The sequence below is a fragment of the Anser cygnoides genome, chromosome 1, assembly GCF_040182565.1.
Source record: "Anser cygnoides isolate HZ-2024a breed goose chromosome 1, Taihu_goose_T2T_genome, whole genome shotgun sequence".
Taxonomy (NCBI): domain Eukaryota; kingdom Metazoa; phylum Chordata; class Aves; order Anseriformes; family Anatidae; genus Anser; species Anser cygnoides.
Genome location: NC_089873.1, coordinates 41,386,652 through 41,457,678, shown reverse-complemented (window position 1 = coordinate 41,457,678; position 71,027 = coordinate 41,386,652). Strand labels below are relative to the sequence as shown.

The following is a 71,027-nucleotide window of genomic DNA, read 5'->3' as shown; positions in this document are numbered from 1 at the left end:
CTTGCAAAAAGGTTCCTATTTCCGTTCATGTTGCTGGAAGTAGTTAGTTGCCAAGAATTAAAAGACATGAGATGAGTTTTGAGATTCACCTTTCAGGGCATAACACCCCTTCATTTAACAGCAGCATGGAAGAAGCTTTACCCAGAGGAAGCTGCCCAGCAGTAGCAGCATCCAGGTTTCCTGTACTTCCCTGGAAGCAGCTGGGCTAGGCAGAGAACACTGCTCTCAAGGGCACGCCAGTCCCAGCCCGTATTGCTCAACCTCTGTTCCTTGCTAATATCTGGCGTTTTATACTCTGCCTTCTGTGTTTTTCCCTTTTTACGTCAAAGCAGGCACGTAAGGTAGATGCTGCACTCTGCCAGGACTTTCACTCTTGCTCTTTTCTGTCCTTAGAATCACAGAATCACCTAGGTTGGAAGAGACCTCCAAGATCACCGAGTACAACCTCTGACCTAACATTAACAAGTCCTCCACTAAAACCATATCACTAAGCTCTACATCTAAACGTCTTTTACAGACCTCCAGGGATGGTGACTCAACCACTTCCCTGGGCAGCCCATTCCAATGCCTAACAACCCTTTCAGTAAAGAAGTTCTTCCTAATATCCAGCATAAAGTATCCAACCCGTGTTTCACCCCAAATCTCAAGCCATTAAGAAGATCCATCCAGTCAGGTTAGCTCTGTGCCACAGCAAGCAGCAGCCGCCTGGCAATAACACTGAGGCAGGTCCTGGGAAAACCCAACCTCAGCCTGGCTTCCACTAAGCACACGGCTGGGATTTCAGGACGGGGGAAGGCAGGGGCACTGCTTAACAGTGGGAACGCTGCTGCAGGCGAGTTGGTGAGCCCGACTGCTGCCATCTCACAGAAATCACCACCGGCACACGGTAAAACACCACCCACAGCAGTGCCACTGCAGCTGCGTCAGAGCAGGGCAGCACGGGAAGCAGTGTGAGGGCTCTGCTGGCTTCAGCACCACACGACATTAATTATTTACGCCTTTCTGGGGCTTCTGCAGGTAATCTTAGAAATATTTCTGCAGTGAATATTTGTTAAATTATGCATGGTGTTTACTTTCATTCTTCTGCAGCTCTGACGTCTTTCATGAATATGAAAAGCAGGGATCCAGACAGCAGCCTTTCTTCTGATGGCAAAAGTTTTGCAGAGCGATCGGCCTGATTGCACAAACCTCTGCTCATGCTGGAACAGCTGTTTACTTCAGCAGGACTTCTTCAGCGACTGGGGTTTGCCCACACAAACAGGGAGTTGCCTGCTCTGATGGGAGGTAAGGGAGACCAGGCACTGCAGCAGCCGACAGGGTGACCCCAGCACGAGCAGCACGAGGTCTCTGCTGCCCCACAGGTACTGTACACACCTGAACCACCACCTACATCAAGCAACCATCCAACTAAATTAGTGGTGAAACTTTAAAATGATGGCAAGGCTCGGAGGGAAACAGGGCTGGGTGTCAAAGATGGTAAGGCTGATGAAGAGACCGTGATGCTTCAGCAGTGCTTTGCTAGTTTAGGGACAAAGCTGGCATTTCAGCCCTGGCAAATGACGGGGCATGGTCGCAGCCAGAAATGAGAAATTTGCCACACACACTCTCTTCTCCTGTTTTCCAAGAAAAAAAAAAAAAAAAGTGGGTTTCTCTTGGTAGTACAGGCACATCTTCGGTCCCTGGCCCTGGTCCTCAATAGACAGGCTGGTTGTTCCCAATTTTGCTTGTTTTGGGGAATTTGCCTGGAAGTGAAAACCTGCTTTCCAATATCCCAACAGGTAACGTCGCATCAGGACTGCTCCTTCCGTCAAAATCGGACCTTTAATCCTTTACAAGAGATGGATGGAACAGCAACTGAATTTGCTGTAGCCAGCATAAATCCAAGACTAGCAGTACAAAAATCTGACTTTCCCTCAGTTGTTGCCATACTGGCATGAAGGCTGTGTCAGTCAAAAGGAGATGCAAAATCTGAGACTGGGATTCTCACAAAGTCAGCACCAGCTTGCTTAATTTGGTCAAAGATAGAAATCCCTTAATTATTATATCAGTTTTGAAAATTCTCAGTTTTCTAAAAATAAGTGTACAGACTGACCCAATAATTAAAAGTACTGTTGCTTCCAGCAAGGGTACTTAAATGACTACAGCAGATACTTGCAGTTTATAGATTAAAACATTGCAGATTCACCCTCCAAGCCCTTTAAGGGACACTGAACAAAATATAAAGTAAATAATACCTCCCAAAAAGTAAATACAATTTTTTAAATACTTCTGTACATTAAATGCTGACAGTTATGCATGCAGAGGAATGTGCTTGCCGAGCAAAACTTCTCTGCAGCCAGCAGGGCTGCATTTGCAGGGCTGAGCCGCGGGCTGCAGGGTGGGAGTCCCCTGAGCAGATGTCGGTGTCTGGCGATGGAGTGAAATGGGCTCTTCCAGGGCACGCTACGGCTCATCCCAAAGCAGCTGTCTGAAATAGATGAAGCAGCCTGCAGCTCCCAAAATACCTGCTCCTTTTCAGCTGGAGGACGGGCTGTGATGTAGGTTTTGGGCGGATGTCCCTGCAGGCAGGAGTTGGCTCGTCAGCCCAGTGCCTTGCTGCAGCCGCAGCCGTGCCAGGAGCACCACCCTGGAGGCAGTGCTCAGTCTCGGTGTATTGATAGCCTGCAGTGCTTATGATGTTAATAATTCAGAGCTTCAAGCTATTATAGTACCTTGAGATAGCCACTGTCCCCTCAAACCGTAGTTTAAAAGTATTCTTGTCCTTAAATGGCCGCTGGCAAGGCAAATTATGCCTTGTCACACTGAAAGGATCATATTATGAATCATTCTTTCTAAAAACTAAATCCATATAAAAGAACTCAGGATTATGTAGCCGGATTATTCTGGTAAAATTCGATGTTTTGTTGTACATATTAATGCATCAAGCAGGTATTTTCCTAAAGAAATCTTCTTGTGTTACAGTACTACAGAAAGGTACTGGAGCCTGGATTACCAATACCGTGCTGACCACCTTAATATATTGAGATCATCATTATTTACCATTCAGACACCATAGCAACACCGAATGCAAATATATTTACTAATATTCTTATAAACGGAGATGAAGGCTTTGCACATTCCAGCTGTGAACGTGCTGGGAGAAGAAACAGGGACTCCATCTGCTATTGTGTTTGTTCAGTTGGCTGAATAAACCAAGTGACAATTTAAAGGAATATTTCATTAAAGAAAAGGGCTTTTGTTTTTTGAAAAAAAAAAAAATCCAAGCTATTGGTCAGCTTCTCGTGCTCCTCTAGTCCCTTTAGAGCTGCTGCTAGGCAGGATAATTCCATCGATCTCTGCCTTTTCGCTGCAGTTGCTTCGTCCAAGTGTATTAATTGCCAACACCAACCACACGTTGCAGGATCCCTGTCTGGTCCCTGCAGTGTCTCACCTGCCCTGCCAGCTCTGGCTGTCCCCTGGCCACCGCATACCCATCGGCTGCAGCTCCGCGAGGAGAGGTATGCTCACAGCTCTCCTGTTTGCTGTTTTATGGCCTCCTGCCCACAGTGCTGGGCTAAAGGCATTGCCACGATAAGATATCTTATAAAACATTATGACCCACCGGAGTGAGGAGAAGCGAGTGAAGCTTGGCTCTGCCGGGGAGGTGGCAGGAGGCTGCACTCGCGGTGTTTCCCAGTGGCCTCTGTCAGGAGCTGGGGGTTTCTTGTGCTAGGGAAACATTAGAGGAATCCGGAAGGGAAGTTAGCTGCTGGCAAGGATAAATTGGCACAAGGAAACGAGACTCAGCAAGGAAAAGAAAAAATGTGTGCTACCAGGGCCCATTCCTCTTCTCCTACCCAACAGCCTTGTGCCAGGTTAACCCTCATCGTCTCCAATGAGTCATGTACAAGGGTGTAAAGGAGCTCGCAAGTAGGTTCTTGCTTCTGTCTGTTCCAAGCCAAGTATTTGCATTACAAAGCAAACACTCTGTTCTGTGATTTGAGCTCTAGCTGAGTGCTTCCTAAAAGCAATTTAAGAACCAAATTCACGAAGCATCCAACGGGCACTGGCGGTACCCAGGAGGCAATGATGTTCAAACATGTAAAGGCAAGATAGCCGCTTCTTCGTTCAACTGCGGGGATGGAATTAAAAGTTCAGGAAATCTGTCTTGGCAAACAAAATCAAGAATTAATCCTAACACATCCCCTCCCAACATCAGGAAAAAACTGATTTGTCTTGCAGGCACCAGGAAGGTAATGAAGCATGAAGCTGTCACCCATCGGGCCTTTCTCGTTTCTCATTCTCTTCTGTGAGTATACAAGCCTGATTAGGGGGAAGGAAAATTATTGCTTGCAGATTTCCCCTATCCTTTGGAAAGCTGCATCCGGCTGCTCCCCGATTCCACGGGCACTGTTTCCTAAGCAGTGCTAGCGGGTGTGTTTCAGAAGCTGCGAGGCAGGAGCGATCCGCAGCCAACATATTTGTGACGCCGCAGAGAGGGCATCTGGAAAGACTGACACAGCTTCAGATGCCAGTGACTACCACAGTCTTTTCTTGGCAGGAAGGATGGACAAATGACCTAATAGGTCTTTTTCGTCTGGAATATCTATGAACCTGAAAACGGTGCTGAATTGATTTCCTAAAATAGCAACTTCATCACCATGCTGCCTTTCTTAAACCGGTGCTTCAAACCCAGAGCATTTCCATGCTAACTCAACTCCTTTATTTGTTCCCTGAACTCTTTTGGAATTGCCAGTATTTGAAAAAAAAGACTCTGAAGGTGAATGATGACAGAGCTGGAGGTCTGGGGCCAATGATCGATTTCTGTCTAAGATGATTAAAATATTATCTCGGATACACGCCGTATATTGCTGTCCTATATTGCTGTTCCTATTATGAGTATAATAACTGACTGACGGATGACAAAGCAAATTGCTGCAGGCTTTGATCCACATGAAGAAGGCCCTTGTTTACCCAGATATAACCAGGGGCTGAGATTTCACTGCTCTCTGAGAAACAGCCTCCTGCACCCCTTCAGCTCTCGGCACAAGGGCTCCTCCTCTCCAAGTGCTCAGGGATGGGATGTGGCACCTTCCTTCCCTCTGTGTTCTCTAGGGCAAGATCACCGCATCCTCTTGGTACAGAGATGAAATTTGTGTTGTTTCTTGTATTCCACCACACGTGGCCTCAGGTCCGGGAGCTCCTGGCTGGATGAGGCTGGGCTGGTGGCCAGGCCGGGCGGCCTACGGCCCGATGGCGGGCGGGAGCCTGGTGTGTTCTGCACCACGCTCTGCTGCCTCTTGTCTCACCTTGCTCCGCTTGGTAACGTGGCGTTTCCCACCTCCTACCAATGTGACATGGGCAGGTCTTTGTGAAGAAGGACGAGCGGCAGTGAGAAGCAAGGCCTGACAGAGCGACGCAACGACAGGACCTCTTCGGCACAGGACCTTTCCGAAAATAGTGCTAAGGCTGCGGTGGGGAAGACCAAACTCTCCATCTTGGTCGCCCATAGCTGTCTCTTGACGCAGAGCGCCGTGGAAGCAGAAGTATGCGCCGTCCTCGGGTTTCAGCTCCCACCCACAGCCTCGCACGCCAGACCCAGCTGCCTGTGGGACCTGTGAGCAGCTGCAGGCAGCGGGGCTTCGTGCTCACAGCACCCAACAAGAAGGCTGCTTCTTTCTCCTGAACTTGAAGCACTGCATGATCTGACTGATGTGTTAGGATAGGTCCACGTGTTCTTTGCGTGGCTCGGCCCAGTTTTTGCTCCAGGATGGAAAGAGTATACCCTGGCGTGGCAGGGAACCAAGGGATCGGGTCGGAGAGCCTGCTCAGCAGCAAGCACAGCTGGGGAGACCGCAGAAGAAGCAAAGCAGCCGCGTCGCCAGAGCGAGGTTTAGATAATTTTATTTGCTTAAGCACTTTTCAGCATTGATGAGGAAATCACACATGCTTCATCTATGGAGAACAGGCATTTTATCAAACTATGTTTTTATGCAAACTAATCAATAAATGGTGTTTGGATAGTAACGTTTCTAAATTTCAAAACTGGTAGCATCCCTGCAGTCTGATGTTAGCAGAGCCATTTAAGTGATTTGCAGCCTTGTACTAAGCCCAAAACCCATCTGTTATCCTGTCTGTAATTTAGTCTTGCTCTGAAGATGAAACATCTTTTCAAAATTCATCACGGTTAGTGAAATGGAAATAGCTACATTTCTATTCAGGCTCTTTTAATATTTTTCTTTGGCTTTTTCCCCCATTCTGAGAGCATAATAACCACTAGGAAAAGCTATTTCAACAAACATCCCTTGATTCTCCAGTTCTCAGTTAGGACAGACCTCTGCTGTTCCTTTCCCTTCACCCTGTTGTGATCAGATGAAGCATACGATTTTAGTATGGTTTTCTAAAAATTTGGGGTTTCTCTTTAGCACTTCTAGCCTTACCCTGGGGGTACACAATATGGGAATGAATTCTACTGAAAAGTTATTTTTAACTGAGAAAAATAAAATAAAATGACACTGCTTATTCAAGAACCAAAATGACCTTCTATCTGCAGCGGAGAGCAGGTTCCTTCTTTTGCTCTTACTCCTGGGAACATTACAAAATAATAATAGGATGGGGCCTATCGATAGGCCCACATATCTTAACAGCCTGGGTGAAGCTTTGTGTATTCAGCAGGGCTTTGCAGCTAAAAGTGGGCACTGATTTTGCTGGATTGGGGCAGGAAAACATGCCTCCCCTCCTCCCACCTACCTTTCTTTACCTGCTGCTTTCTGGCGGAGCTCTGCAAACCGCCAAGTGCTTGCTTCACCCTTCCAGCAAGCCCTCTCTCCACCACCCACCGCCTCGTCTCACACCGACCCTTTGCCTCTGCCTCCCTCCTCAAGCAGCTGCCTCCTGCGAGCCCCAGCTCTGCATTTCTTTCTCTCCGTGCAGCCTTGGAGTCTTGATGCCAAGTTTTCGTCAAGGTTGCACAAGCAGTCTGGAGTACAACTGGAAACAGAACTTGATTGTGCTGTCCTCAAGGTCCTGCTTTTATTATTAGACTTTGCTAACTGTTTGGCTACAGTGCTTGAAATGTGAACGCAACGCTAGCTCTGCCTCAGCCGAGACAGTACACAGGCCAAATGGAAATCTACTGATCAAAGCGCCTAGCTACGTCCCCTTGGCTAGGATTTCACCTAGGTGTCATTTTGAAATACACCTTTTGGTACAGGATACTTGCCTCGCACACCCTGGGGGAGGTCAGCCCTTGGGTAAGGTCACGGGCACCTTCCATCCCACCAGTTTTGTCATGTTTCTCAGTTTGTATTTGGACAATGCGCAGGAGTATGAAGATGACCTTTTGTCTTCAGCCAGTGTCCTTGACCATTGACCCTCTGGATTTTAGCATGGACACCATACACGGGGCAACCCCACACCCAACTAATATCTACATGCAAGTTCACACATTAAAGAGTGCAGATTTTGTGAAGGATGTCTTTCACAATCTGCCGCCGTGTGTTACAGAAGCGCTCCGTGTGGCCTTCGGCCTGGTGTGGCGGGCGCTGCGCTCCCTGGGCCGGGGCAAGCTGCCCGGGCTTTGCTACGTCCCGCTCAGCTCCATAGCTGTGAAAAGCTTAGAAAGATCTAGGTCAGAATCAAAGGCAGAGCACTTTAGCAGCCAAAGCACTGTGTTTTTGCTTTTTTTTTTCAGGACACGCTTGTAAAAATGAGACCGAATATGCAGGCAGGAAAAGGCCCAGCCCTGCCCTGAGCACAGCCCCGAGGCCTGGGAAGGGGCAGAGCTCCCACCTGCCCCGCGGTCTGACCCTTGGGGCACAGGAGCCCCGGTCCACCCAAAGGCAGCAGGACAGGGGGGCGCAGAGCCCCACGTGCTTTTCCCAGCGCTGCCAATAGCTCGCCTGGTAACCCTGCACCTGCTACCGAACCTCCCTGAGTTTCTTTCCTGTTGGAAGAAACGAGGCTGGTGTTAAAAACCTCCTCACCAGCTCCTTTGCCCACTGCTGGTACTGGACAGTCGCAGATCTGCATTAGCCACGTGCTTGTCTCGAATGTGTTGTCTGAACACCTTGTTCCTACGTTTCCTCTCCACTCGTGGCCTGCCCTCCTAGGCCCTATTTCCTTTCTCTCCAGGATAATCACAAGCACCTGCCACCCACAGGCAGCAGCTTTTGCAGATTATGCAGCTACTGAAGGAGCGTTGGCCTATTTTATTTTATCAATACAAAGATAGAGGCGGTGTTTACTATCTGAGCTGCTGCAATGCCTTCTGAGACATCTGTAGGATGACCTGGCATATCTCGTGTTTTTGTACTCTGCAGAGACAAAAAGGGAAGAGCAAATTCTGGGAAGAAAGGGCACAACATGAACTAAAAGTTAGTTTGCTTGCTATAAACGGTCCAAGTCTTAACCATGTAATGACACAACGAAAGAAATAACGAGCTTTGGGGTGTTTTGTACAATGAAGCTGCATTAGAACCGGGCTCTTTAAAGTAGCCCAGATAAAAAGGGGCTGAGACAGTGCTGCATGAGGCTGGTGGTCTGTGGAGGAAATGCTCAAGTGAGGGTATATGGATTGGGACCCTGACTTTTCAGCTTGGTTCCGGCTTTTGGAAATACAGACAAGTAACTTAACACCTGGCTGACTCATCTATGCACGGAATGAGTCAAAGATAAAACACCTATTTAACCAGAAGGACATTTTCTCTTCCCCTGCTCCTCCAGGGGACACGTGGTTAATTCTGTTGGGAACACTTGCAGGTCTGGGTGGGCTCAGACTCTTCCCCCTGGGAGCTGAGGGCTGCAGCACTGCATTCAGTGCTGTACCGCAAGTCTAAGAAATGTAAGTTTGCCTGCCAGAAGGCTATGATAGCAGGTAAAGGAGAATTTCAGAATTTTCAGAATTTCAGAATTCAGGTCCATGGGTAAAACATTCCACATAAAAAAAATTTCATAAAAAGGCTTTTAGTTCATAAGTTGTATTCCTTTCTGAGCAGCCCAGATTATTACAATTTGCCTTTCCTATTTGCTTGCTTGCCAGGTTATGTTAGCTGTTAAAAGACCTTGCCTCTAAGGTTTTTTGTGCCCACTTTGCTGCTGCCCAAAAGAGAAGTACTCTTGCTTGTTCCTGAAATGTCAAAATGTATTTTTCTCCCATGGGACAGAAGCAATTTCTGAAAAGCAGTCATTTAAATTCTTAGCTAAAATGAGCATTGTCATCATACCAACCAACCAGACTGGGATCTTTTATTCCTACTTTTATCTTCATTCTTGCATATTGCATATTTTTATGTAGCATCCACAGGCACAGCCTCAAAATATCAAAATGAAAGTCTAATTTGTAATTAAAGATGGTATTGTGATCATTGCTTTCTCTTAATAGCAGCGTACATTCAATTTTCCTGGAAATTCATTAGTAGTAAAGGAATCTTTTAGCTCATCTTCCTAAAGGATTGTTCCTAACAGTTCATGTTCTAGTCTTCTGTCCAGCCAACCTTCAAAGTCTGTCCAACTTTTAAAAGTTAATCTTACTGGATAGCTGTTAAAAAATCAAATGAGCTCTATAAATTCAAATATAACCTCCCTGGAAACAAAAGACTTCTGTTCCTTTTCCCCCAAATAAGAAATCCCCAAACCTAGCATTCTCTTCTTCAGTGAAACAGAACAGTGAACAAAATTTCACCAGAAAAACCTTTGCAGAATATCAGACAATAATTTGATGAGCTGATGAGCCATGGTGTTTAGCATCTTGTCTGTTTTTAATTCGTTTGCACTCACTGCCGCAGATTTATATCAGAAACCTGCTCTTGGAACAAGCGCTGGAGACACATCGCATGGCAACACCCTGCCAGCTGTGTTATTGTGTTTCACACCATAAACTGCAGAAGCGTAGCAGAACACGGCACCTCTTTAGCGCAGCGAGGATTCCATATGCAGTATGCTATGTAAAAAAGAAACAAACAAACCCCCCAAAGATGGACAATTTCTAAAACAGAGCTGGCTCTTTCTTTTCAGAAACGTTGGAACAGTGTCAAATATCCCAGCCCCATATGTGCAGGCTGATATTCCCGTGTCCCTCGGTGTCTGTTCCTTCACAAGTTGCACAGTGAGCGGTGCATTTTTTTTCATTCTCATCTGCAGATGTCTCAGACTTTATTCTTGTACAAGCGCAGGATAAGAAACGACTGCATTGGTTTAGGCAGTTTTGCCCTTTTGAAATGCAACCTGCTGAAAGGAAAACAAAATTCCGTCTTTTCCATGGCTGTTCTGTAATGACATGGGGTGTCAGCACCTCAGACTTCTGGGCAGAGCAGCGGGGCTCGGTGAGCTCCTGCCGGCCAAGCTGGCAGGAAGCAGTCTAGCCACTGCAACATGGCACTTGGCTCCGATTCATCCGTCCTGCTGAGAAGCACACGCTATATGCTTATGCTTATTATATGCTAAGACATGACAAAAATGAGCAGCTCTGCATGCCTTCTCACTTTGGAAACTCACTGTCGCATCTCAGGCGGCAAAATTCAGGCTCGGGGTGGAGCTTCAGGGTGGATTATAACTTTCCTGCCCTCCTCCCCTTCATGCCTCTTTGGTACTGCTGGGCAGAGGTTTCGCAAGAGGAAGCAGCCCTCACTTAATCCAAGGTGCGCTGCGGAAATGTCTGACACGTACGGTGCCCTCTCACCAGTGAACTTTCCCACCAGGTTCCCACGCAGCAGTGGCTCAAAATGCAGCAGCCTTCAGATAAACGGGGACTCTGAGCTTCCAAGGCTGCCAGTCTGGCACTTTTTCTGAGCTCTAAATTCTCCTGAGAATGTAAATGGGGGTGGTGAGGAGGAGAGCTAAATGCAAAACTGGTATCTTTGCTTCCTATCAAAATGCTAAAATTAAACCCTTTTTAGTAAGAATTTCATTCAAGAGTAATTTCAAATATGAGAGACAAGTGCGTTGTTACTAACGGAATAATTTATCTTTTTTTTTTTTTTTTTAAATTGGGAGGGAAAATGGCAAAGAAATTCTAGGATAATATAAATCTCTTTAATTCAAATATAACATTCCAAATATGCATTTTTTTGGTTCCATCCCCCCCCCTTTTTTTTTTTCCTGTGAGATATGATTGGGATGCTTCCAGCCAAAGCTTTGGCAAGTTATAAATAAACAGATCAAGGTATTGCAAACATTTTCTCTCTTCTTCGAGACTGTGTGTAGAAAAAAAGTAATCAAAAAGGGAACAGGAACGGAATGATCTCTACAGTTGCTGCAAGGGCTGCCTGCTCCAAGTTGCAGTTGCTGGATTTATATGTAACACCTGACCTTGGTCATTGAATGAATTAAATGAAGAAAAAAAAAAAAAAGCAGGATACAGTTTGCTCGCTTATAATAATGAATAATTTATAGCAACAGCATGCAGTGTGTGATAGTACACTAGGGCAAGAAGAGGCACGTGATGCATGCACATGGTGAAAAGAGAGGGGCTCTTACCTGGGAGTTGTCCTGCTGCAGGTGCTTCCACTGGGTCTGGCTCTTGCCTGGATAAGGACAGCAGAACCAAGTGGTTCACCTTCTACTTCTCCCTGTCAGAGAGGATTTTTCCCAATGAACAAGTGGGATCAGACGTAGTAAGGCCTACCGAGTCTGAGAAACCTCAGCCATTATAGTCTCGATGAAGGAAAGGTGGAAGAAAGGAAATTTGATCGTTCCCACTACAGAGAAGGAACAAAAGCCCAGAAGGATGCAGAGCATGCAGAATTAAATCTCGACCAGTCGAGTCCTGGCCCACTGCTGAAATATGCACTCAGTCTTCCTCTCTGCAAAAGCTCTGACTGTTTCTCTCAGCTTTAAGACCCCATGACTAAAATCTGCCAATGCCTTTGTGGTGTGCCTGTGTGTGAACACACATGTGCCACTGAGCAGGGACAAGAGGAGAGGAGAAAAAGAAGAGAGTGGGAGACAGAGAAGGAATTTAAAATAAAATATTAATACATGTCATTGTCACCAAAAGTACAGAGTTACCATATCAGCTCTGTGCATTCCCTTTTTCCCTGTGATACAGCAGTCTGAAGGAGGATCTCTGAACAAGTATTGAGCACTGAGCTCAAGGAGCTTGGTTTCCTATGGACTCACTGTAACTGCAGGCACTCACGGAAGATTGTCTCAGAACAGGGTTGTTCACAGGCTCTCTCCCACCTGGGATGTTACCCTACCTGAGCAGAGAGGTGGCTCTTTCTGCGGTCTTGCTCGTGCGCCCTGGTGTCTGGCTTACAAAGCTGGCAGGAACCGCGTTATTTTATGTTCTACACTTCACTCTTGATTTAGCTGAAATTCACCAGTGGCTTACAGCAGAGAGTGGGAGGAATGGAGCAGGCAAGAGACAGACTGGTAGGCAGGCAGACAAAAAGTATGAGCTCATAATTATGATTTCCTTCAGAAAAGAAACCAAGTGTGTCTGGATTGTTTCCCTAACATTTGAGATCCTGCAAATGAAGATTTAAAATAATTCACATGAATATAAGATCTGAGGAATGGCATAGCGTATTTTCACATAGCCCATTTCTGCTCTCCTGTCACCTGAAAATAATGGTGCCTAAAAGGCACCAAGCAGGAAAAACCTTAACCCAACAAGGTGTATGACTGCGAAACATCCATTCTACCTCCACACTGTTTCTGTGAAAATTACAATGTGATAAGAAACTCACATGAATTTGGGAAATACACACTTTTCCTTCCTTCCTTCCTTCCTCCCTGCTTTGACTTCTCTCTGACTAATCCATTAGAAACTATGAGGGTGAAAGGAATTAAAGGCAAAAATCTTTACTGCTTAGAGTTATTTGTTGCTTCTCAGAGAACTAATGCAACTCATCTTGCTGAAGTTTCCCCCTATAGCAATGGATCACTTTTGCAAACCACTTGCACTGCGGATCCCACACTGGAAGTGCTTTCCCAGGTGGATATGCAGCTGTAAGAAAGGAACACAAACAAAGCCTGGAAGTCCAGGAAATTTCCTTCTACTCAGTTTTCAGAAAGCATATAGTTGTGGCCAGCTATGCAGTAGAACTGTATTCAATTCCACTAGCAGGGAATAAAAGAGAATTGAAGAAACATGAGTGAATAGCAAAGGCAGTGTCCTGTGAGAGTTCAAAGGAAGGACCTGCGCAGTGTGATGATATCCTGACTTTAAGGACCAAGCATGCATTGTGTTTCAGTTACTCCAGGTTTTTTTCTTACATAGTTCTATTGCAAATCCTTATTGTTTTTTGTTTTAGTTCAATTATGTTTCTAGGACGATTCTGACTCCTTTATCCTTTCAATGAAAGGATGCTCCCTTGAGCAGAAGCAGGTACCATGTTTTCTTCCTACCACCCCTGTTCCTGTCAGTGGCTATTTAATTCAAATCTGAATTATTTAGGGAATTTAGGAACTTTGCTTTCTAAACACAGCTTAAACCAAATTAAATTAAAAATACATTCTGAATAGTATCTAAATTCAAAGTGAGGGCTACTCATCTTTCCCTGCTCCCAAAAAAAAGCAAAAAGCAAGTTCTGTCTTTGCCTTGAGCTCCATCTTCTCGCTGTCTCCCTGATGTGCCTGGGAGGGGATTTACTCCATACTGACACTCCAACTTCCCTGTGGCTTTGGGCTGAGGGAGTTTGCAGGCCATGAATGCCCTCTCCCAAGGAGCCGTGTTGCCTGGGGCAGGAGTCTTTGGGGATGAGAGCATTCCCCTGAGGATGCTGAGCTAGGAATGCAGACAAAACACCTCCAGTCGAGGATCTCTCCTTCCCCAGGAGGAGCAAACACCTTGAGCAGCTCACCCCTCAGAGAGTACCTGCTGCAGCAAAGCCCAACGGCTTGAGGGACCTCGTATACTAGGTGGTTCTCTACTAACAACATCGGGCCTAATTTATTTTGGCTCATCAGAAGGTTAACAAGTTTTTGTTGTTGTTGTTGTTGTTGTTGTTGTTTTAATGCCTCTGACCCGTAGCCAGCTGTAACCTCTAAGAAGACCAATTTTACTCTACTAAACACAGGATCTGTTCTTCTGCTTATCACGATGTTGGAACTAGCTGTAATTCAGCTTGATGGCTCTCCAAAGCTATAAGCTGTGGTGTAGTTTTAGAGGGGTTATAATTTCATGGGGAGGTTTATTTAACAGAAGGAAAGGGAACGTCATCGTCCTCCCCTTTATTTGCAATATCTGTGGAAATTACTAATCCTGAGAGTTTTGCGGCAGGTATAAAAAGCAAATTGGAGGCGGTGGGGGGGTGGAGGGCAGTAATAATTCTCACATCTATTTGATCAGCTCTAGATCTGTTTCGTTCAGATAACATCTGCCTCCAAGTCACTGCACAAATACATATTCTCCCCTAATCTTTGAATAGAGAATGTGACACATCTTACCCAACAATTGGAATGGATAACTGTTGGACAGACTTCGGTCCTTTAGAGACTTCTCCAGGTTTTTACAGGCCTCTTGTCCTACCTCCTCATACTGTTGGTAGTGCTATTATTACTAAGGAAGAAGAAACGACAACAAAAATAGCAATAATAATAATAGCAGTAGTAATAATAATGATGATGACAATGCCCAACATCTTTCAGTCTGGAAAACTAGATTTCAGTTTTCTCTTTTTATTTTCACTCATTTTCTTTCCTGGCTTTTCTTCTATTTTTCCCTCATTCAATTCCCATTCACCTTCTTTTCCTAGCACCTTCATGTCTCATTTCACTTCTAACTCAAACACTGGCCATTTAATTGTGTTCTTGACTGTTGCTTCTCACACAAGAAAGAACAAAGTTTTTGTTCCTCTGGAACCTACAAAAGACCGCTGCTGATCTTTTTTAGGTCCCATTGCAGAAAAACATGAAATGTCTTATCCCATAAATTTTTAACTTCTTACGAAGATGGGATCTATTTTCATTGTGAGAGAAATCTAGGCAAAATTGGTCTTGAAGTTGGGTTGGCCTAAAATGCACTCTCTGCTAGGTGTTCCTTAGTCTCCCCTCTTTCACTTCATCGGAATTACCAGGAAGAGGACCTGCTTATCCTCAGGGCAAACCCTCCACGTGGATGTTAGCTATAGCAAGGATGTTAAATCCAAAAAGACAGTCTCAACAGAAATAATGAAGAATGAAGAGTTAAAAAAAAAAAGAAACAAAGAAAAAGAAAGGGAAAAGACGAAGGAAGAGATGGAAGAAAGAAGAGATTTGGGGGATTTCATATTTTCTAATGAACTGCTGTTTCACTGGAAAATTCCTAACCAGCTATAACGTATGGAAAGATAAGGTCATCATGACCCAGTATTGTCATCTCCTGTTCTTTGGAGGATTAATATGGATCAGTAATAACTGCAGCAACCAGAACAATTAATAATTGAAAAGGTGCTAATGAGTGCATTGATGAAGTCAGAAGAGAATTTCTTACCCATAGTATTTTTGTCTCTTTTTGATCCTTTTCACACCATGTGTTGAGCAAAAAAAATAAAATAAAAAAAGTTTTTCTGCTTGTAAGGCCTCATTAAGGCTTGACCGTCCTTTAATTAATGGAATTATGTTTGATGATACTGTGACTGCAGGCACCTGTCTGGCCATTAAAATCCTGCCTGAATTTCCCCAGTCTTCCTGCAACCTGTACCTCTCCTTTGAAGTTCCACGAAGTTCGCTACCCTTAGGGACCTGAGACCATCTGTATTCTGAGCATTACTTTATTCATGAGCTATGCAAGTCATCAGAGAGAGGTGACCACACTTTCACCGTTCACACTTTCAGGCCGAGCACTACTACCCGTCAGGGCCTTTGCAATGCTTGCATGGCACCAGTGAAATCATAAGCAGGCAAAAAATCCTACTTTCTAGGTTCATTTGCTGACTTCATTTTTCATGTAAAGTCAGTCTGAGCTGAAATCCAGACAGTCCTTGCTAGATGCTCAGGCTGATGCTCCGTGGCCTTTCTCTGCTGAAGGCTCTGGGCTAGAGGCTGTCTTAATGAAATGACTGTGCTTAATAGGGGACCTCCTACTTCTCAAATTCATTCTCCAAGAGGACAGAGAAAGCTGCACTGAGACTGTCTGCTGTTGTTTAAGTGCACAATAAGGAATGATAGGGCAAAGGAAGACCAAGACCAAGAAAATAGTTTCATTTCCCCAGCTGCCTCATCCTTTCCCTTCAGAAAACCCTTATAACATTATTATTTCTACCCAAAATATCTTTAGGGTTTTACTGGAGATACGTTAAAATAGAGTTTGTCCTCTTGTGTGCTTCTCACCACTGTATGTTTAATTTATGGGATCTGCAAAATGCCACGTATTTTTAATGGAACATGTTTTTCGTGGATATTCTGAATATAAAGGGTAGATTAAATGCAAGCTCCAGAGCTCTGAAAAGTGCTCTAAAAGCATGTCATTCTCATTAAGTTACGAAAGGGATCCACAGCCTGCAAACCTAAAATTACCGTGGCCATTAGTAGCTACTTGTCTAGCTGAGGAACTCCTGAAGCACACCAGGCTCCTGTGGAAAGTAGGAGGAGGCAGAAGCAGGAGCAGTGCCAGGCTGCAGTTAACGGGGCTTCAAGCAGGAATTTTTATTTCCAACAGGAGGGAAACAATTTGTTAAAATAAGGTATAATACAGGGTTATATATGATGCCTCCTGGTAGACAGAAACATTGGAGCAGAGCAGCAATTGTGATCTCCTACACGTGAAGGCAAAAGCACCAAGACAGCCAATGTGGGAGAGAACAGGGAAGGGCTGTAAGCACGAGGCTGATGGCATGCCATTACTTAGTAAGGAGCAGGGCATTTCTGCTCCAAGTGACCCACTTAATGGTTGTATACTCCCAGCAAACATGACTAATGCAGATGAAGCAGATAAAATACACATGCTCATATTAAGGAAGAAAAAACCCTTCAATTATACTGTTCCGTGGCACTAATCCCACTGAACAGAGCCTGCATACGGAAGTGCCACTGGTGGAAAAACTGCATACTAACCAGATGAAAAATCAAAGCAGGGAACAATTCCAGGTGTCACTGAAAGATGATGAGCTGTTTGGTTTGGATCTATGCAGAAGTGGATCTAAGGACAAAGGCAAAGATGTGTAACTCTATCCTTTGCTGATGCATGCTCTGCCTCCTGATTGCCCTAAGCCTCTGACAAAGAAAATACAAAGTTCCCTTTAAAAATGATTGCTGCCCTGTGCCATGTGTGTACCCGTGTCAAAGAGGTAAAAAGTGGGAAAGTGTTACCCCGAGTTCCCAAACTCCTGGGAGTTGGGAGGATTTTTAATCCTCATACAAAGACTATGAGGGACTTTCAATGCCTGCTGTATTCACAGATTCCCTGGAGTTTACAGACACCCATCCCATCCCTTCAGCCAACCTTGACAGTACTCCACCTAGCCTAAAGCAACAAGTTAACAACATTTTACAGTCCAGGAGCCAGCTCCATTTTTTAATTTTAAATTTATTTTATTTTGCTGAGTAATGTACACAGAAGATCAGGCCCACAGTCATATATCATCGCCTGCACTTCACAAATTTTTCCAGAACACTCTGAAGGAAAAAAAAAAAAGAAAAAAAAAAAAAGATAGTGATAAGTAAGCTACTGGGAGTAAAGAACACAGATAATGCAAGTTGTAAGTTAGCTGCAGCCATCGAGCTAAAATTCAGGAGACCACATATATTTTTATTTCCTTAGAAGCTGTTTCCCATTTTAGTTAAGTCTGAGTCTAAGTAGCCTCCAATATTTCAACACTTGTGGCATTGTTTAATGACTTTTGGAAGCTTCTGAAGGACTGGGGCTTTACCTCTGGAAGAATTTCTTTTAAATATTACGTGCCCTGCATGCTGCCAAGAATGCATGCTGTGAGGGGGTGGTTGTGTTACCTGACCGTGTTAGCCCATAGCAGCTTTCTCGGTGGCCTGAAACCCTCAGGAGAATATTGTTAATATCCTATGAAGAAGTAAGCACTTCTGTAGGGAGGGGCCTGGCCTCCCCTACAAAATATGACACAGCCAGAAATTAAAAAAAAAAAAAAAAAAGGGACTAGAAAAGAGATTAAAATAGAAAATAGTCATTATTTTCACGATTTATAAAACCATACAACTTTGCTCAGTGAGCCCTCCAGTCCCTGAAGATGCACTTCATTGCACCTGCCCTCCCAGCCTAGCAGATGTTTTGGGTTCGTCTGTAGGACTAAAAATGCATGTAGCAGTAATGAGGCAGTCTGACCTTGACTAACAAATAATGATCACAGTTATTGATTACAGGAACTGAAGGCTAAGCCCGTGCTTGCAGCTCGGTGCGGAGCCTGGACGGAGCTGCAGTGCAGAACCAGGCCGGCCGCCTGGGAGGGAGGCTTGAGGAGGCTCTGGGCCACACAGCCGCTGACACAGCAGGCCAGAGGGCAAGGCGAGACCAAAACCAGGGGCCAGGCCGAAGTCTGGAGGGCCAACAGTCAAAATCGCCCATTTTGATCCCAATCAGGGTGCCGGCAGGGCTGTGGCCAGGCCGGTTATTTGGGAGCGGGAACATGGGCAAAAGGAACTGATCAACGCGGCCGGTGCGCTCAGCAGCTAATGAGGTCCTGGGAGACTGAACAGCGTCCAGGTGGCTGGCTACCGCCTGCCTGCCTCCTGGGATTCGGGAGGAATGGCTGTAGCTTTGGGTATTTTGGGAGTACGAAATAGCAGACTCAGTTTAATGACGCACGATTCCTCCAGTTCACCGAATGTCAGGAACATACATTTGCAAAGCAGTACTACAGCAACTAATGTTTCACCACTCAGAGTGAGCTAGGGCTCTGAGCATTTATAAATATTTGGAGCGGTACTTCCCTGTGAATTTATAACCTATTTACTAATGATTTAATTATTGTAGCACCATAACTCTCATACAAATAATTCCACTTTGATGCTGTAAACTGTTCTGTAATGTGTAAGGTCGTTAAAACACTGCAATATCGATGGCTAAATATCTAATAGGAAACACGGAAAAAAAAAAAGGTAGTTGGGTAGCATGATAAAATGTAGTAGTTTATAGCATTAAATGCTCGTGTTATTATTTGATAGAATCCAATATATTGATGTACGAAATGCCACTACTTGGATAGTTACAGATAAATTACCAACAATAGGCTAGCCTAAAAGTAAGACTGGTTATGTAGAGAAATCACAAGAGATCCAGAATACAATTTATTTCATAAGCAGATTAATAGATTGGAAACTAACAAAGGTTCTCTAGAATTCTGGAATTTACTAAGGACTTGTCATAAAATTCATTTATATAATCCTGCATTTATAGAGGGCATCTCACTGTTATAGAAAAAATTTCATTATGCCTGTCCTTTCCTAAATTGAAGGTAGGAAACATTTTAACTACATCTGTATTGCCAGTGCTTATAAATTATTTATGTTGAAATTGTATTATTTTTCATTGTGCATTAGCAGTGAATTCATGACTGGCTGATCAGCTATTAAGAACTAATCAGAGAATTGGAACTTGGGCCTTTGACACAAAGGGAAAGTTTCTTTCAGAATCTCTTTGGGGATTTGCAGACAGCCACTTTTCACCACTTATTCTGAGTTCCTTGATATTTTACCCACTATTAAATATTCCTCTGGAGCTGGAAAAAAAAAAAAAAAAGGCCATTCCAAAGTGATTTATTTTCAGGAAGTTTAAGTAACACATGCATATTTAGATTAACAAATCTGTGCTCTGTCTTTCCTCTCTGCATAGCACTGTTGGATCAGATACCTATTCACCAGTATGGCATCGTGTTTGGATGAATCCTCCATGCTTTGCTGCGGCTACATAACCAGGTATTCTTAGCTCACTGCAGATTTGCTTACCCCAGGGACACATACTCACTGTAGCAGCTATAGGCTACACCTAGACCTTTCAGGAATCTTGGCCATCCTTCTTGCCTTTCAGACATTTGCAATAATACTAAGGTTTGAGGCTTTCTAGAACAGCAAATTCACGAGAATAAGTATCGTGAGGACAAGGAAGGACCATTCTACTTCCAGAGCGGCAATAACGCAAAGGAAAGGAGCAACACATCTGATCAGACTTGCATGTCTGCCCATGCCTGGAGTTTTGCAGCTACTATCATGTCCCAGCAAGTGATTCCAAAGCATCTGAGGGAGAAGGGACCCTGGGGGCCACTGAGGGTATCCAAGAGGGCAGCCAGGTGACCCTGGGAGGAGATGTCACCCTTATAGTTCCAAACCCAAGCTGAACAACCAGCTGCCATGTATACTGTCTGCGTTTCAGACCCAGACAGCACTGTGGAAAACATGAAGGAAAAACGGCACTCAAAAATAACATGTGAAATACAAATGCTAGGTGATTTGAAATAACTCTCTTCCAGGTGCTCTGTGGCATCACTTTCCAGGCACAAGCTGTGGCAAGTGCAAGCTGCCCCAGCCTGTTTCTGCTGTTTGGCTTCCTTTTCTTCACTTTAGGAGTTCGAAACAGTGCTAGAGAATTTAGGTAGAATCAGTAAATGTATACATTTACACTTGAGCCAGCCTTCTGTGTATTGTCAGTAGACACAAAGAGGCATTTCTTGGGCATGAGCCATCCCACCTTCAAACAGAGAATTAAAATGGGTCAGGCGAACTGCACTGTACCAGAGCTTATCTTTGTCCACTATTAGGACAAGCCCAGGAAGCTGAGACACTGAAGCTGAGAACATCTGAAGTTAGGTGGAATTAATTCCACCCCTTATTTTTAAAGGCTTTGGTTAATTCGGGTAGCAAATCCCATACTTTTCATCAAACTTCCTCTCCTCTGCTATGCTATCCCATGCAACTGCCCCACTTCTGCCCTTCATCTTTCTCCAGGTAATGCAGCAATACCGGAGGTGTTAAGAATGGCAGATCTGATTACGGTAGTGGAAGACAGAGAAAGACGGAAAGTAAAATCACCAACATAAGGCAACAAAACAAAATCACGCACACACATGAAAAAGAGTACCCCTAACTCCAAAGGAGTTTCATCAATACCCTCAGTTTTTAATACTGTTATATTTCATAAGAAAATTGCCAAAATTAGGCTACAGATTTGGTATGAAATCCATAGAGGTTATAAGACTAAATGATGTAGAAGCAATCTGTTCTTCTGCAGAACATTAAAATGCCATATTTATAACTAGAACCCGGCATGCCTTTATAAAAAACAAAATACACACACATGCACGCACACACACAAAGACCACTAATAAACGGCAGAGAACACAGCCAACTTTCAGTTCCCCAAATATGAAGGCTTTTTTTCCCCATGCAAATCTGCCATGCAAATCATGGAGAACAATTTTGCTCTGCCTTCTACATGAACTTTTGGGAATTAACGTGTGAGCGCTGTGTATGTTATACATGTTGTGCTACTGTTTCAGGAGTTTTAAATTAGTGGTAATTTTTTCCTTGTGAGAAAATTAGCTGAGATATTTTTCATAACTTTTTAATCTTGCCTCCCCAAACATCAAATGTCAACAAAGCTTTTATGTAAATGTCACAGAATAGTTGAGTCAGGAAGAGACTTCTGGAGAGGTTCCTCAAAGCTGGAACAGCTAGAAAAGGTTGCTGAGGGCTGTGTCCAATTGGGGTTTAAATACCTCCAGAGACGGAGACTCCACGATCCCTCTGGGCAACCTTTTCCAGGTTGTGATCACCCTCAGAGTGAAGAAGCTTTTTCGTATGTTTAAATGGAATTTCCCATATTTCAGTTGGTGCCCATTGCCCCTTTTCTGCTCACTGGGTACTATCAAGAAGAGTCTGGTCTGTCTTCTTTACTGTCTCCATCGGGTGTTCATGGCTTTCGCTGTGGTCTCAGGCACCTGCAATTCCTGAAGGCAAATCTTACCTGCGAAAACTGAAGCAAAGAAGATATTGAGTACCTTGGACATTTCTTTGTCATAGTTTCCTAACCCTGTTCGCTACTGGTCTCACATTTTCCTTCACCTTCCTTTTTCTGATGAGAGACCTGTAGAAGCACCTTCTGGTGGCCCTTCAGGTCCTTTGACAGATTTAACGGTGGGCTCTGGCTTTTCTAGTGCCATCCCTGCATGCTCAGACAGTGTCTCTATGTTCCTCACAGGTACCCCGTCCCTGGTCCCACCTCTTGTTTTACTTCCTTTTTATTGCAGCTTTTTGTCCAGAGCTCCTTGTCTATCCATGCAGACCTCTCGCCACCTTTGCCTGACCTTCTGCAAATCAGGAAGAATGGTTCCTGAGCTTGGAGAAGGTGATCCTTGAAACTCAGTGAACTCTCCCGGACCCTATTCTCTCCAGGTCCATCTCCTATAGGATTCCTCCAAGCGGGTCTCTGAGCAGGCCCAAGTCTGCAGCCCTGCAGTCCAGTGTTGTGATCTTGATTTTGCATTCCTCATCCTCTCAGAACCTCAAGGTTCTTCCTTGTTTATAAGTATGAGGTCAAACAGAGAGCTTCTCATCATCAGCCCTTTGATCATCTATGTCAGGGAGTAATGACTGATGCACTCTATAAATCTCCTGGATTGTTTGTGCCCTGACGTGTTGTCTCTCTAGTAGGTATCGTGGTGGTTGAAGTTCCCCTTGAGGACCGGGGACTGCAAATGTGAGGTTTCTTCCTCATCTCACGAAGGTGCCTCATTTACTTCTCCCTCAGGTGGTCTATAGCCAAGACCCATAACACTGCCCCTGTTGGCCTGCCCTGAAGTCCTAACCCACGAACTTTCACCTGGCTCATCAGCTCTCCTTAGGCCGAGCCCCATGCGTTCCCAGTGCTCTCACGTGAAGTCCCTCTCCTTCCCCGCCTTGAAGGATACCTGGTCTGTCCTTCCCAATGAGCCTGGATCCACCCATGGCACTCCAGTTGTATGAGCTATCTCACCACGTCTCTGTGATCCCAGCAAGACCACAGCAATGGCAAACGGACCTCTAATTCCTCCTGTTTCCTTGCTGTGCTGCGTGTGTTAGCATACCAGCTGCTGAGAGGCACCCAGCTGTGCTGATTTCCCAGGAAAAACTTCCCCCATAATGACGTCCTCTTGGCGCTTCCCTATTTGCCACGTGTATGCCCTCCAGTGCTGTACTGCTGGTTTCCAGATCTCTTGTCCACCTTGGCCCTTTGCTTGCCAACCTGGTCCACCACATCCTCACTCAGCTGTGGGTTGTCATTTCTCTCCTGCATCATTTCTAGTTTCAGGCTGTCTTTGCCAGGTTGGCCAGCCTGTTGGCAAAGATGCTCTTCCCTGCTTAATCAGGTAGGATTCTCTTCCAGCAGCCTTCGACCCTTAAAAAGGACCCACGGTCACAAAATCAAGTCCCTGCCATTAACGCCATCTGCACAAACAGTTGTTAATCCACAGGATCCATCCACTCCTTGCCAAGCCCTTGCCCCTGACCAGCAGAATCAAGAAAAAAAGACACTTGGGCACCAGAGTAATGTAGTCATGCCTGATAACCTCCAGGTCTCTCCAGCAGCATCGCTGGTACACACACCTGGAAGAGCAGCAGGGAGCAGTGGTTTGAGGGCTGAACAAGCTGTTTCAGCCTCTCCACAGCATCCCAGGTCTGGGACCCAGCAAGCAGCAAACGTCCCCAGACAGCAGGTCAGGTCAGTGGATGGGGGTCTTCCTGCCCAAGGGTTGCAGCAACATTAATATCCAGCATGGATGAATTGTCTCTGGGAGTTGTGGGATTGCGCAGAGATAACGTCAGATACTGCAATATTGACCCATACTCAAAGACCTTCAGCTGGGTGCTCTTCCCTTCCCTCTTCCTCCCTCTCAGTTCTAGCCCCGGGTCAGAGCTACAGAGGAGACAGTGCAAGAGTGAAGACAGAAGACGTTCATTACAAAAAAAGGATTTAAATTTCCACTTTTTCTTACATGTTTATTTAAACCTCATGGAGCTAGTTCATATCTCTATTTTGATATTCTTCAGACAGCTTTAGGTATGTGAGTGATCAGCCTTTGAATGCCAGCCACCTGAAGTGTTGTGCTTCAAATTATAATTTTGAGACACTAAGTTATATAAGGCCTTGAGTTTTTTGCTGGCTGAAGTTGAGTAGCTGCAATACTTTTAACCTGTATTCTGCGCTGTCTTGTGATGTCAAGTCCTCAGGCAAAAATGTTGTCTGTGTTGCTGGAAAAACAGTTTTGGAAAAATATAATGCAAAAAGCAAGTGGTCTGTTTTTGTGTCTGTGCTTACATCTTCTCATCATCTTCTGAGAAATCAAGTTGCAAGGAAGGAAGGAACTCGTTCTCATGCGCCACATCATACTCCGACTAGGGCTACTGAGAACCTTTTTTTAAAGGGCAAGGTCAGAGATTAAGCTGGTAATCACCAGTTCATTGAGAATGAAATTACTCATCCAAAAGGGTTGGTCTAGGCAAAGGTTTCAACTGCTTTAAAAAAGAGTGTGGGACAAAAAGTCCTAAAATTGTCAGGGTTTCATTTTGGCTTCTTAAAATTAAAAAAAACAAAACAAAACAAACAAAAGCAAACAAAAAATCAACAAAATAAAAGACAAGATTTTGGATTTAGCTTGCTTTTTAATTGAAAAATCAGAATGAATGCTAGTAAAGACATGCTGAAGGGGTAAAAAGTCAAAATAAAACAAGCAAAGATGATCTAAATGGAATGTTTGGATTTGCTCCATCTGCGGGGAGGGAGGGATTACAGCCCATGGAACGGGATATTGCCTTCTCCTCTCTGTTTGGGATGCTATTTTCTTCATATGGATCAGAACTGTTCCTGGCACAGGAAAACCATCTCCTGCCAAGTTCTGGGACTGAATATATATCTTGTCCCAGCCACAGGTGCTACCCTGGGCATTTTCAACAGTAACAGTGTTCTGGCAGTGGCTAGTACACCCTGCTCCAGTGAAAAGAAAAAACAAATCAAAACAACAACAACAAAATAGAAAACCCCAACAAACAGAAAAACTCAACAAAATGAACTCCAAACCAGGAAAACTGCAAAGGCCAAAGAACTCCCTTTAAGGCAGTGAGCTTGCTCCTATCACGTATAAAGTAGCTATGAGAAAGTTGTGCAGCCTTTAGACAATACATGACTTACATTTCTACAAGACCACAGCAAAACATTGACTATATCTATCAGATTTCATGGCATTTTATCATGTGAAGTAACTAATGATGCTAGAAACAGTGACCCCTCTGTATATGGTTTTACTGTTGTGTTAAAGTTAGATATGTTAAGGCCAACCACAGGCACTGCAAGAGCTACAGCTTATTCTACTTAATGCCTTCTCTTTCTTATGACCTAACTACTTTATATGCATTATAAAAAGATTTGTTCTAATGTAATAATTTAATAATGTATCAGTTTCCACATACAACCTATTGAAAGATTCCATTCTACAGTAATATTTCAGCTAGCACTCCTGTGGGTTTTTTTTCTGATAATTTTTTTCACAGGAAGCACTATATTTGTATGTATAAAGCGCAGTAAGTTCCAGCCCCCAGCAATGGCCCTAAAAAACTGCCAGGTGCACTGTACTTGACATTCTAACTTCTGTGCTACCTGTGGGGTACTTGTACATCCATTTCTTCATTGATTTCAATACATCTCTACCCATTCCTTTTTTTACCTAGTTTATCAGTCCACACTCTATCCCTATTTTCTTCATCTATCTCTAGGGCTTCTTTGCTGTTACTTTTGGTTTACACCTTCTGTATCTATGAGCAATCCCTATAATGTAAGACAAGAGTCACGATTTAATCCCTGGAGAGTTAAAAATATTGAGAAATGAAAGGTGCTGAAGGTTTATTATGTCAAAAAGTGTATAATCACATTTCTGCATTTGATTTTTTCCAAACCATGTCATTTCTCTTTGTCTTTTATTACAGTGTCTCAAAGGTTACCTACACTCTATTTCTTTAGTTTGCTGTTACCCCTGCCTGAAAATATGTCCCCTAAGGGAAAATTTGCTCTCATTTCACAAAAGCAGAAGCAAGTGCACAACAGAAATCTGTGAGAGGTGTTCATTCAGCTCTACACAGGGATTTGTGTGATTTGCCACGTGATAGTTCAGCAGAACTTTCTATGCTGTCTGTGGCACTGTTTATAAACCACAGCTTGCTTTCTGGGATGATGTACTTTCCTTTAGAAAGCAAGTAGTTCCTCAAAAAGTAAACATTACCCAGAAGAAATAACAGCTTCGTATCATATCCTTCATTGGCTAGCCATATAATTTGGAATTGTCATTCTGTAAGAGTTGAAACAATTGCTTCTTGCAATCCAGTGTTTTAAAAGGAATATTCAGGATTCACTGTTTTCATTGTGTACCAGTAAATCTAGTACTTCCGCACAGAATTTCATCGCGGTTTGAAACGGTACTGAGGAAAAGGCATCTCTTTGTGGCACTTGGGGAACCTTGGGCTTTTTGTTCTGTAAATAGTTCAGAGAGGGTGTTCTCATTTTCAGCGGCGGATGATAACTTCCATGGTGATTGTAACTAAGCCAGCTACCGCAGACAGAAGCAGAAGCGGAGCACTTGTATCATCCCTTGTTGTAACTCAGTGCTCACACAGGGAGCACTGCCAACAGATTTCAGGGGAGGGTAACCTTGGGCAGTGAGTACTCTGTAAAACTGTTGGGGTGAGCTGACCTGAAAGCAGACATGACCAGAAGCAAACAGCTATGGTCAGAAGGTCATGGCCTTTCCTGTGGCACAGGTCTGCAGTGCTGAGCAGGACCCGAGTCCTGTAAAACCGAGCCTTTGGTAGGTGCCCAGTATTCTGAAGGGGTGTTCAAGCAGGTATTCAAGTAGTCAGATCCAGGCCCATGCCACAGATCTTCGCATATTTCTGTTAGTATACAAGGGACTGAAAGCAGGTTAAATGCTAAATGGACCCCCTGTCACAAAGTTCTTGATCAGAACTAAGCAGACGAAGCTCCACGACCTACACATTTTCCTTAGCTAAAGCAATGTAGCTTTAATTTACCTGTAGCCTGAATGCAGCGCAAGCACAAGGATGCACACTGTGCTTAGGAGAACTGGGCCTGGATGCGAGTGCCAAACCCATTTGTTGCAACAGGCTGTTACAGAAATATTGACAGCCTTCTACAACAGCTTCAGGTCCCTCCAGGTACAAAGCCATGCCCATGCTCGATCCCCGAGTGTCCTCATGGTCTCAGCCTGGCGATGGCCGCAGCTCGGAGCCTCTCCCCACAGCAAGCATGCAAGGCAGTGATGCGAGCTGCAGGGGGAAAGGCTCAAAAGTGAGCACAACTGATAAGGTCTATGTACCCAAGGGAGATATCTGATTCCCTGATATTTAACAGCTCCATGAGTAGGATACTCAACTAACATCTCGGGGAGACAGTTCAAACTCTTCTTCCTCTGATTTGGGCCAGTGATTTGACCTCGAATCACTGTCCCCAGGAGGCTTGCCCTAGCTGCTGTGCTATAGGGCAGTTTTCCCAGTGTCTCTTACCAAAGCTCTTCCAGTTTGGAAAAAACTTTGTGCATTCAATAACTGCAGCTGCATGTTTCGTACAGACATGTTTTAAAGGCTGAAAAAAAGTTTCAAGATGTAATATTTTGAAAAATAATGCAAGTTCGTGAGGAAAATCTGCACCACTATCTAATGCATTCTCAGGTGATTTGGTTCCCATTAACACCCCAAAAATATCTGTTTGGCTTCCAGTCCAGTACTGAGACAATACTCAGCTGCGAGTTTTGGATGAAAAGGAGTTTCCCTCCAGCCTAGAGGTAAGTTTGAATCACTTTTGAGAGATTAGATCTGTCCCCACTCCTTGGTGCCTGCTGTTGTCTAGTTTAACACTTCTGGCTTCTGCACATCTTATTTCTTATGTGCATCGGTCCTCTGAAGGGGCAGCTGGGTCTCACCTCAGCATGTCTCGAGGTGGCAGGCTGCAGGAAGGCGAGGCCAGCCTTCTTCTCGTGAATCTAACCCTTCCTGTGTCACTTGTTTACAGGTGGCTGCCACTGCTTCTGATCGCACAAAGGGAACGTCTGCGTGAAATGTAATCAGTGTTGCAATAAATACTGAACAACTGTTCACTTTTATTAAATGCCTTCTGTGTATTTCTTCATGTTACCAAACATAGGACACCCCAGGAAAAAAAAAAAAAAGGGAACAAAAAATTATCAACTAGTATATTCTTAATATCTGAAGGCTATGAGGGGCTACAGTTAGTTATATGTTAGAATAATCACATTACATCATTACATTTCTCCCTAATTGTCACACAGACTGTGCTGTGCAACCTTTTGCTTGGATCCTTTTTTTTAATTTTTTTTTTTTCAGTTTCTAGCTATTGTAAATTGCATGTTGTAAGAAGTCCCACCTCCCCAAACTCAACATGCTGGGGAAGAATAGAGTATCCGTAACTTCTCTGCATAAGTCCTCTTGGTCTTGCAGATGGGATTTTAATTTATTTATTTATTTATTTTACTACAGATACATCTGCTTTTGGGGACTGAGATTTCACTGGAATGTACTTAAAAAAAAAACACTAATGTGACACTGTACAGTGAGGAATAGGACCCCTTATCTTTTGCTTGTTTTGTGGCTTGCGTTGTGGATATTAGGCAGATCCGTCGCTCTTTCTGTCGCCATCTCCATTATTTAGAAAGCTATGTTTACGCTGCAAACTAGACAAATAGATGTGAGAATTAAGTAAAACTTAGGGAATAAACGTTAGAATACCTGGTGATATATGTTTAGTAAATAGCTCTTATGCCATCACACTGTGTGTCTGGCCACCCTATTTGCCCGTAATAACGTTGGAGATCATTGGCTCATTCCAGCCAAGAGGAGGTGAAAGTCTCAAAGACAATGTTAAAGGTCTTTTCCAACCTAAATGACTCTGTGATTCTGTGAAGTTTCCACGAGTTTAGTGCAGATTGTGGACGTTTCCTGCAAGTACGTTAGGAGATGCCGTTACCACGCACATGGGGGAGAAACCCCAGAGGGGGGTCAGTCGGGTGAAGGGGCACTGCAGGAAAACAGGCTCGGGAGGCCTCTGGGAGGCAAGCTACGACCAGGGGGCTGGGGCTCCTGCTGCCTCTGCCCGACCACAGCGGGGAGGCCGGACCCGACGCCCGCAGCTCGGCCCTCTCAGCCCGCTCAGGGCTTTGCGGGGCGGCCGCGTTGGGGCCTCCCCTCAGCGCGGGGCGGGCGCCAACCGCCACCCCCAACGCCTGGCGGTGGCGGGGCGGGGGGGGGAGGGGAAGGAGGGGGAGGGCGCGCGCGCGCGTTGCCAGGAGACGGCGGCGCGCGGCGGGAGGGGGAGGCGCCGCTGCCCGTTACGTGGTGACGTGCGGTGTATATGAGCGCGAGCGGCGGGAGCGCGGGCCCTTTCCCCGCCAGCCGCCTCCGCGCGCCGCCGCCTCGCTGCTGCCGCCGCCGCTCCTGCCGCCGCCGCTGCCGCTCCCCGCCCGCACGGCACGGCCCGGCCCGGCCCGCGCAGGTACCGGGCGGGGGGGGCACCGTGAGGAGGGTGAGGAGAGGAGGAGGAGGAAGGCAGGAAGCGGGGGGGGGGGGGGGCGCGCATGGCGGCGGGGGCCGCCGCCCGGCCTGGCGCTGCGGGCCTGCCTCCGCGCCGCCGTGTCCGCCGCCGCCGGGGGGCCGGGGCTGCGCCAGAGCCGGGAGCCGCCTCAGGCAGCGCCCCGCCGGCCCCGGCACGGGGCGCTCGGAGCCGCCCCGCTCCCTCCCCGGGGCTCCGCGGCCCCGTCAGGCGGCGCGGGGGGAGCGCGGCGGGCTAACGCCGCTCGGCCCCGGCGTGGTGCGGTGCTGCCCCCACGCCTTGGTCGCTTGTTAGTAGCTTGTTAGTAGCTTGTTAGTAGCTTGTTAGTAGCTTGTTAGTAGCTTGTTAGTAGCTTGTTAGTAGCTTGTTAGTAGCTTGTTAGTAGCTTGTTAGTAGCTTGTTAGTAGCTTGTTAGTAGCTTGTTAGTAGCTTGTTAGTAGCTTGTTAGTAGCTTGTTAGTAGCTTGTTAGTAGCTTGTTAGTAGCTTGTTAGTAGCTTGTTAGTAGCTTGTTAGTAGCTTGTTAGTAGCTTGTTAGTAGCTTGTTAGTAGCTTGTTAGTAGCTTGTTAGTAGCTTGTTAGTAGCTTGTTAGTAGCTTGTTAGTAGCTTGTTAGTAGCTTGTTAGTAGCTTGTTAGTAGCTTGTTAGTAGCTTGTTAGTAGCTTGTTAGTAGCTTGTTAGTAGCTTGTTAGTAGCTTGTTAGTAGCTTGTTAGTAGCTTGTTAGTAGCTTGTTAGTAGCTTGTTAGTAGCTTGTTAGTAGCTTGTTAGTAGCTTGTTAGTAGCTTGTTAGTAGCTTGTTAGTAGCTTGTTAGTAGCTTGTTAGTAGCTTGTTAGTAGCTTGTTAGTAGCTTGTTAGTAGCTTGTTAGTAGCTTGTTAGTAGCTTGTTAGTAGCTTGTTAGTAGCTTGTTAGTAGCTTGTTAGTAGCTTGTTAGTAGCTTGTTAGTAGCTTGTTAGTAGCTTGTTAGTAGCTTGTTAGTAGCTTGTTAGTAGCTTGTTAGTAGCTTGTTAGTAGCTTGTTAGTAGCTTGTTAGTAGCTTGTTAGTAGCTTGTTAGTAGCTTGTTAGTAGCTTGTTAGTAGCTTGTTAGTAGCTTGTTAGTAGCTTGTTAGTAGCTTGTTAGTAGCTTGTTAGTAGCTTGTTAGTAGCTTGTTAGTAGCTTGTTAGTAGCTTGTTAGTAGCTTGTTAGTAGCTTGTTAGTAGCTTGTTAGTAGCTTGTTAGTAGCTTGTTAGTAGCTTGTTAGTAGCTTGTTAGTAGCTTGTTAGTAGCTTGTTAGTAGCTTGTTAGTAGCTTGTTAGTAGCTTGTTAGTAGCTTGTTAGTAGCTTGTTAGTAGCTTGTTAGTAGCTTGTTAGTAGCTTGTTAGTAGCTTGTTAGTAGCTTGTTAGTAGCTTGTTAGTAGCTTGTTAGTAGCTTGTTAGTAGCTTGTTAGTAGCTTGTTAGTAGCTTGTTAGTAGCTTGTTAGTAGCTTGTTAGTAGCTTGTTAGTAGCTTGTTAGTAGCTTGTTAGTAGCTTGTTAGTAGCTTGTTAGTAGCTTGTTAGTAGCTTGTTAGTAGCTTGTTAGTAGCTTGTTAGTAGCTTGTTAGTAGCTTGTTAGTAGCTTGTTAGTAGCTTGTTAGTAGCTTGTTAGTAGCTTGTTAGTAGCTTGTTAGTAGCTTGTTAGTAGCTTGTTAGTAGCTTGTTAGTAGCTTGTTAGTAGCTTGTTAGTAGCTTGTTAGTAGCTTGTTAGTAGCTTGTTAGTAGCTTGTTAGTAGCTTGTTAGTAGCTTGTTAGTAGCTTGTTAGTAGCTTGTTAGTAGCTTGTTAGTAGCTTGTTAGTAGCTTGTTAGTAGCTTGTTAGTAGCTTGTTAGTAGCTTGTTAGTAGCTTGTTAGTAGCTTGTTAGTAGCTTGTTAGTAGCTTGTTAGTAGCTTGTTAGTAGCTTGTTAGTAGCTTGTTAGTAGCTTGTTAGTAGCTTGTTAGTAGCTTGTTAGTAGCTTGTTAGTAGCTTGTTAGTAGCTTGTTAGTAGCTTGTTAGTAGCTTGTTAGTAGCTTGTTAGTAGCTTGTTAGTAGCTTGTTAGTAGCTTGTTAGTAGCTTGTTAGTAGCTTGTTAGTAGCTTGTTAGTAGCTTGTTAGTAGCTTGTTAGTAGCTTGTTAGTAGCTTGTTAGTAGCTTGTTAGTAGCTTGTTAGTAGCTTGTTAGTAGCTTGTTAGTAGCTTGTTAGTAGCTTGTTAGTAGCTTGTTAGTAGCTTGTTAGTAGCTTGTTAGTAGCTTGTTAGTAGCTTGTTAGTAGCTTGTTAGTAGCTTGTTAGTAGCTTGTTAGTAGCTTGTTAGTAGCTTGTTAGTAGCTTGTTAGTAGCTTGTTAGTAGCTTGTTAGTAGCTTGTTAGTAGCTTGTTAGTAGCTTGTTAGTAGCTTGTTAGTAGCTTGTTAGTAGCTTGTTAGTAGCTTGTTAGTAGCTTGTTAGTAGCTTGTTAGTAGCTTGTTAGTAGCTTGTTAGTAGCTTGTTAGTAGCTTGTTAGTAGCTTCCTAAAGGATGAGAAGAATACTGTGATTGATTCTGAACGAGCTGGTCAGCTGTTAGCCTCTTGTAAGCCCTCTAACTCTCCTGGCTTTTAGGGCAAAATAAAATTTGAGGTTTATATACACTGAAATACGGGTGACGTAGGTGCCTCTGTACCAGACAAGGTTTAGGCTACGGGGGCTTTAGGAGCATCCAGTACAAGTGCTTAGAGCAGGCCACTGACACCGGAATTTCTGTTTGCGTGGCCTGCGTACTGCTGTGCAAGAGGTCCATGCTAGCCATGTCCCCTCCTGCGTTTTGTGACAGGCCTTGTATTTTACGTGTTCTGGTTTCTGGTGATTTATTTATTTGTGCATTTGCAGAAGGAGGGTCTTGTTCACAGGCGGTAGATCTGGTGCCTTTTAGAGCCCCTGTTCCTCTCCTAACATTTATAGGACAGTGAAGTGCTGCGTCTGTGCAGGCAGCCCAGCATTAAAGGAAGCGCCCAAAGCGATGGATTTGGTGTAGTGGTGCGTGTCTAACCTGTGCCTCGCTCAAAAAGTGCTCCTGGGAGCAGGCAGGGGAGCTGTTATGGTGATCACCTTACCAAGCACCCTGAAACGGGTGCTCTGCTTTTTCTCAGCTTCTTGCACACGTGCCGTACTAGTTATGCACAAGTGAAACTGAAAGCAAGGCGTTGTAGGTATGTATGTTATGAAGCCTTTAAAGACTTCTTACAATACCGAGACCGGAATCTTCCAGGCTGACACCATTTTCCTTAATGGAATGACAGAACTGCAGATCTTCAACTAAACTTTGGCTTACCCTACTGTCAGCTGTGTTGGTGTAAATCTGTTCAACCGCTTAGCTACCAAACGTTGAAGCAGTTGTAACAGGGAGAACTTAATTCAACGTGGCAGAGATTGTATCCCTTCAGGGGAGTGAAATGGCTCGAGGATTTGAATTTCAGTAGTAAAAAATCTCAGGGGAAGCGAGACAAGCATCTATTTGAATTCTTGATGAAAACACTTGGTGAAAGCCCATTTGTTCCAGTAGGCCAACAGGTATACTAACCGTGTGTATCGCATCTGTTTGTTTCTGCTAGTACGGCTGTAACCCCACTCATCTTGACTCTTCTGACACAGCCGCAACCATTGTGCATCTCAGGCTAGCTGTCAGAGGTCTGGTTCCTTCTTTGGGAAGTTTGGACAGACTGCAGAAAATGGAGCCGTAGTGTTTTGTAAATACAAGTTTGTTTACCTGCATTTCTATATACACTCCATGGAACTTCAACCTTGTCTTTTCTTTCCTTCCATGAATTGTTATAGCTTTTGTATTTGTCTGGTACCAGCAGGCACTTGTAGAGAAGATACTACTCTGCAGACAGAAACAAGGCTCCTTGGTGCCAGTTGTGTTTTACTACAACTGTGGGGTCTCCTGAGAGCTGCTGGCTGGGTGGCTGCCTTCCACCCGACTTCCCATTAGGAAACTGGTTAGTAAATAACAGGGCAGGACAGTCCTGCACAGGCGGTGTTTAGTCTGAGGATTGGTTGTGTGACGATTAGCCTAATGTTTATGGGTCAGTTTTCATTGGTAAATTACTTTGAGTGCAAAAGTGATTATAACAAAGTTAATTTAATCTGCCTGATCCTCGCTCTGCTCAGAGGTTAGTGCAGTTCCTCATCACCTAACTTTGTTAAAATGGAGAGTAGTTCTTGTGTCTTGTGGACTTGTCTAGAAAGCCAGATGTGCCTGGAAGGTGTCAACAAAAGTTGTTTGGGGGATTCGTTTGACCTTCTGAAAAATCGAGCTATTGTGAAAACAATGCATAACCTTTTTTTAAGAACTTCCTACACTCAACAAAACCAATGCAAAGGGAAAATTTAATTATCAGTGTGGCTTCATGTATTTAGTGAAAGATTGCAGATGTTGCAGGCTAAAATTTTAGCTCCACTCAACTGAAAAAAATACCCTCAAACCTTTGCTAACTTGCATTTGAAACGTTATATGTAGTTTTATTTCTGTTAATTTTTATTCACGTTTACATATGAATAGTTTGAGCAACTTAAAGCAATTTCTTCTCCCTAAAGCTTAAACTTTTAAACTAATTTTCATATTGGCTATTTGTAATCTGTACCTTAACTGCTGTCAGAGGCTAGGATGGTGACCTTGCCTAGAGGAAAAGATGGAGAGCTGTTTAGATCTTAGTATTGGGGAAATACAGATGCGTTTAGGGGGCTTAATGTACCTATACACAGAAAGAACTTAAAATGGTGATGTTCCAGATTAACTTGCAGTGACAAATAGGCAGTTGCACATCAGCTGTTTCACCTGGTCTTTGACTCTCAGATGAAATATGGCCAGCTTTCCGTAGTAGATTTTCATGATCAAAATGTAAGCCAAACTTTCTAGATATGAAAACTTCAATTTGTAGCTGTAGCTACCAAGCATTCAGCTGCTGACTTAACATCTTTCACTTAAACAGTTAGATGCTAGCATTAGTCTCATTTTTACGTGCTGGAAATTTGTACTGAGCAGGTACTGGAAGTCTGGCGTGGAGCTAAGACCCAGGCAGGAATCACAAAGACTTGCTGTTGTTTCTGACTACCTGTGGTAAGATCAGTGCAGCCCACTGCTTTGTTCTTGATGTTGGTAAATACCAAAAGTTCCAAAGTAGAGGCAGTTCTCCCACGTTTCTTGTGGGACGACTCGTCCTTGAGGGAAGGCTTCCTTTGCCAGCTCTAGTTTGAAAAGCTGGTTTAAGCAGTGAGAGGTTAGGTTGCGGGGTGGGGGTGGAGGGAAAAACAAACCACCCCCCTGCCTGTGATACTGTTTACATCCCAAACAGCGTTCAGTCTGTGCTTTTGAACTTCTGATGCCTTCACTCACTTGTGCCACTTCTCATCGTTCGCTTCTGAAGTTCTGCTCATCTCAGGTTGTGTTCAGGTGCTGGTGGAGCTGGGCCCTGAGCTCATCCGCTTCATCTCTGCCACAGAGTTCTGCAGGGAATACCGGCTGTTTACTGGGGATACGCTGCTGAAAGCCTGTCCTCACCATGCCTTGCGTTGGGTGTTCAGTCACCCTGCATCTGCTTCAGATCTTGTCTGCTCGTGCAGGTTGAATAAAAGTCTTCAGTGGGCTCAATGCAATGACACATCTTTACAGAGCAATTTCTCAGCATTTTGGATTCTAAAGTCATTTGAATTGCTTCTTGTAATGTGTGTTACTTTAGATATTAGTACTACTTACTTTGCCTAGGTCGTATCATCTTTTTTTAGGCAGACCAAAGTGGTGAGATCTGCACGGCTTGCCCTTCTAACTCTGGTATCACCTTCTTTGCTGTTAGGAGTTTATCAGGTACTTCTGCTGGTGCCAAAAGCACAACCGAGTGAAAGTCAGAAGAAAAAGGTAATTTTGTAAGTAAGCCTCAAATTCCTTGGCTTTCTACAGGTGCACTGTCTGTTTACAGACACTTGTTAAATTCTGCATCTGTAGCTGTTTGGCAAGTGCCTCGCTGCAGCCATAACCACCCGCATACTTCTGTTGGGTCCCACTGCCAGCTGCAACATCTCACCCCCAGGAGCCACTAAACTGTATCCAAGGTAGATCATTGTCTTCAGTGAATGCTGCCTTGTTGAAAGCCAGACACCTGAGAGTTTGCAGTGCAGCAAGAGCTTAATTTCCATAGAAAAATGTAGAACTGAAGCTAACAAGGTGCTAAATATACTTCTTGAATTTCAATGGCTTCTCAGGGAGCGGATGAGTTTCCTATGCTGCATTCATCAGATGTTCCAGCAAAAAACAACCATCAGAAACTGTAAATAAACAAATTCACTGTTTTTTAACTTTTCAGATAAGGCTGTAAAAATGTTTTCTAAATGACGTTGGATAAAAACCTTAATGCTGTAGTGGGTGAGCGTTGCAGATAGTGTAACTGCCAAGGTGGTTGGATTTGATTCTGTGGCAGTCTCAGCAGTCTGAGAAACTACCTCTTCAGCTGATGTTTTGGTGTGCACAGCTTGATATTGCTCAGTGTTAAAATGCAGCCTGATACCTGAAGCGCTTTGTTAAAACACTGTTTTTGTGTTACTCCTTCAGCGTGGTCAACAAACCAATTTGTTGTATGTTATGTGCATCATAAACTGTACAGAGGAATACTCTTTGGAAGTTGTAAACATCTTTCTGTACATGAAGATTCTGATTTCGGCCCTGCAGGATGGGTGTTCCTTTCCCCTTATCAGCGATGGAAAGGAGAAACTGCAACAAGCCCTGCTGGTCAGTTTGTTTAAAAACCCAACATCCTCGGTAAGGTTTTTCAGATATGAATTTAAACTTCTGGATTACTTTCCTAATGATGAAAGATTGTCCCAAATAGAAATTGGTATGTCTTCTGCTACAGAATCTTGGCATCCAGAACAAAGGCCATGCTGTGTGCTAATTACCCTATTTTTAGAACACGATCAGATCAGTAGCAGAGCCAAACATGCAGATATAATTCAGCCCTGAATTTAAATTGCAATTCTGTAGTCCATTTCCTTCTCCTTATGGTGACTCCTTTCTGCGAAGGTAAACAGGTGGTACCTAAAATTAAAAATAAAAACAAACAGTACAAAAATAGAGGATTCACTACTTGTCAACTGACTCTTCCTTTCCTGCTTTAAAGATTAGTCAAGGTGAAAGCTCTAAAAAGTGTTTCCACACAAATGAAAGCAAGCCCTGCAATTACCAGTAACGAGTTAAATTAGTTGTGTTATCACTGCTTTATTTTGAAGTTTTTTTCCCCATCATGTGAAGTTTCCATGCAACCTTAGAGTACCTCCAAGGTGGAAAACTTGTGCTTGCATGCTGTAACAGGTATTGTGCAGAGGCTTGCAGCACAAGTGAAATAGCTGCATGGCACAGGGCTGCAGTGGTGCTCCTACCAGAGCAGTTAGCAGGAGCAACGATGACAACTTGAAGGGGAGAGAGCAGACATTCAGCTAACTGTGTTGTATCGCTTGGTTCAGCAGTAACACGGTCTGGAGTTTTATTCCCTAGTAGTTCCCCGGTACTGAGTTCCCAATCTTGCTGTGTTATCAGAAGGCAAGATGTAGGGTTTGTTTGCAGGTAACTCTGAACTTGCCTAACCCCATTCCAGGGCTATTCTGAGAGGTATCCTCCCCTGTGGTGTCCTCCTTCTCTTGACCCTGCTGTTACTCATGCAGCCGCACATCTAACCCTGCACAGAAGAAATACCTGGCACTTCTTTTAACCTTGCACTTATTCAAACATTGCAGATGAAAGGGGTACACATAGCTGAGGAAGAACCAGCTTTTCCAGCAGTATTTGCCAGTTACATTGGCTTTAGCTGGCTGGGAAGCTGTATGGTCAGCAGAGGAACTTGTTTCTTCCATCTGCTAAGACATGCATCTCCCTTGCGGTGGCTTGAATGCTTCCATCTTAGCCAACTTAGCAGTGACATGTTGTTTAAAGTTCTCAGTGTGTTTTGAGAAACACAGCTACTCAGCTACTACCTTGACAGCCTTTATCCTTACACTGCTGCTTTCTTGTGTGTTAGCTCCTGCTCTTGTTTTTCTAAGCTTGCATTTGGGCAGACGGTCTTAATTATCTACTCCAGATTTGAGGCATTTTATTTGTGTTAGTTTTTGCTCTCCTACATTAACAATCAGACATCTTTTGTTAACGTGAAGACTTCGAGGCACTGACAAAAGGAAATAGTCCCTGGGGAGCTCAGTGGCTAATAATGTCTTTCATCAAATAGAAGCGATGCCTTGGTGTTCTAGCGTAGGACTGCCCATCTCATTTACTTGAGACTGATTTGTTGTTTGACCTTCAGCTTTCCTAGGATGACATCTTTCCATATTATGAATATAATCTGTTTGTAACATTTATATCCCATGTTAATGGGATGCACAACAGCCTCTTCATGATCACTTTCCATGCTAATAGCATGTTTCATGAATGTGATTGCAGAAGGAAAAAGAAAATACTCGGTTTTCTGCTAGATTCCCTTATGAAACAGCACTTGTTTTAAACCCGATACATTATTCAATTGCTCCTTTCTGAGGAGAAGCTAAATGCTCTCCCAGCTGCTGCTAAACCATGTGATCCCTTCCTGTGTAACAGTTTTCCCATGTGGTAGTTGGTACCGTTTAACACTTGTGAAATGATTGATGTGTTTTCTTACATCTTGGTACCAAAAATCCTGCTCTGTAACCGTGCCATGTAGTGCATGCCTTTAAACTGCTCAGCCAGCTCCGACATCGCTGGAAATGAAACGGCACCGAGCATCGCAGCTCTTTGAAGTTACAGACCTATCTTGGTGGTTTAAGCAAACTACCTACAACAATTACTACAAACATCTGCAGTCCAGGAGCCTGGTGGTGGATCTCTGTGCTACTTCCTTCATTTTTTTGGGCGGGGGGTGGTTGGTGCTGCTTTATGTAAAGCAAAGTGTTGCAAATTGTCCCCCTGGAACGCCGGGCAGGAGCACGGCTCTGAGGGAGCTGCCAGTGAATGTATTCCTCTCGCGTTTCCCAGTCTGCAGCGAATCCAACTTGGCTGGTATGATGTAATTTGTCTGGCACCTTGGTTTCTGCATGCATTGCAAATAGCAGTTGACAGGACTTAATCCTGATTTTTTTAAATGCATCTAGCTGTTCTTCAGCTGGGCTTCTTCTTGTTGCTGACATCTGACTTAGGCCGCTCAGTTTATTTTCTGTTGCAGTTTCCTAATTGCACATAGGGCTAGTTTTAGCCATTTTCTGTTAATGTCTTACTTTCAGTTGCCCAAGGCTTGCCAGTGACGGAAGGAGGCTGAGATTGCTGTTCTGTGGGAGAGCTGACTGACTTGCCGTACGCTGAGTTACTGGCTATTGAGGGAATTAGCTTGGGTAGAAGGTAGATTGCTTTTAAAGACCCGAGGCGTGGCTTCAGTATTCTCAAAAAGCTTGTTTGTGTCCCTCGAATGACTTGAAAAATTTCTCCTACTTTCTATAGCAAGCTAATTGTGTGAATAATTCCTCCAGAGGGAAAGTGTTTCCTGGAAGGGGCAGGGTGGGCACCCGCGGAGGTGCCGAGCAGCTGAGATCGCGGGCGGGCTGCCAGGCCAAGGCTGTCAGGTTGGAGGCGCTGGGGCTGGGGAAGGCCTTGCCTTGGCAGCTGGCTGCAAAGTCACCTCGCTGTGACCTGTCCTCCTGGGGCCGGGTGGGTGGCGGGGTACGGCGAGAGCAGCACGCTCCCCCGGGGTGCTTGGGCTGACCTTCCGCAAGGGAAGGCTGCTCGCCAGGGCACGTGGCTGGGGCTGCTGGGCACAGCGACAGGCTTCGGCGTGGGCACGGCGGGCTGGGAAGGGGCAAGGACTGAACGGTTACAGCTTGTGTCTGAACCCTGGGCTCCACCTCGGCGTAACTGCTTTGTGAAGGAATAGCTCGTAATTTTCAGGGGTTACTGACGGACAGCTTGTGGACAAGCGCATGGCAGTGTCGTTTTTAGTTTCTGCGTGTATAGGGCTGCTCTTCTTAAATGACACTTCACTTCTAACTTTCTTTTTTAAGCATGATGACAAAGAACACATTTTTGATACTGTTTTGGTAAGATTGAAATTTTTGAGGGAGATCTGATAATTTTTTTTGTAATTCTGCAGCACACTCTCAAACCTGTGACTAAGCTCGTGATTTTTTTCTTTTTAAGTCTCCTAACCTTTCAGTTATGAGAAAGAACGTGTTCCTTGTATGGCAGCAGGCTTGTGATCAAGCTTAAGCTATCTGAAAAGTTTAAAACACTTTACCCTTTAGAAAGCTCATACTGTAGCTTGTGTTTGTGTTCTTTTGCTTCCTTTTTGTAGCATTAACTTCCTATGTGCTGTCTTTAAAGCTGTGCAGAGATAAGATAAGCATTTATTTTCCTTCGTGTATTTTTACGGTAAGCAGCAAAACATCTCATTGTAAGTGAAGCCTTGGGGCACCTCTGCATTTGACCATAATTCAGTGCTCCTGGCCGTAGCTGCTCAAACAAAAGGGAAATAAATTTTTTCTGAGTGAGGAGGTTGTTTGCCTGCTGGGTTGGAGCAGTGGAGGCCACACTGCTACCACTTGTAATCCTTCCCTTGCATCTCCCAGGGAAGATGCTTAAAGCAGTGATACCCATGGATGCCTCTTTCCTCTCGTGTCAAGGTACAGCTGCTGTTCACAATCCTAAATGAGAGGAGTGGGGAAGGAGAGCTGTGGCGTTCTTCTGGAAAGCTAAGTGGAAGGAGTACTATATGTAAAGATTCGGTTTTGGGGAGATAGTATATTTTAGTGTTGCTGTTGTATCTGAAGCTCACAAGACTGGGACCTTGTAGTAAGCATTGTGCAAGACCGTCTCCTCTTAGGGAAGGTGTTTCCTCGATACTTGTCTGCCTCTGCAGTTTTTTCACCGGTAGAATTGTGTTTGTAGAGAAGCTTATGGTTATTTAAGTAAATGACAAGCTAAATGTGATGCAACTGTATATCCACGCTGGTGGGTTGCACAGATTAGTCTGCCTGCCTGCCAACGTAGTGCTGCTGGCATAGTGCCTCGCAGCCTCGTCACACAAAAGCTGCTTTCTAGAGCTGGCAGATGACAGTGCCATGACAAACAGTAGTGTCTCCTCAGTTTGGGGAAGAAACCTCCCAACTGCAAATGTTCTGATACGGAGTAGTGTAAAAAAGCAGAGGGGAGATTAAATGCTGAGATATGACAAAAGCTGATGCGAGGAGAACAGAAGAACAGCGTGAAGCAGATAGGAACATGCTGAAGGGAGGTTCTGAACTTGCCAGCTAGTTGATATGGTCTACTTGAATTCCTTGAGAAAATGATGAAGAAAGTTGTTCAAAGGCTTGGAGTGAGCTGGGCCCTTGTTGGAGAAGGTACAGTCCTCACCTAGGTTGCTTAAAGGCTAGGGGTCAGAGAGCAGGCATAGCTGCCCCTTGCAGAGATGGGAGTTCCCCAGGCAAGGCTCTGTGCTGCAGTGAATGCTTTCAGCATGGTCACACGTGGCCTTGGGAAGAGGGGTGAATAGTGAAAGGACGAAGGTGGTTGATGAGGGGCAGTTTTTCAGAACTGTAAAGACAAGGACCCGCTGAGAAATTCAAGAATGTGGAAACTGCTGGTGAAACTTCATCTGCTGCTCTCTTGATCAGCGTAGAAAAACTTGGCTTAATATCTGCAGGCTGACTGTTGTAACTAAAACCCAGGATTTCAGTACTTTGGTGCTTGAATAATATCAGCTCGCCTGCATTGTTTCAGGGGAAGACAAATCTATTTCATAAATGAGTCCTTATTATGGGCTTGTTAAATATCTGTACTTCTAAAGCCAGCATGTTTGTTCTGAATGTAGCTGAAAGCTACAGGAGTTTCTGGGGGAATTCTTGCTGTGTCATTGCTTTTAAATAGCTATCTGCTAATGGCCACTGTTGGGGATGAGATGGATACTTGTTAAAAAGTGTTCTAGCCTGACTTGGTCATAGCTAATCTCATGGCATCATTTAGAAAAAAGCTCAGTTGAATTTAGAAGTCAGTCTGTTTCAGCTAACCTGTACCTGGAGTGCTTCAACTGCTGTCTCACCCAGCCTGCTGGCCTGGAGAGACACCTGGGTTGTGGTCTCTGGTGCACCTTTGAAAGAGCTGTCTCCAGATAGAAAGTGAAGTGCCATTTTATGGGGAGAATGGAGATGGGGAAATGTTGGTCTCTACATGGAGCAATAATAGTTAATGTGATTGTGTCTGTCCCACTTGTATGAAAATGGGCAGAAGGCAAGGTGAGCTGTGCACCTGGAGTGTTTGCCAAGAGGGACTGCTAGCCTCCTTACAAAGGTCCTGCATGAAGGTGTGTATTTTGCATGGATAAAACCTTCTGCAGACCAGAAACAGTGCTAATTGTGGTATTGCTCAAGAAATATGGAGACTTGTAAATGAGTTGTAACTGTTGTATGTTCTTAGTTTCTGTAGGTCTTCAATCTCTGCTGTCATTCTTCTGAGAATGGTTTGTGAAGGAGACTGGAACTGGTCTAGAGGCAGCTTGCATCCATGTGTGAACCTGAAGTCACACAACAGGCAAACACCAGCTGAAACTTAAAGAACTTGGAATGAGTCAGAAATGTTCCTGGAACTCGTCAGTTCCTTAATGAATTGTTGGATGATCTTTGGTTTGTGGTAGTGCTGCTGTTTGTTAGCAAATACTGCATTTTTCTGAAATAGATGGACAAATAGCTGGGTCTCCAGTTTTTCCACATATGAGGGAACTGAATCTGGTTACATGCAACCAGAACATATTACCAGAAACATTTTTGTAGTCTAGATTTCTAAGTATTGTTTTGCTGGTGGAAAGTGTTGCTCATCTTGTAATACATTTGAGAACATACGTGCTTCGTGGCATGCGAGATGTGCAATAGTCTCAACGCGTAGTGTTTGTAGTCTTGAGCATGCTTATGGTGATACTGAGGTACTTAAAATTCAGATTTTTCAGGACATGGAAATTAGCTCTGTTAAATAGCTTGGTACAGTGTCGTCAAATTAATTATATGTGGCAATTCTCTGGGTATTTTGAGGAACTACTTGGATTGGTTTTATAATGTTAGGACTAAACATGAATCCACAAAAAGGCATGTGTAGTATTAAAGAATCTGATTCAGCAGTAAGAATTGTCTGCAGTTACGTGCTGAAAGTGAGTAGACTTTAGCAAAAGGGTTCTTAGCACCCTTGTTACTTCACTTTCTCTCAGGTTACTTTTCATAATGTTGTTACTTTTAATTAGGTAGGATTAGCTACCAATTTTTGATATTAACACAATCCTATGATACAAAATGCAACGTGTATTTTTTGCTGGTATTTAAATGTATGTTAGTAGATTTATTGGCTCTAAACCAGAATGACATTTTCCAGTATTTCTGTATGCTTTGGAGTGAAAGGTCAAAACATTTGCATGGGGGATATGCCACTTTAGACTACAATACATATTTATCCTATTCCTAAAAGCTGGCATAGTTTGTTCCCTTTTCAGTGTTATGGCAGTTGCCTGTAGACCTTGTAAATGAAATCTAATGCTGTTTTTTTTTGCATTTTGTATTTTCCTCTAGGGTTTGAAATCTGAGCATGGCAGACATCGACAAGTAAGTAAAATCTGTAGGTTACTGAGGCTGTAACTGCCCTGTTATGTACTTCAGATGGCTGTTCCCTCCAGATACATGAGGGACAGGGTCTGTCTACTACAATGGGATCTTGACATTGTGGCAAGATGAGTTTTACAGCATTTGCACATGGGAGGAGAGCCTGAGTTGCTCATGCCAAATTGGTTTGGGATCTTAACTGTGTAAAACAGGGGTGAGGTACCACTTAACTTAACCACGTTAGCTGGAATTCTGGAGGGAAAAATGCTAGTACTACTCATTACCATTATTTCACTGAATGTAGCTTTCTCTGTACTTTGAATGCTCGTAATTTTTGTGGGATTTGAAGTATTGTTTGGGTGAATCTAATCTCAGTTCTCAAGGCCTATACATCATAACAAAGAGGATGCATAGGGCAGACGGAGGCTTGTACTTGTTAATATCAATAGGAGCTGAAGGAATCCTTCTGTAAAGGAATTTTATCTTCAAAACTCTGAAAAGGTGCTAGTTCTATAAACTGAGTCTGAAAGTAACACAGTCTATGAAGACAAATTTGACTTTGGCTATTAAAACTTTCAAATTTTCATAGATTAAAAACTAGTGCATCAGTTTGCTTGTACCAATGTGATCTCTGACTCTTTGAGCTCATTTATAATTTAAAAAAAGTTAACTTATTAATGCTATTATTAAATATTCCTAATAGCAAAGAACAGTCTGAACTTGATCAACAAGATATGGAAGATGTTGAAGAAGTAGAAGAGGAGGAAACTGGTGAAGATGCCAACAGCAAAGGTAAAGTTGAAAGCAAGTCTTTTAAAGTAGCTGCATACGTGCTTTCTTGTTAATGTTAAAAGGATTTTTCTTTTTAAAACGAAGTGGTAAAGCTTAAACAGGGCAGTGTATAAGCCATTAAATTCTGAAGCAAGGACTTTTTTCCCTAGTTGTGACTTTTATTAATTGTACACTGTCACTCATTTTAGTCATGGTCAGTACCTGGCCACCTGTAGGGTTTTATAATTGAAAAAGAGAAGGTTATTGTGGATATGTTAACAAATTATTTCAAAGCTAATAGCTGATAGTCTTTTTTTAAAAAAGTTACATATATTCATTTTGATCCTTTCTCTCAACAACAACAAAAGGAGGCCTGAACATGGTTTCATCTCTGTGCTGAGCAGTCCTACTCACATGTTATAGTTAAAAATTGGGGGTACGGATAGTATCTGAGAGCAATTAGCCAAAAGAGAAATAGCTTGTGTGAGAGACAATAATATGTAATATAGAGAGATAATAATCTGTAATATAATAGCTTGGATTGCTGATAATGCCACATTCCATGATTTTCTGAACAAAGTAGTAACGCTAATGAAAAATTAGAAAAGTTTCCTCAAGGTGCTAGAGCCTAGAGGCTTTGTTATATCTATTGAAAGTGTTTCCAAAACTGGATTGCAAAATTTTGGATAATGTAGGTCAGCTGAAGATGCTTACAATAATTAAATGTTAAATAATCAGGTGTCCCAAAAGAACCTAGAGATGAGTAACAGTATTATTAGTATTTAATTCCAGCAACTATACATGAGGATCTGAGAACGGAAATTACACTATATGCATCTTGGAGGGAAATTGAATACTGTAAGCAAAGAACATTTCAGTACTAGGGAACTTTTCTGTCTTCTGAAATGAAGACTGCCAAGCAGTTCTTTTGCTGGCTTTCTAGTATCTTTTTCCATGCACATTTTTTCCACATTTCGGTCATTTTTTTTACCTGGATACTCTCATTTTTAAATATATTGAAAACCGTTGAGTTAATGCTTAGGTAAAGCACTCTTGCTTTTTGGGAGAAAACTAATTGAAAAACAAAAGGTTCATGTATCCAAGGACTTGCAAAACAGAATGTCATTGGCTTTCAGTTTGAGGGAATGTTGGCACTGGCATGCCATATGTATGGTGTGTGTACAGGTTTGGTATTTGAAAGAATACCTCGAAACACTCAGCACAGTTAGATACCTTTTTAGGTTAAAGAAAGAGTAATGGATGGTAAGACCAGAGCAAACCAAGATAGCCTAACAAGATGGTTGGCATTGACTAATGTGATACTGTGCTTCTAAGAAGCAACTACATCTTCTACTGCTGAAATATATCTTTATGGAGATACTACAGTCTATATGGAGAACAGGCCTCTCTTTTCGGTGTCACTTGAGATACAGTTTTTCAATATGTAATTTCATTGGTAGGACATAAAAGTAGAAGAGGATCTTCATGTGGTTACTCCAGTGAAGGGCATAGAAATGGTGAACTGAATATTACTTAAAAAAAAAAACAACAACTTGATATATCAGGAAGGAAGGATTGAAAAGCTCCATGTTAATCTGAAGGTGCCAGTTAAAAGAATGCTATATGAAGATATTTTCTATGCCTTATGATATACTACTTGTTTGCATACCTGTAAATGTTGAAGATGGGGGAAGAAGGCAAAGCAGCTTGATTAAAAATTGTAAACCTGCATGGATGAGCAAGGAGCTCATCGATAAGATCAAAAGGAAGAGGAAGGCCTATGAAATGTGGGAAGAGGGCCTGTCCTCTTGGGAGGAGTATAGAAGTATTGTCAGGGCCTGCAGGGATGTGATGAGGAAGGCTAAAGCCCACCTAGAGATGAGGCTTGCAAAAGAGGTAAAATGATAAGAAGGGTTTTTTAAGTATGTAAACAGTAAAAGGAAAACTAGGGATAATGTGGGTCCCTTGCTGAATGAGGGGGGTGTCCTGGTAATGGGAGATGCTGAGAAGGCGGAGATACTGAATGCTTTCTTTGCTTCAAGGACTCCCCCCAGGACTCCTCGACCCTGGCGGGAGGACAAAGGGTCTGGGAAATGGAGGGCACCCCCTGTTTGACGAGAGAGTGGTTCGGGAGCATCTGAGTGGACTCAACGCACACAAATCCATGGATCCTGATGGGATGCATCCTCATGTGCTAAGGAAGTTGGCAGAGGTGATCGCTGAACCGTTGTCTATCATCTTTGAAAGGTCCTGGAGAACAGGAGAGGTGCCTGAAGACTGGAGGATAGCCAATGTCACTCTGGTCTTCAAGAAGGGCAAGAACATGGATCTGGGAAACTACAGGCCAGTCAGTCTCACCTCTGTCCCTGGAAAGGTGTTGGAACAGTTTGTTCTGGATGCTGTCTCCAAGCAATTGGAAGAGAAGAATGTTATGAGGAGTAGTCAGCATGGATTCACCAAGGGGAAGTTGTGCTTGACCAACCTCGTTGCCTTCTGTGATGGCATCACCAGCTGGGTAGATGGGGGGAGAGCAGTGGATGTCATCTACCTTGACTTTAGCAAGGCTTTCGATACTGTCTTCCACGACATCCTGATAGCAAAGCTGAGAAAGTGTAGGATAGAGGAGTGGACAGTAAGGTGGGTTGAGAACTGGCTGACTGGCCAAGCTCAGAGGGCGGTGATAGGCGGCGCAGAGTCTGGCTGGAGACCTGTGACTAGCGGCGTTCCCCAGGGGTCGGTGCTGGGTCCAGTCTTATTCAACATCTTCATCGATGACCTTTATGAGGGAAGAGTGTCTGCCCTCAGCAAGTATGCCGATGACACAAAGCTGGGAGGAGTGGCTGACACGCCAGAAGGCTGTGCTGCCATTCAGCGAGACCTGGACCGGCTGGAGAGATGGGCAGGAAGAAACCAAATGAGTTTTAATAAGAGCAAGTGTAGAGTCCTGCACCTGGGAAGGAGCAACCTGATGTATCAGTACAGGCTGGGGGGATGACCTGCTGGAGAGGAGCTCTGAGGAGAGGGACCTGGGAGTCCTGGTGGATGACAGGTTGACCATGAGCCAGCACTGTGCCCTAGTGGCCAAGAAGGCCAGTGGGATCCTGGCATGCATTAAAAGGAGTGTGGCCAGCAGGTCAAGGGAGGTGATCCTCCCCATCTACTCTGCCCTGGTCAGGCCTCACCTGGAGTACTGTGTCCAGTTCTGGGCTCCCCAGTACAAAAAAGACAGGGATCTCCTGGAAAGAGTCCAGCGGAGGGCCACAAAGATGATACGGGTCCTGAAGCATCTTCCCTATGAAGAAAGGCTGAGAGACCTGGGTCTGTTCAGCCTGGAGAAAAGACGACTGAGAGGGGATCTCATCAATGTGTATAAATACCTAAGGTGTGGGAAACAGAGGGATTTGGCCAAATCCCTCTTTTCAGTGGTTTGTGGGGACAGGACAAGGGGTAATGGCCGCAAGATGGAGCACAGGAAGTTCCACACCAACATGAGAAAGAACTTCTTCACGGTGAGGGTGACGGAGCACTGGAACAGGCTGCCCAGGGAGGTTGCGGAGTCTCCTTCTCTGGAGATATTCAAGGCCTGTCTGGACGCCTACTTGGAACCTGCAGCAGCTGCTCTAAGGAACCTGCTTTGGCAGGGGGTTTGGACCCAATGATCTTTCGAGGTCCCTTCCAATCCCTTCAATTCTGTGTGATTCTGTGATGATAAATTCTTATTAAAATGAACTTATTTCTGCAGGTTGTTTAGGCACAGACTTTGAGCTGAAGTAAAAGGGTTGGTGTTGATATGTGTAATAAGAACACTTAAGATAGCAATTTGTATGTTTTCTAAAATGTACTTTTACCATATAATTTGAAACATTTCCCATTTGGGCAAAATGATTTCTAAAGAGGTTATTAATAGAAATCAAGTACTTAGCACTGATATTCTGTAATCAATAACATGTCAGACTGAGTTGATTGGATTGATACACTATTCCTTTAAAAAAAATGTTCTAATGAATAATTTATTTTGCAAGAAAAAATATGTAAGCATAGATTTGTAAAACAGTTCCAAATCCAAGTCTGAAGAAGTCTTGTTTCTTGTTTCATCTAAAATGGAATGGAAATCCCAACTCTAGTTTTGACTTCTTAAATTAACAGCACGAATTCTACTACCTTGCATTTACCTAATGAGTTTGAGGTAGAAGCAATCAAGTAGAAGCAAAACTGATGCTTTTAGGAGCGTCATATAAAGCCTGACCTTTTAGCAGAAGCTCAGTTTGCTGAACAGTGGCAATTTTAATCCAGGTTTTTGATCAGGATGGGATGGGTTTGATCCATGCTTCTCAAATGGAGATGTTTGGAATACTTTTCTGCTTGTATTTCTTCTCACAAGTGTATATAACAAACTTACTGCTTTTTTATAGTAATACAAGATGAATCCAGAAGATATACTTTGCATTTACAGTTTTTTCTTTTTTAATTTAGCTCGGCAGTTGACTGTGCAGATGATGCAAAATCCTCAGATTCTTGCAGCTCTTCAGGAAAGGCTTGATGGTCTGGTAGGAACATCTACAGGATATATAGAAAGGTAAAAATATTTGTTCTAATTCAGTATGACAGTGGTATGAATGGTGCTCTTGCTTTCTGAACACTGTAGGATTAATAATCATAAACTGTTGTTCTGCCTAGATAGCAGGAAACTAATATAGTCAGTCTGTAGCGCATTTCAGATTTGAAGGCTTTTAATTTGAGCCTTTTTGAAGAAAAGAAAGTATCAGCCACTAAATATTTTTAACAGTCCCTTGCAGTTGTGAAATGGCACACTTACAGGTATTTTCCTGCTCTTTGGAATGTCTTGTAGGTTTGCCTTAATCTGAAACATGGACAAATATATGGTCATCTTATGGTTATAGTGTAACCAGAAAGCTAATAAAATTAGGCATGTAGTATCAATCAATACTTGATGTGGACTCCTTATATCCAACCTTGAAACAATCTCTTGCTAAAATTTTCTTTACTCATGCCTTAACAGGTAGATCTTTTCAGTTTTTTTATAATGAGTGTGAACTTTTCACCATATTCATGTGAGTTGTAAAGCACAACTATCTTACTGTGATAGGGTCCTGCAGAGCTATTGATGTTAACTGGGATGGCTACTGAATAACAGGCTTTGCTGCTGCTACTCCTACTCCACCACATTCCTCTGTTGGAAATAGTAACATAGAACAGAAGCACACTTAACTAACAGCAATGCCCTAATAAATGCAGGCCCCAGAAGAGCATGGAGTCAAAGGGGACACACAGGTCCTTTCTGGATGCTGTACACTACAGGCTTTCTATATCCAATTTTTCTTCTGTTTTTTCAACAGACGCTAGTTAACTTCTACTACTCTTTCAGGTCCTTGATCTTATGACTTGTGCTCACTTCTTAGGTTGATGTATTTTACATGGCGTTCTTCTAGTCAACTTTCTGTAAGATACTGTACCACTTCATCTGTTCCAAGTACAGTAGGGCATTCTCTTAAAGCATTGCAGCTTTGCCGTTGTACCAAATGCTTAGTTATTTACAGTATAAAAATAGCCGTAATACGTGTGCAACTTTACTCTGCACTTTCTCAACATATGCATGCTGATTTAACCATGCTTTACAGGTGCATCTTAAATGTCTTCCTAAATATTTTTAAAGTTTGTTTATATATGGGGTCTAGACACTGAGGAGGCACAGAAGTCAGCAGGAATCTGGGATCCTAAAAGCCTGTTACGTGGGCTGTAAAGGAACTAAATGCATAAGCTGGTGGGAAAACTAAACATGTTCCAGGAAAACATCTATCTGCTCAGGCTTAGAATCTGCTAATTTTTAGCAGTTGTCCAATAACTACTTCACCTGTGCCTGGCTACAATAATTTTAATGAAACTTCTCTAGAGTAAGTTTTCCCTCACCTGCTATTTAGACATTGCATTTTTGTGCAATTGTAACATTTGCTATTTGTGTTCATAGAATCATCGAATGGCTTGGGTTGGAAGGGACCTCAGATCATCTAGTTCCAACTGTCTGCCATAGGCAGGGACACCACATGCTAGATCAGGTTGTTTGGGGCCTCAAAGCAACAAGTTTTACTTGCCATTATTGTACTTGTGTAGTCTGGTTCAGATTTCTTGGTCTGCTTCTCCATTTTCTGTTTTTGTATTAGCTGTCTCTTTCATGAATCTAGTTTTTCTAGAATTTGTGGACATTATAAATGTAGTGGATGTACAAATTGTAAAACTTGGTCTAGTTGGCATGGGCTGTATCAAAATACAGCTTTCTGGTGCATGCAAAAGATTCTAGACTCTCTAATAAAGGAATTCAAATATTTGTTCAGATGTACTGGAATTGGTATGTTGCATGTTATAGCACTACCTTTTAGAAATGTTGCTATTTTAATATGAAATTTTGAAGACCAGTAGTCTAAATATATGCATGTGGCATTAGGTGGGTGATTATTGCATGACTTATCTATAGTTAATTTTATTCATTAACACTTTTTTCCTGAACTGAGCTTGCTACTAAGTTGCTTTTACATCATTCTGATGTTTTTGAAGTGAAAGATGCAACAAATGGCGAAGCTGACTGCATTCTAGAAAAATGTGATAGTAACAAGAATGTTATCAACCCTTTTTGAACATGTATGACTAAGTTTTTTTTCTGGTAGTATGTGTAGCAGGATGTACTTTTGCTCAAGTCAGGAGGTTAAGGAGAATCTTGATTTATTGGTCATCTCCATGTTGTCTTCGTAAACAGAAATAGGATATTCATGTTGAGCATAGAGTCATTAGGAAGATGTATTTCATATTTTAAAGTGACCAAGGCTATCTTGGAACACGTGCATATCCTACCCAATTAGAGGCCAGATAGCATTAGTAATTAATATGAACTTTCACTGTTCAGCTCAGTTAACGTATTCTGGTTACTTACTCTAACCTGACTCTGGTACTAACAATTAAAAAGCAGCTGTTAACTACAGTGTTCTAAATAATGTGACCAACTGCTTAAATACAGAAAATTAACACGGTAGTCTTCTGTAGCCATATGCTGGGGGCTGTCTCACATTATGGGCAATGGAGGCTGTCAGCAATCTACCCCATGAATGTCACTAATAGCCTTCACATAGGTAAATTTGTCCTAACAGTATCTTAGTGTAATTTACTACAAGTGAAACTACTGTTAAGAGTTGTAGCTGACAACTCTTTACAATGAAGACTACATTAATTGCTTTCCTGTTACACGTGTATAATATAGCAGCTCACTTAGAAAAACAGTTCTGGCTCATTTTGGGAGTGAAGGGGAATATGAAGGCAGTAGTCCTAGCTTCTTTCCCAAATGAAACAAATATGAATGTTGAAGATCAACTTCCTTAGTGAAGTAATAACTCAACTGTCTTGGACTTTCATAAAACCAAACAAATTAGTGGTTCTTAATTATGCTGAATCTTAAAAACTTGCTGTGCTGCTCAATGATAATGTAAAGCTTAATGTGAAGTCTTATACAAGTCTATCTCATGATTCCCCCAGGTATTTGAAGTTCTTTGGTTCTCTTTCAGGCTAAGCCTGTTTTTAAGAGATTGTGATAACAGTTTCAGTCTGCATGGTACAACGGGTCATAGGTTTGATTTGTTCAGCTTTTTAAGGTTTAAAATAGTGTGAAATCTGTTTTGATGCAAGTTGGTTATTAAGGGGTCTGCTTAATGAGGGGTCAACATGTGCTTAGAATGCAGTGTTCGTAACAGCTCTGTCACTGATTTTTTTCAGCTTGCCTAAGGTTGTTAAAAGACGTGTGAATGCTCTCAAGAATCTTCAAGTTCAGTGTGCACAGATAGAAGCAAAGTTCTACGAGGAAGTTCACGAGCTGGAAAGAAAATATGCTGCTCTCTATCAGCCCTTATTTGACAAGGTATTTTAATGCTAATCTGATTTGTACTTAAAAGCTTTAGCTAAAACACAAGGGAACATAAACTGAAAGCTTATCCATGTTCTGAATTACTTTGGTCTTATATGTGCCCATTCATTTGAACTGACACCATTTTAACATTCATGTGAACATCACTAAGGTTAAGGGGGAGAAAGGCTCAGTCTGTTCCATGATTAACAGAATTACTTTGGTATATTAGGTCTCATCCTGTTAATGTAACAGATGTTAGGTGATGTAGTAGCCTTTCTTGAATTCTTGTGCTTATTTTAGTGAAATTTATTTGAAAAGCTGGTAACTGATGAGCCTTTCTAGGGCCAGGAAAAGTTTTGATAAGTAGTTAATACGTTGTATGAAATTAGGATGAGCAATTTATTAGTTCGGATATTGATGACTGCAATAGCTAGAACATGAAAATATTCTTGGTCAAATTTTTTAGCGGAGTGAAATCATCAATGCAATCTATGAACCTACAGAGGAAGAATGTGAATGGAAAGCAGATGCTGAAGAAGAAATTTCAGTGAGTATCATAATCAGTTCTCATCAATATCTCAAGCTTTAGCATGAAACAAGTTTCAATACAATAAAACAAGTTTTTTTTAAAAAAACTTCAAAATGATTGCTTTTAATAATAATTCATAATTGATTGCTTAAAGCAGGCACATGAAACTTAATCTGTGATGTTAGCTGTACTGCGTAACACAGTTAACAAGCCTGGTGGGTTATGCTTTTAAAATTTAGAAAACTGACATTTTTATTCTATCAAGGAGGAAATGAAAGAGAAGGCCAAGCTTGAAGAAGAAAAAAAAGATGAAGAAAAAGAAGACCCTAAAGGAATTCCTGAATTTTGGCTGACGGTATTCAAGAACGTGGACTTGCTCAGTGATATGGTTCAGGTAGGTGGTAGCCCTGGTTGCCTTGAGGTTGCTTAAGTACTTAATCCAAGTGTGCTCTTTAAGGAAGGAGTAGGAACAGTACAATACTTCACATGTCTGTTTGAGAGTGAAAGTGAAGTGAGTACTTGGATGTCATCTCTGGGACTTTATTTGACTCAAAGCAGAGAGCACTCTGAAATACCTTCTTGCTGTGTTCTTATTTGTTGAACTTGTACTTTTACCTTACTAATGCACTTCCTAAATATATAGGAATGTGTGCATGAAACGTGTATTGTTGCTAAAAGCTGTATTTTATTTTCATGGGATTCAGGCTGTGTAATGCAGCAGAAATTCTGTGCTGCTGTTGTTGCCACCTGCTGGTCATGTATGTGGAAAATGTTTCCCAGTTGTAAGGAGGTTCTTGTCAAGGATCACTCACGCTAAACACAGCTTTTTATCTCTGCATCTGTACAATTTAATCTTATGAAAGTTGAATAATTGTTTTTTTTTGTTTGCAGGAGCATGATGAACCTATCCTGAAACACTTAAAAGATATAAAAGTGAAATTTTCAGAAGTTGGACAGCCTATGGTTAGTTTAACCTACTGAACAAGATCGTTATATTAAACTTCATGTGTATATCAATAACACGGCCTGTGATAAGAAATAGTCTTATGGCAGTCTTGAGAAATGTACAATTTCTTGTCCTAAGAAAAACAGTACAAGGTTTAGTGCTAGCCATGAAGTAATATATAAATTCATATTTAACTTACCCTTCAGATTCAGATGAGTTAATAACTTGGCCTTAGTGTTTGATGACTAAGTTTCACTTTTAAATTTCAATGTTTTCAGGTGCTTTTTGTATAACTATTGGATATAATTTCCTTGTCAGCGAGCAAATAGCTTGCTAAGCTTTAATATTTTAAATTTATAAGCTGTCTCTGTAACATAGCACCAGGAAATCTGTACATCAGATAGTGTGTCATTGCTGCAAGCAGTGTAATAAGTAAAAAGCACAAGATCAATGGATTAAATGAAAATGTTTGGATGTTTCTTGCACAACTTGGGCAGCAAATTCTAGAATAAGTTGTGTGTGTACCACTTGAATAGAAGTAGAGATGGTTATGTTCTGTTGCATGTATGTTTTTTGTTTGGTTGTTAAGTATTTAGAAGGTAAAGGTATATGTTGCTAAATTACTAATGTTGTATCTCTGCAATTCTTTTTTTTAAGAGTTTCACATTAGAATTTCACTTTGAACCAAATGACTATTTCACAAATGAAGTGTTGACAAAGACGTATAGAATGAGGTCAGAGCCAGATGACTCTGATCCCTTCTCCTTTGATGGACCAGAAATCATGGGATGTACCGGGTAAGTGCTACTAAATAGCTTTAAGGTAATGAAACAGTCTCTTACTTAGTCAACTGTAGACTTCTATAGATCTTAGGAAGGTGCTGGAAAAAATCTTGTTACCTAACCTCAAGTTGAGGTTTTTAGTGTATTTAAGTAAATTAACTTCTTTTAAAAAGCCCCATTTTATAAATTCAAATTAGTCTGAAACACCTAAGAGGTTATTCTTTGCACGTCCATCTAGTGTTATTTTCAGAATTTTTAACAAGTTATGTACTATAAATGATAGATATGTAATAGTTTTATATATATTATGTATACATATAAAAAAAAAATACAATTTTATCTATAAATGTTATGCAATCACTGAAGCTGAAATAGAAACTAGATAGTATAATATATCAGTAGACCTTAATAGCTTTACTTTTATTTTTATTCAAAACTTCTTTGGTCACTTTTTTGGAAACCTTATTTCTGATGTGCAGTTTCAGGAAGGCAAATCTAGTTTTATATTCTGTATTGAAGTTGTCTAGTTTGTTTTATAACAGTTGAACGTTTGCCTCTGTGCACCTTTCAATTAATCTATTTACCAATAGAGAGCAGTCATCTCTAACTCTACTTTCCTCAGGACTTTGAAAATGTCCCATTCCGTTCTCAGTGATCTCTTCTAAATTAGCTATAGTTTCTTAAATTATTTAATCTCTTTTCTGTGCACATTCACTGTGAACAGAAAGAGGAGACATAACCTGAGTCATACATAATCGCCCTTACAGGTACATCAGGGGCTTATGTATGTATCATGACTTGTTTAGCTGCTTTTTTGTTAATGCCTCCTTAATGTTCTGACTGCGCACCTGAGCACTCTTACTCTTCTGAGCAGTAACAGTGAGAGCCTATTGCTGTATAGTCAGGTTTGGTTTTAGCCATGCACTGCTGTGCACTTTATTAATACTGACTTTCACTGCACTTCATTTCAGTCATTTAATGTAATATGTTGCTGCAAATGTCCTGAAAAGTTTAGTCTAACTGCTTGAGTGTATTTGATCAAATTATTTTGTGTTCCCCAATTAAGATTGTTACTGAAAAGCATAAGTCCTGGCAGAGGTCCCTGTAACATGACACTCTGCTTTTATGAAAATGATTTATTCCTAGTTCTTGTTTTGTATTATAACTAAGTCAGCTTATTCTTATTGCAAAACAACTTACCTCTTTCCTTTGAGTCTTTAAGGGATCTAATCAAGACATTTCTGCAAATACAGGCAGCCTTATTTATGTCACTTCTTCATTTACGTGTCCCCACCATACTTTGCAAGAGTCACTGAGGCCTATGGGTATGATTTTGGTCTGTAAGCAGCAAGAGTCATAAGGAAAAAAAAAAACAACCTACATATGTGCTTGATGCATTATTTTAATGATTTATTGATTTTATAACTGCGTGGTAAACCTTAACATATTACTAGTCTTAACTTATTAAGACCAAATATGACACTATATAATTTTTTTGGTCACACTAAAAATGGTGACGTTATTTTTTGATAGGAAACTAGATAGAACTTTGTAGCAGATGAGACTTAATATTGCAGAGATTGAATGGTGAAGGAGAAAGTTCTGGATGAAAAACTTCAATCCTAAAAAAAGGTATTTTTTTCTTAGTGAGTATAGTATAAAACGAAAAGATAGCACTGATTAAATGTTACCTGAATTTTATATTCACTGTATCCCTTACAGTTGTGATAACCTCAGTAGGTATTAGTAATAAGTGGAATTTTTCTAAGCTGCAGCTCTTTTCTTTTCTTTCCAGCTGCCAAATAGACTGGAAAAAAGGAAAAAATGTTACTTTGAAAACCATTAAGAAGAAGCAGAAACACAAGGGTCGTGGAACAGTTAGAACAGTGACAAAAACTGTTTCAAATGATTCCTTCTTCAACTTCTTTAGTCCCCCTGAAGGTAAACAGAATATTAGTTTATTTACATTAATTTTAAATGTCATATAAACTTCACTCACTTGTTTTTCTTTCTCTCTTTTACAGTTCCTGAAAGTGGAGACCTGGTAAGTCGTTTTATCAAAAGGATTTTGGGGTGGGGGAACCACCAGTAGAAGAATACCTGCCTTTTTATACAATGTGCTTGTTCATATTGTTTAGGAATTAGTTAAGTAGGTTTAGCTTTAAGTGATTCTGTATTTAACCTGGGAATATTTGTGATAAATAGTTTGCGTGAATTTTCCTTACTAAAATGGTATTTGTTGCCTTGGATGGGGTAGAGTTCAGTTTAGTTCACTTCAGCAGCTTATTATGAGAGCAGAGAGTGTTTTTAGGTGTGCAAGTGCTTTACAATGGGTTGATTAATAGGAACCATGGAGATACTTAATTAGGCTCACCTGGTTAGTGGTTAGTTCTTAATGCAAACTGAAAATCTATGGGAGGTATTAAACTATTTTTATACCTTAGGTGTAGGGTGGGATGTGGGGGAAGAGTAAAATTTTAACTCCAGAACTTTGTATAATTAAGCTTACTAAAGAAGCAAACCATTAACTGCATGATGTGAGTAGGATGTCTGAAGTGTAGTACTTGATCTCACAACCTCAATTTCTATAAAGCAAATGATGAACCATGAAGTCAGTGCATGGGATTTGTGTAAATCTGGCCACATCAAAATCTCTGCAACTTGTGTTTTTGCATCAACAGTAGTTATTGTCTTACGGTTTGGAAAATGACATTGTTTTATGCAGGATGATGATGCTGAGGCAATCCTTGCTGCAGACTTTGAAATAGGTCATTTCTTACGTGAACGTATAGTCCCCCGATCAGTATTGTACTTCACAGGAGAAGCTATTGAAGATGATGATGACGATGTAAGTAATGGTGTTTCAAAGTACTAAAAGCTTCCAAATAATGTTGCTTAAAGACTGGGTAACTTTTGACTCTTGTAATTAATATTAGCATATTTATAATGGGAGGTATCAACATTAGTTTCAGATACACTTCCTAGGGTGTTAAATAAGGAGCAGTGGGAAGGTAATTAATTTTAGAAGTAGTGACTTTAGAGTTTTATAACAAAAGCAGTGATAGAAGCTGCACACTTAGAGGGTATGTGAGTAGAAGTTTGTGTGTATACGCATAACAGCAAGAGGAGTGTGCGTAATACTTCCGCTGAAATACAGTGAGCTTCTAGAGAAGTAATTAGTCTGTTTATATAGCTTGTCAGAATGCTCGATAGAGTTACGATAGAGTTACGATAGAGTTACGATAGAGTTACGATAGAGTTACGATAGAGTTACGATAGAGTTACGATAGAGTTACGATAGAGTTACGATAGAGTTACGATAGAGTTACGATAGAGTTACGATAGAGTTACGATAGAGTTACGATAGAGTTACGATAGAGTTACGATAGAGTTACGATAGAGTTACGATAGAGTTACGATAGAGTTACGATAGAGTTACGATAGAGTTACGATAGAGTTACGATAGAGTTACGATAGAGTTACGATAGAGTTACGATAGAGTTACGATAGAGTTACGATAGAGTTACGATAGAGTTACGATAGAGTTACGATAGAGTTACGATAGAGTTACGATAGAGTTACGATAGAGTTACGATAGAGTTACGATAGAGTTACGATAGAGTTACGATAGAGTTACGATAGAGTTACGATAGAGTTACGATAGAGTTACGATAGAGTTACGATAGAGTTACGATAGAGTTACGATAGAGTTACGATAGAGTTACGATAGAGTTACGATAGAGTTACGATAGAGTTACGATAGAGTTACGATAGAGTTACGATAGAGTTACGATAGAGTTACGATAGAGTTACGATAGAGTTACGATAGAGTTACGATAGAGTTACGATAGAGTTACGATAGAGTTACGATAGAGTTACGATAGAGTTACGATAGAGTTACGATAGAGTTACGATAGAGTTACGATAGAGTTACGATAGAGTTACGATAGAGTTACGATAGAGTTACGATAGAGTTACGATAGAGTTACGATAGAGTTACGATAGAGTTACGATAGAGTTACGATAGAGTTACGATAGAGTTACGATAGAGTTACGATAGAGTTACGATAGAGTTACGATAGAGTTACGATAGAGTTACGATAGAGTTACGATAGAGTTACGATAGAGTTACGATAGAGTTACGATAGAGTTACGATAGAGTTACGATAGAGTTACGATAGAGTTACGATAGAGTTACGATAGAGTTACGATAGAGTTACGATAGAGTTACGATAGAGTTACGATAGAGTTACGATAGAGTTACGATAGAGTTACGATAGAGTTACGATAGAGTTACGATAGAGTTACGATAGAGTTACGATAGAGTTACGATAGAGTTACGATAGAGTTACGATAGAGTTACGATAGAGTTACGATAGAGTTACGATAGAGTTACGATAGAGTTACGATAGAGTTACGATAGAGTTACGATAGAGTTACGATAGAGTTACGATAGAGTTACGATAGAGTTACGATAGAGTTACGATAGAGTTACGATAGAGTTACGATAGAGTTACGATAGAGTTACGATAGAGTTACGATAGAGTTACGATAGAGTTACGATAGAGTTACGATAGAGTTACGATAGAGCTACGATAGAGCTACGATAGAGCTACGATAGAGCTACGATAGAGCTACGATAGAGCTACGATAGAGCTACGATAGAGCTACGATAGAGCTACGATAGAGCTACGATAGAGCTACGATAGAGCTACGATAGAGGCACGATAGAGGCACGATAGAGGCACGATAGAGGCACGATAGAGGCACGATAGAGGCACGATAGAGGCACGATAGAGCTACGATAGAGGCACGATAGAGGCACGATAGTTACATATATAGATAAAATATTTCCTTCCCCCTGCCTCCCCACAAGCGAGCACAGTTTGACACGCCTGATGAATTTATTGAGCTGGTTTGGGTGAGACAGGTCCAGCACTGAGCTGGATTTTCAGACTGTCCAAGGGTAACCTTTAGTCCAGAGCGGTGGATGTTGGGGGGGTTGGGTGGAAGAGGGAAGTGATGGTATGGACGGCCTTATGCTTTGACACTCCCTGCTGGACAGAGGTGTTACCACAGGCTGATCATCTCTTCCAGCGTAACACGTCCGGAATATAAAGCCGGAAGCTTTCTCTGTCAGAGCGTAGCTTAAGAGATTATTTGTTCATAAAGCTTTCTTAAATCTGTCAGCTATAGGATGCTCTCTTAAAGCACAATACAGTGCGGATGGTCTCTGGCACCTACTTAAGTTATCCTGAATGAATTGCTGTCTGAAATGACTGCATTTACGACACTGTCAAAACCATTTCTTTTCTTTCCTAGTATGATGAAGAAGGTGAAGAGGCAGATGATGAGGTGGGTTGACAGATTCCCTTGATTTAGTTTCCTTTCTGTTGTTTGTCTGGAATAAGTTCCTTTAGTTTTTGAATGCTTTGGACACTCAGTTTAAGTTATGCTTATGAATGTAAGGTACAACAGCTTGTCTTTATAGATCCAGACAGGGGGGGAAAGCAACCTTGAGATATCTTACGAATCAAGTTGAAACAGTAAAAAGTGATGCACTTTGTAGAGGGTAAACTAATACCGTATGCATAATTTGAAGTGGTAGTTAATTCATTTCAGAATAGAATTTAATGTTCTTGAAAATGATTTGGGAAACTAATGTAGATAAGCTAGCAAAACGTAAACAACTGTTTTCTTTCAGGAGGGGGAAGAAGAAGCAGATGAAGAAAACGATCCTGATTATGACCCAAAAGTAAGAAATTACAAGGAATGTTTGAAGTATGCGTATGCATTCACATCCCTAATATTTAATGCAGGCTAAATCTTGAGTTTTAATTTCAGCATTTAGTAATTCTTAGTGATTTTTTTGGCTGAGACTGTTTTAGTCCCAGTTCTGGCAGTAATATTGACGTGGCAACTGTTTCTGAAGTTCTTTCACTAAGGAATGTTTTGTAAAAGTAATGCTTGGCGTCAAGTTCGGTTTTCTATAAACTTACCTTGCAGCAAGTTGTTGTTTTAGTTCAGTGATGGAAATGTTGAACAGTAGTCATAAGGACATGCAGAGAACTGTTCAAGTAACCAGTGTTCAGGTTTGGGGAACTTGTTACAAGCTGATTCTTGTACTGTGCTGGGGGAATCTATCACCCTTTTTTCAGGGGGAGGTGATAGCAAACCTGTTATTTCCTGAGGTAGCGGAAGTCAAAGTTCAGGAATGCATTTACAGTCAGGCACTAAGATGTGGACAGCCAACAAACTGGCAGCTTTGTTTTAAATTTCAGTCAGGGCAAATGGCTGTTGGGCTTGGTTAGCTGAAAGTGATTGCAAGGCACTAAATTGACTTTTTTTTACTGGCTGAGCAAAAGGCATCCTGGAAGCACCTGATGGTGAAAGGTGAAAGCTGCAGTCAGAAAAATGAAGCTGTGTTAACTCAAAATGTCTGCTGTGACATGTCCCTGTTATTTCAAATGAGGCAGTATATTTTTCAGTAGGAATGGTTTGAACTGCAATCACAATACTATAATTTTAACATTGTAGTTGGAAAGATGTGGGGTATAGAACTTTTAATCAAAATGTACTACCTATTGAGGATGTTTCATCTGCAATAGTGTATTTAAATTGCTTCCAGTTCAAGAAAGTTTTGGAATCAAAATGAAACAGATGCAAATTGGGCTTCTTGTTTCTACCACTTGAGATTGTTTTTTGCTAGGCTAAACAGCTAAGGGCAAGATCGTATGTTCTGTTTGAGAACTGCCAAAGGCTTAGAGAGGCAGATGGCAGTGGTTCTACAGTGTGAAATAACAAATAGTTGTAAGCTAATCACAGGCTGAAAGTTAGCACTGTGGTCCTAGAATAGCAATCCCAGACAAAGCAGTGTAGTAAAACTTGCAATGGAACTCGTAACCACCCAGAGCCTTTTCCATAAATGCCCATATTATACTGTGAGGTATAGTTGATTGCCTGCTTCAGTATAGAAGTGCTCTTAATTTGCACTTGGGATTTTTCTAGCAACTGGAATTTATTTCAAAAGAAGTTTCCAGAGTGCTAAGAACATACCATGATTTGGTGTTCCAGTGTACTGCTATGCAATGGCTTCTAGAGAAAGGCTGTGCCTTTATTGACTATGGGAAGGCTTTTTGCTTCAAACTGTATAGAAGGTATGGTTGTTTCTGAAGCCTATGCTTCTGAGCCAGCCTGTTTGATATGATACATAACTGACCTCCTCCTTTTCCAGTTTCGGTGTCATTCGCTGCATTTAATTCTGAACTGATTTGTTTTGCATCCGTCATATATATGTATGCATTAACAAAATAAGTGTTGTGAATGTTGCCACACCCAAAGATGATTGTTATCTTTGGTTGGCAGTATTACTAACCCTGGGCAATTAGCTTAGGGGAGGAGATGCAAGAGCTTGAATACTGGAACTTGAAAGTGTGCTTAGTAATTCTAATAACTCCTTTAAAGTATTGATATCTGTAAACTGATATTTCCTTTTTTCTCAGCAGAAGGATCAAAACCCAGCAGAATGCAAGCAGCAGTGAAGCAGTGTGTATGTGGCCTTGAGGATTACCTGCACTGTAATAGCCTAAACACAACTATTAGTTACTTACAGCCTTATGTTTTGTATCTTGGTAGAATTAAGTAACCAATTTGTTAAAAAAAAAAAAATAAAATCAAAAGCATAAGAACCAGTTTAAAATGTAGGTTCAATCTACCTAGCATTTTAACAGTATAATTTTCTGCCAATATGTAGAATGCAGTAAATCCCCTAAAGCATGAATGTTAATTCATTGCTACATAGTTTGGTTCTTGTGAAGTCTTTGTCATGTAGCTATTAGACTGCAGCTGTGAAGATTATCAGAACTGTTAACCGAGACCAATATTTGTTTAGAGAAAACTCTCTCCTGAAGAACCAACCAAAGTATTTTTCAGCCCAGTAGTCTGAACGGGTTTAAGTCTGCTTGCACTAGCTGTGCCTTCATTACTTTGTTATAGAAATGGCAGTGACTTGTACTAACTAGGAGATGATGATGCATTTTGAATTTGACTACTTGAGAAGATTAGTATGACTTGTTTAATTTCCAGCGAGACCACATTAAACATTCATAACTGTCAGCTTGTTTATGCTATGGGTTTTGTATTTTATGTGACATAGTGATCTACAAAAGAAACCTAGTCCTCATATTAAGGTTATTGTTTACCACTGGGGTGTGAATAAAACCTAGTATTTTCAGAAGCTAGTCTTGTTTTATTATGATGTGTGTATCTGCATGTGTAAACTGATAAGGTGTATCTTTCATGCTGTAGCTCACTTTTTGCTAGAAACAAAAACTGAGTCACTGAAAAGCAAGTTACATAGCATTTTAAAAGCAGTTTGGAAAGCTTTTGATTCACACTTTCCATTTGCAGCGCTATACTTCTGAATCTGAGCTACATGTTTCAGCAAGTGGTCAACACTGCCATTTTGAGAAGATGGTATTTTAGAAGTGGGGCTAGATCTGATAAAGGACTTGGATATTGCCATGCCTGATTCTAAGGCATTGGGTTATTAGTGTGAAATCTGGACCAAAGAAAGGTGTATGAATTTCTAGTCTCTGTAGACAGAGCTACATTGTCCTGAACAAAATTTGCTCTGTAACCTAAGACTGCTAGAACACGTAGCTGTATTCTAGTTTGTACTCACTATTAAGCATCTAAGGAGGAGGAACCAAAACCCAAGGAATTCTTCCTTTCTCACCGAATGTTTTGTTCACTATGCTTGTTTGCATGCTGTGGTTCATGTGTTGTCTATACTGGATGTTCACTGCAAGTTGAAGCATGGGCTAGATCTTTCATACTAGTTCTGTCTGTAGCCTACCAGTGAAGGTGCTCTTGAGATGTTGGTTTGAATGCACTCAACTTGAGGAGACTGTGAACTGATGTCTTCCATTCAACTTTTCCCAGTCAGCAGGATGCTATTGTACTCTACAGTCTCGTTCTTTACATAATTGTAGAAATTCTGATCTTCTAAATAAGTATGTAGGCAACTTTTTGGGGGGGGGTGAGAAGGTCCTCACAGGCCAATGAAGAAGTACCCAGCTAACCATGTGTCTATTTCTGCAGTAGCTACTCTGTTCCTTGCCACTGATATACTGAGGTAGCTATGAAGGGTTAAAGCATTGAAAAAAAGCAGGACAAGCAGGAGTCAACAGCCATGTAAGGATGGGGTTGTGGATGAAGTTTCTCCAGTAAGTCTCTTGCTTAGAAGGTAGGTAAGACATAATGAAGCGTATCCCAAATGCTCTTACTCTGCAAATGCCTGAGAGGAAGTAGGTCTAGTGTGCTCAAAAGTGATTGTTTCTTTGTGTTCGTTGAAGTTTTGAATACTGCAGGGCATAATTTCAGAATCCCTGCCAGGTGTCATCTTTACCCTTTCTAGGTATCTATGGATTTGGGAAAAGGAGCCCATGTTATCTAAAGCTGTATATGAAACAGGACTGTCAAAGCTGTGTTCTTAAGTGTTTATTTAGGTTAACACACAGATCACAGCATAGAAAAATACAGTAATAAAAGGTTAGCATAACTATGGTACATACATGTCTTAAAGTAGATGTAGTTGCGGTCTTGTGATAACGTTAATCCTGACAGAATATGCTTATCCTTTGAGATGCTGACCCTGCCAGGTGTTTGGGTATCACTTGGTTTCTGTGAATGTCTCCCAGGATTAAGTTGAAACCAAGCACTTATTGTTAAAACTTGAACTTTAGGTCATGCAGAGACCAAACTGATGGCGTGTTATGACCTCTGTCAGTAACTAACACTGGGCTTTGGGGTTCACGTTTCTGGACATGAGAAGTATCTGAAGTCCTTACTTAGATCTAGCCCATTTTTGCTAACAGCATCTGGCAACAGTATCCTGAGAAGAGGAAGCACTGTCACAAGTTGTCCAACAAATTTCTGAAGTCACTGTTCTTATGAAATGTAGCTTGTATTGAAGTTACTTTCTGATTTGTTATCTTATACAACACGATACTGTGTTTGAGAAGGAGAGCTGGTAGATGTTAAAGATAACTTGCAGCCTGCAAGATCCAGAGCCGTGAATCCACGCGGGTGACAGATTTTGGTAAGCTGCTCTCTAGATTGGTTTGCTAGTACTAAATCAGCAGTTCTTGTGCTCTCCAGGCTGCAGCAAAAGGAAGGATACAATCATACAAATTGAGGTGCCAGTTCTAATGGCACTGGTTAAATACAAACTGTTTCAGTGCTCAGCATGGTTTTGTGATGAACAACTCTCTTGTTTAGCAATTTGGAAAGGCAGTATGTAGCAGGAACATTAAACTTTCACCACTGATTGGAGTACTGTGACTCATTCTTTTTGCTTCCTGTGGATTTATACCAGCTGTAGAGAAACTGTTCATTAGTATTTCAGGAGAGTAAGTCAGTTATCTTATGAACTTCAGGCTAGGAAAATATGTCACAAAAAATCAGATTTCTTAGCTGTTGCAGTACTGCACTACACTAAAGTTTAGGATTTGTGCAAGTGGGGTCTTCTGGTTTTGGTTGCTATATTGAAGTGAGAACTATCAGGGGGGAGAAATGAGGTTCGTGAGGAAAGAGGCAGGAGAATCAACTGAGACTTTGCATGAGGCAGAAGGATGCTCAGAGCTTGTGCTTGATGGATTGGGGTGCTGCTTGTTAATTCGACATTTCTGACAACTGTAGATTAGATTACGTTAGCACTAATGGGTTTTCCTGTATGGTATAGCTCCGTTAATATGATTTTAAACAGTATCCTGAAATGAAGTAGTAGACCAGAATTAAGTTTAGCATTCTTAAGGCTTGTTTTCTGGAGAGGGGGGATGTTCTAAATATCAGCTTTTCTTACTGAGGTCTTCCACAACTAGCTTCACAGGCTTAGACTTCTTAATCAGGTTCTTGAAACCAATGTTCCCCAACCTATATAGCAGGTAGTATAACTTTGACATGGCTTTTACTCGTTAAATGAAAAACACAGCAGAATGTAGAAAACTGCAAGAGCTTACTGTGTTCATCTTTGCCTTCAAGCTGATGCTTAAACTTTCCCTTTGTTTTAGGGCCCACTGTTGTAGACCTCAATCAGAAATTGATAGAGAATGTGAGCTAATCACCAGAGATTTCTGTATTCACAAACATCTGTGCAGCAGTTGTTTCTCAGATGCCTTGTGTTGTGCTGGGTGTGAAGACTGCACTGTGTTTTCAGTGGAAACAAAACGCTGAGCTATGTATAAAAGGGGACAGTCTGATAACAAAGGCATTTCTTTATGTCGTGTATTGGATGGAACTAAAGCTGTGCAGGTGTTTGGGAAGGTGGATTCAGCTCTACAGCAGCTCCTCCTTCCTTCTGTGCTGACATAGCCTTTTCCAGGTAGTGTACCTTGTCCAAGGCTTGTGTGTACAAGTTAGTCAAGTAACTGATACTCACCCCAACCTTGGTTGCACTTCAGAATTGATCTGTTCTATTTGAGATGCACTGATTCTTTTAAGTTCTCAAATGAGTGTCAAAGTAGTGACCTCTAATCACTAATGCTTACCTAAAGTGAACATAAATCCATTTCCTGGAAATAGTAAGGGTCCTACACTGTCAGATCAAGATGAGTTGGAAGTTTTTGTATGACAGGTTGTGTCAAGTGATGGCTTCCATCCCATCGCTTCTTAAATCCTTCTGTTAGGCTGCTGTTAGCCTTCCACATGTGGCCTGCATCCCTCAGCTTTTGCAGGAAAACTAGAACAAGCAAAGCAGGCAAGCACAGAGCACACCAAGCAAAAAGATAAGGTATTCCACACTTGGATCTGCTTGGTGTATACTAGAAGTGGGTGCAAAAGGAGTGTGGAGGTTTAGCGGAAGAACTCTTGTTGTGTCAATAGGTATCTAACTGAAGTGTGCTGAGATCACAAGAGGAGTTCCCTCTGCTGCTGCTGAATTTCAGCTGTTGTCAGACGTACTTTTATGTGCTCAAGTGTTGCAGGTACCCGCCCAAACTTGATGCTTATCCTGGAGCTGATGAAAAGCAGTCGGTATGTTTGAACTCGCAGCATGTCTTACTCAGCACTAGGTGATCAACACTGAGAGACTTCAGGTCACTTAAACCCTCTTACAGGCTGGCTTTGCTCTCCAGTGGGTGCTCAAGTGCTTTATAAAAAAATTGGAAAGACAGACAGCTACCTGTGAAGTGCAAGGAACTCTCGAGAAGCCAGGCTGGAGCAGCTGCAATGCCAGTCTGCCCCTTGCACACAGCTTCTTCATTTGGCACTGTCATACTGTGCTTCGTAGGGAACACCAAAGCCTGGCGCAATGCAACTGGTGGTTTGGGTAAATACTTCATCTGGTTATGCCTGGTTTACTGTGAGATAAGCACCGGTATCAGTAAGAAGGAATTCATAAAAGGAAACGACTGCTCTCCGGATTCCATGCTGGGTGCTTCAGTGTTCAGTCAGCAGGAAGTTCCAGTGAAGTTACTTGGAGACACTGAAGGTCAAGAAAATCGTTTATGAAGTAAGCACTCGGTATAATTGTTCTAATCATATTGCAACACTTCAATTTGTCATGTATTTCTCAATGGCTATTTTCTCATCTTGCTTCTGTCCAGCAATGACTAGATCATGCTTCTTTTTAAGTTTCCCCCTTAACCCTTTTGCTGTTTTAGCCATTTGTTTCTGTGTAATGAAATGGGTGTTGTCACTCAGTGTAGATTTAGCATCTCTGAAATTAGTTGATTGTTGGTATCAAGCTGTTCTTTTTTATTACCCAGGAGAACACTAAAATTATGGGCTTCTTAGTCTTTCATGGTGGCTTCCCAAAACAGTTTTTAACTTGCCTCAGGGTTTAAAAAGAACACTTTAAAGAGTAATTACAGTAAGAGTAATTAAGTTTACACATACAAAATTTATTCTACTGAAGCCTTTAAATTAGGGAGCTTATGATATAGGAGACTGAATGTACCTAATGACCAAATATTCATGTTACCAGTATTAACTTAGAGCAATTAAACAAAAGGAAAAATTTAATAAGGGAAAAATAGATCTTAGATTCTTCTAAGAATCAGTGTTTTTTCAGGTTGTAGTATTTCAGGTTTGACAGTAGGAGGCATCTGTGCATCAGCTATATCAGAAGAACTTTCTCAAAGTAGGAACAGATACAGAACCTGCATACCATTTAGTGAAACTTAATGGTAGCAGCTGCAGAACATTTAATATCATTGCAGTGCTTTAAATACATATTTAAAGGAAAGTCAGGTAAAACCTCAGTGGGACATGCAGTGGGCTTAACAGTGTTGAATGTGGGTTTTCAAGATACTAATTCTAAGAAATGTTTCAGGAAGTTCAGTTGTGACTTCCAGCTAGGAAAACAAAGTTTGTTATTTAGTAAATTCTGAGCAATAAAATTTGGGATATCATGTTCTTTTACCATGAAACTCTGTCAGTATTTCCTTTAACCTAAGTCTCCTAAATTCTGACTGCTCTGGTGTTTTTGGTCAAATGTAGTGTATTTTAAATGTCTGTTAATACTTGCTGACATACAGAATACAGTTTGAAATGGATGTTTTGCATGTTTACTTCTGATCACATGCTTAGGTGAATTTCACCAGGAATAAACAGTTGTGAGTACATTAGCAGAGTATGTCCATGGTGCTTAGAGTTGGGTTAAAAAGCTGACATCCAATATTTACTACAAGACAACTGAGAACTTTATACAATGGAAGGCCAAAGTGAAATGAACTTAATCCCCTTCTCCTGTATACTGGATGAAATTCTATGGCTTTCTGTACTCACTTTTTTGTTGATTAATTGCAAATTACTCCTAGCACTGAGAACAAGCAAAAAATGCTCATGTTAAAACACAATCTCTATATAAACGTTACAGTGCAGTGTTGCAAGGGAAAAAAAAATCAGATGCTTGCTGCAGAATAATGTGGGACTCCTACAGTAGTTTCCATACTACTGGTTAGTGTTTGCTAGGAAGCAAATGACTGGTCACTTAGAGTAATGAAGCAGCAACCAAAAGTGTACAGGTCAATTAGAATCACAGAGTGGTTTGGGTTGGAAGGGACCCTAAAGTCTACCCAGTTCCAGCCCCCTGCCATGGGCAGGGACACCTCCCACCAGACCGGGTTGCCCAAAGCCCCATCCAGCCTGGCCTTGAGCACCTCCAGGGATGGGGCATCCATAGCTCTCTGGGCAGCCTGTGCCAGGGCCTCACCACCTGAGGGAAGGATTTCTTCCTAATGTCTAATCTAAATCTTAAACTTTTTTTAAATCTTAAAACCATTACTCTTTGTCCTGTCACTCCACTCCCTCCCCAGCTTTCCTATAGGCCCCCTTTAGGAAATTGATTTCTGGGACCTTGTGTTCTGTGGGTGTAGTTCAGTGTCCTGTGCCTTATAAACTTAGTGTTTTAATCAAGTTGTAGATTGCTATAGATGAATATGGATGAATGTTAACACTTTGACACGTAATCAAGAGTAAAGTAGATGCAAAACATGTGAAAAGCTGGGAGATTCTCTTACTCCCTTTGAGCTGTGTGTGAGGCTCCTTGTGGGAGGGTCAGGAGATGAAGATGCAGGTAATTGCAGGGGGCATTCAGGTAGAAATGGCAATGAGCTACAGCTTGAGACAACTGTGAATGATGTTCAGCTCTTCTTAAAATGAGTGTGTGCCTCTATTAAAGTAAGTGTGAGACTTGTGAGAATAGACTGTTAGTGTGTGTACTAAGCTCCAAGGCGAAGGGACTGTTTTCTAAAGTGACCTTTAGGATATTAATCCCTCTTTTTGGTGTAGCTAGTACCTTACCTTTGTTCCTGATTTGAGATTCTTCCTAGTTACTTTAGGAAAGGTAAAACAACCAAATTACTTTTAATTGCCTTCACTACTTAAATCAGGGAAAGGTAAACAATTAATCAAAATTAACTTACCTTTTATGCTTGAAGTTCAAACTTGCAAGACAGGCACGAGGAAACTGTATCAGAGAGAAACTCCTTTTAAGCACTCATTAATGTTGATTTTTTTTCTAAGGTGTTCCTGCTGACCTCTGCCATAGCATGACCTGCTTCCTGCCTCCTAAGAGCAGGGTCAGGAGGTGGTTTTTATTTTTTATGGTCCTTTTAAATACATGTTTAAAAATAAAAAAAAATAAAAGCAAAGCACTGTTCTTGAGTCTAGTGAGACATAGAGCCATCAGCCACATTCAGTTACCTTGCCTCTTGATCTTGCATCTTGATACCTCAAAGAGTTTTAAAACAGCTTAACCCTCAGCCCGTTGGCTTTTCTATGCAAATAAAGGGTTTCTGCAACCACAACCCAAAAGCTGGCCGGGGGGCAGGACTCTAACAACAAGCAACCGTCTGGCAACAGCCCCGGCTCACCGCGAACGGGGCTCTTATCGGGGGGCCACCTGGGACGTTTTCCGAGTTCCCTCCTAACGTTTCGAAGCCGGGAGCGTCCCCTTCTCTCCCCATCGCTCCCCGCCCGCTGCAGGGGGCAGAGGGCCGTGCTCGCCTTGCAGGCGCAGCAGCGAGGCGGACGGGGGCTGCGTGCGGCTCCCGGCAGCGCCGAGCCCCTTCCCCAGCCGAAACTCCGCTCCTCCGTCCCCGGCCTCCCCGGGGGGGCTCCGCAGCCGCCTTTGGGGGGCTCCGCCCGGGGTGCCCGGCGAGGGGGCGGCGGTGCCGGGGCGGCGCCGGCTCCCCGCGTGTCGGCGGGGGCCGCCCTTTCCGCTGGGTGTCGCCCCGGCCGGGGTGGGCGAGGCGAGCTGAAAAGGCGAGCGGGAGGGGACGGAGGGAGGGCGCAGCCACGCCGCGCCACGGGCGGCAGCCGCTCCGCATCCCGCGGGCCGGGGCGCTCCGGCGGCGGCTCCTCGGCTGGTGCCGGCTGCCGCCCGCCGAGCCCAGCCCCCGCGGAGCCGGGAGGATGCTGGAGGGCGGCTGCAAGGCGGTGAAGGAGGGCGTGCTGGAGAAGAGGAGCGACGGGCTGCTGCAGCTCTGGAAGAAGAAGCGCTGCATCCTCACCGAGGAGGGGCTGCTCCTCGCGCCCCCCAAGCAGCAGCCGCAGCCCCAGCAGCCGGCCCCAGCAGCAGCAGCAGCAGCAGCCGCCGGGCGCCGAGCCGGCTGCCAAGATCAAGGAGCTGCACTTCTCCAACATGAAGACGGTGGACTGCGTGGAGCGGAAGGGCAAGTACGTGTACTTCACCGTGGTGATGGCCGAGGGCAAGGAGATCGACTTTCGGTGCGCGCAGGAGCAGGGCTGGAACGCGGCGATCACGCTGCAGATGGTGCAGTACAAGAACCGCCAGGCCATCCTGGCCGTGCGCTCCACCCGCCAGAAGCAGCAGCACCTGGCGCAGCAGCCCCACGGCCCCCGCATCCGCAGCGCCTCCAACTCCGCCTAGCGCCGGCCCCGCGGCCCCCCCGGGGGGCTCCGGCCGCCCCCCCCCCCCCCCAGCGGGACACCCCGCGGACCTGGCCGGGACCCCCCGCCCGGCCGCCCTCCGCGCCCAGGAGCCCCTCCAGCCCCGGGTTTGGGGACCTCGGGACGGATCCTGCGGTGCCCCGGGGACTCCAGGCAGACGTGACGTACTGTAACTTTAACGTATCTTATTTATTAGTTTTGGTCGTTTGTTGGCTTCTTGTTTTCAAAGGCTTGTTTGCAGGACGCTTCGGAGCATAGGCCGTGCCCAAAAAGCGAAGGAAAAAGCGCGGCGTACGTTAGCGCCCTACAGAAGCCCCGGGTAGCCTGGCGGCGTGCGGTGTGACAAAAAGTCCTTCGGTTTTACCCGAAATACGCTGTGTTACGCTAACGCGGAAAATGTGATGTCTGGCTCGGAATTTGGCTGAAACCCATGCTGCGCGTGAAAACTCTTCTCTCCAGTGAGAAGAGCGATTACAAATCGGGCTCTAAATGATTCTCTTTCAAAATACACGCCTGGTGGAAGACGATAAAATTCTATACACGCTTGGTTATTCAAAAAAAAAAAAAAAAGTAATGCCGGGGGTTATTCCGAGACTAAAACCC

At 42.7% G+C, this 71,027-nt stretch overlaps 2 protein-coding genes and 1 long non-coding RNA gene across 5 annotated transcripts; 2 read left to right on the top strand and 1 right to left on the bottom strand.

The window, feature by feature from the left end:
- Positions 1–29,286: 29,286 nt before the first annotated feature.
- Positions 29,287–62,244, top strand: NAP1L1 (nucleosome assembly protein 1 like 1). 3 transcript variants are annotated; one of them, XM_066993189.1, is made up of 15 exons: positions 29,287–29,413; positions 43,045–43,077; positions 43,778–43,866; positions 48,319–48,421; positions 51,622–51,763; positions 52,218–52,298; positions 52,549–52,674; positions 53,172–53,243; positions 53,884–54,023; positions 55,804–55,949; positions 56,033–56,052; positions 56,734–56,856; positions 59,331–59,363; positions 59,713–59,763; positions 61,511–62,244. In XM_066993189.1, exons 2-15 carry the CDS (start codon positions 43,061–43,063, stop codon positions 61,547–61,549), a joined length of 1,182 nt encoding a protein of 393 aa, XP_066849290.1. In that variant the 5' UTR covers positions 29,287–29,413; positions 43,045–43,060; the 3' UTR covers positions 61,550–62,244. The 3 variants fall into 3 exon arrangements, with proteins under 3 accessions (XP_066849290.1, XP_066849292.1, XP_066849287.1); XM_066993191.1 differs by having other exon boundaries at positions 52,546–52,674; positions 61,514–62,244; XM_066993186.1 differs by having other exon boundaries at positions 52,546–52,674.
- On the bottom strand, positions 61,669–69,695 carry LOC125179938 (uncharacterized). The gene is made up of 2 exons (XR_007158017.2): positions 68,936–69,695; positions 61,669–66,492 (listed from the first exon to the last, which is right to left on the bottom strand). It is a non-coding gene; the product is annotated as an uncharacterized lncRNA (long non-coding RNA).
- Positions 69,696–69,786: 91 nt separating this feature from the next.
- On the top strand, positions 69,787–70,447 carry PHLDA1 (pleckstrin homology like domain family A member 1). Its single transcript, XM_048047438.2, is given in 2 exon segments — positions 69,787–70,076; positions 70,078–70,447. Coding segments are annotated over 2 exon segments (477 nt in total). The 5' UTR covers positions 69,787–69,926; the 3' UTR covers positions 70,405–70,447.
- The last annotated feature ends 580 nt before the right edge of the window (positions 70,448–71,027 follow it).

Coding starts and splice junctions, on each gene's coding strand:
- NAP1L1 (XM_066993186.1), top strand. Junction 52,675..53,171: donor TGCTCAGTGATATGGTTCAG/GTAGGTGGTAGC, acceptor TTTTGTTTGCAG/GAGCATGATGAACCTATCCT. Junction 59,364..59,712: donor GTGAAGAGGCAGATGATGAG/GTGGGTTGACAG, acceptor GTTTTCTTTCAG/GAGGGGGAAGAAGAAGCAGA.